The following is a 61530-nucleotide window of genomic DNA, read 5'->3' as shown; positions in this document are numbered from 1 at the left end:
TGTCATTTTAGCTTTAACTTGTTGTCGGAATGCAGTTTTTTTTTTTTTTTTTTGTTTTAATTCTTATTTATTTATTTATTTATTTATTTTAGTTTAATAAGTGATTCTTGTAATAGTTATTTGGTTCTGTTTACTGCATTCTATTAAATTGCATAATACTGAGTATTCCACAAAATCAAAAACTCTATAGATATTGCATAGAGCACAAGTGCACAAATTGAAGAAAGTATCAGCTGTATTTAAACCATCTCTATAATTTTAGAGAAAAGATATCTTAGACATTATTTTTTAACACTAGGGTTAATAGTAATTTACCTTCTGTAATATGAGCGAATTTCGGTTTACCTCCACCGTTGCCAAAGGCAGGTTTTGACAACGGTTTTTTTGAAAAAACCGTTGCCAAAAGGTAGGAAGGGGGAAAAGCAAAATTCGCATTACAGGAGGGTGAATTACTATTAACTCTTAACACTGTATTGTATTGGTATACACAAAACATATTACTAGTTTTTTAAAGTTTTTTTCCAACTTTTTTTTACTTGCAAGGTTGAGCGTAAATTTATTCTCAAAATTGTAGGTGATTGGTAATGACTTGGAATTAGTAATCATATTTCGAGTTTCTTTCTCTAGGACCTACATCTAGCATTAGAGTTGACTTAACCTTACTCTGACAATGTGGTGTGGGCATGGATATTCCAAAACAACTTTCTCAAGCTTGACATCTATTATGGAAATTGGCGGATAGATTTGGTTTTGAAAATGGTATTTCGATAAAACAATATTTACATCTGATAGAGAGTAGAATTTAGTGTATTTCAATTTATTTAAAATTTATATAAGTAGTAATTTTATTTGCATTGTTATTTAGTGAGCTCTTATTAATATTAGGGTTTTAGTTTATTATCCATTAGAAGTATTATATATTGTAGTCTCATTGAGACATTAGATATCAAGAATCAAATGAAAAAGTATTTTTATTTCCTTTAATTCTATTTTGTTATTTTAGTATTATTCCTGTTTCTAGTTAAAACCCTAGGGATAGGTAGAAGGAATTCTCCATTGATGAGATGAAGGTGTAAGATAAGGGTAATCCATAGGAGGATTTGAGTACATGATAAAAGCACCAATTGATAGGAACCAATTCCTATCAATTCCAAAATCCAACAAACAACCAATTTCAAACTCATTCTAGCAATAGAAGAGGTTTTGAGAAATATTTGCACATGTTTCCTCCTTGTTTTAAGAAAACCTCTCAAACAAAATTTCAAAAGTTGAAGTTAAAAGAACCAATTGATTTCATTGATGATAATGTTAACATTATCTCTAATATTGTTCACAAACATTCTCAATAGTTCTTTCATTCAAAAAATACCCTAAAATCTTCAATTTTCATTTCCCAAATTTCGAATCTACCAACTGATGAAATGTTGAAGTTCAAAGAGCAACCTCGACCACAAGATGATTCTCCACCACTACTTACTTATCCAGGCGAATTACTCGTGTGCAAGAAAAGAAGAAATGAGAGGGAGAAATCAACGGTGAAGACTAGGGCTGGTCCTGTTTCGCCGTTTCTGAGAAGTCCTGGGGCAGGTTCCGTTGAGCAGGCTGAGACGGTGGAAGCTATTGGTGCTGGTCAGTTAGCCGATGATTTCCTACAAGGAAGCAACGACGAAGCCGACAACGAAGAGAAAGCTTCAGGTTTGGAATCTGGTTCGGAGTTGGATTTTGATTCAGATAATGAAGATGATGATATTGAGAAGAAAGCTATGGACGAAACAAGGGAGAGAGAGAGAAAGAGGATGTCGAAGCTGAAATTGTTGACGGTAAGCATGTTATTTATGATCTTACTTACTTGTTGAAATTGTGTGGAGAGAATTTGGATTATAAAAAGGGTAGAGAGATTCATGGGATGCTGATAGTGAATGGCTTTGATTCCAATTTGTTTACTATGGCTTCTGTTGTTAAATGGTATGTGAAATATGGGAAGATAGATGATGCATTTAAGATGTTTGATAGAATGCCGCAGAAGGATTTTATTGAGGTTTTGGCTAAGGTGAATGGGATTTTGGAGATTTTGACGAGGAAGGAGAATTTGGGTCAGTTTGATGGGCATCAAGTAGTTTGTGTGGTGCTCCGGAAGAGCCTGAGTGTTTGGGAATGGTTGAGCCTTTGAATAAGTTGAAGATGGAATTGGTTAAAGATAGTGTTTCTGTGCTTGTTTTGACTGGTTTGGGTGGTTCTGGTAAAAGCACTCTTGCTAAGAAGCTTTGTTGGCATCCACAAATCAAAGGCAAGTTTCGTGGAAACATTTTCGTTGTTACTGTCTCAAACAATCCCAACTTGAAGAACATTATACAGACACTATTTGAGCATTGTGGATGTCGTGTGCCTGAGTTTCAAACCGATGAAGAAGCAATTACCCGATTGGAACTTGTTTTGAGGCAAGTTGGTAGAAAACCAATATTGTTAGTCTTGGATGATGTTTGGCCTAACTCGAAAGGCTTTGTTGAGAAGTTCAAATTCCAAATGTTAGATTATAAGATTTTTGTGACTTCAAGTGTTGCATTTAGAAGATTTGGCACCCCATGCCAGTTGGATCCGCTCGATTATGGTCCTGCATAGTCCCTTTTCCATCACTTCGCGCAATTGAATCACAACAGCTCATACATGCCTGATCAAAACCATGTTCGCGAGATTGTGAGAGCTTGTAAGGGTTCTCCGCTGGCGCTTCAGGTCATTGTTGGATCACTTTGTCAGCAGCCTTTTGAGAAGTGGCAAAATATGAAAGAGTTTTTACAAAGTCAATCCATTCTGGAATTTAATACTACTACTTCTAACTTGCTTTGTTTCCTTCAACAAAGCTTGGATATATTGAAGGATATCAATCAGAAGGAGTGCTTCATGGATATGGGACTTTTTCCTGAAGACCAGAGGATTCCTGTTACCGTCCTCATTGATATGTGGGAAGAACTGGACGACTTAGATGAAGATAGTACAAAAGCTATGGCCATTGTCCATGATTTAATCACCAGCAATTTTATTAATGTCATAGCTACAAGGAAAGTTACAACAGAAACGGACCTGAATGAACTTTCTGGTGTGGGAAATATCGAGAACATTCTTTTTGTTAAGCAAGGTTTGGGGGAATTGGCTTCTCTGAAGGTAGAAGAAGCATTGGCAGTTGCTTTGGCTCAACATAGGCGACCGAGTTTACTGAAAGCTGATGCAACAGTGAAAGTTCCAGGTCTACTGGTTATTGATACCCCAGGCCACAAATCATTCAATAATCTGAGGTATCGGGGTTCAGGTCAATGTGATATTGCAATCTTGGTTGTTGACATTACGCATGGCTTAGAGCCATAAACTAAAGAGTCACTCGAACTATTAAAAATGAGGAACATAGAATTCATTGTTGCATTGAATAAGGTTGATAGGCTTTATGGCTGGAAAACATATCGCAATGCTCCAATTCATAAAGCAATGTTGCAGCAGTCTAAGGACGTTCAAAATTATGTTCCGTTTAAGCAATGGGATCCGAGAGTAATTTTAGAACCTTGAGGACAAGGTTCAAGTGAACCCCGCAGCAATGATAGAGAGTAGAATTCAGTATTTAAGTTTAGTATTTAATTTTATATAAGTAGTAGTTTTATTTGCATTGTTATTTAGTGGGCTCTGATTAATATTTGGGCCTTAGTTTATTATCCATTAGAAGTATTATATATTGTTGTCTCATTGAGACATTAGATATCAAGAATCAAATGAAAAAGTATTTTTATTTCCTTTAAATCTATTTTGTTATTTTAGTATTCTTCCTCTTTCTAGTTAAAACCCTAGATTATTGCATTGATAGGAATTGCTTCCTATCAAGATCCCTTTTCCTTTTCTTAGAGGCTTACGTACCTCGTCATGTGCCTCGGTTGTTCGTAGTTTTGAGGGTTTGCTAGTCCGATGGAGGTTGCGACCATGTTGGGAGGCTTTTTTATGCATCTTCTTATGTGCAATGTAATTGTTTTTTAGAGGGTTAATATTTTGAGTGGTGTTAGTAGTTTTGCTATTGTTTTTCTACCTTCAGTTTCTTTCATTATTGTTGACACTGCTATAAATAATATATTTATGACAAAATGTTCACCTCATCGGTTAACGAACAACCAAAGCCTAAACTATGGAGCGCTAGGTTTTAATATTTTTTAAAAGAACTAGTAAGAGACCCGTGCTGTCACACGGGTACATGTTTATTTGATGTAGTATATTTTGAATGACATGAAAGTCAATGTTAAATTCCACTATGAGCAATTTTATTAATTATTATGTAAACTAATTAGACATGAAACAAATGTAAATTTTGATAGAATTTTTTTATAGAATTTTGATAGAATATTAACTTCATAATATTATAAGAAATGTAAGTGCAAAATTTAAAATATAAATGAAAAATATAAAATTATTTACTTAATTGTAAGTTGAACAATAATCATATAGATTTAAGTTTATTTGAAAATAGTATTTTTGTCTTTAAATAAAGGTAATAATTTGATAGTGACCCGCAACATAAAAAGTTAATTGTGTGAATGACTATATAGTAATATTCAATGAGATAAAATACAATTCTAAAAGCACTTCTATCATTCGAAATATTTGAATTTTATTATAACCACTTCTATGGGCACACACATAATTGATAGTGATATACTAATAGAGTAAAACTTTATACACTTGTAGTGCTTGAAAATTAAACTCTAGTAGTGCTTGAAAATCAGATTGTTCTTATTTTAAAGTAATATATATGTATCTTTTTTTACTTGAATTCAACTATATTAAATAACCATATAAAAAACATGTGAGTTGGAAAAATTGAAAAAGTATTCAAATTAGCTCTTTCGAATATGTTAATAAAAATAGTAAATACACAGTATGACCCTTTGGCTTCTACAAATTATCATATCATAAAAAGTATTCAAATTAGCAATGAACCATTAATCTTTGATTCAAAATTGAAATTAATCCCAAAGTTATACCTAGAATTTAAACTTTTGTATGGTTGATAAAACTCAAATGACTTAAAACACTACACTTTCACTGCAACCAATTATTGTTGTCCGCTGCAGGCTTATGTACCAAAGCACAAATGCAACAATTTCACAATGGAGTCAATCACTTTGGCAGCTTGCAAGTAAAATTTATGATACTTTATTCCCATAAAATGAAATTAACTATTCTTTAATTCCGAATCATTTGCAACAGACTATAAATTTATTATTTAATATAAAAATTGTAACATAAAAATCAGAACAATATATACTAAAGCCAACCAATCTATCTTGCACTAAGAAAGACTACGCAATCAAAAGCTGGTATTGCAAGGTTTATAATAATCAGCAAGATGAAATAAAATAGGAGTATAATAAAAAATACAAATAATGTGCATAGTCTTCGTATGAGGGGGTTAATATATCTACTTAATTAACTAATAGAAGGATTAAAAAAAAAAACCCTTGCTTTCAAACTAATGAAGTGATCCCAGCTGAAATTAAATATTATAAACATGAAACATTCAACTTGTTGAGAAACCCCCAATCCTCAGTGCTATCTTTTGTACTAATTTCTTGTCCCATTCTTCATTGTAAGAGTTATCTTCCTTATGAGAGCAAGTTGAATCTCCTAAAAGCAAGTGGGTCATTGTAGCATGCAGTATCACTCCTACATGTATATGTTTTAAGCAATAACTTAAAACCAATAATAAGAAGACTAAGGTGTGGGATATGAGAGATTAATATAGACTCACCTGCATAGCTGACACCAATGGCAAAGAAGAGAGCCATTTGAACATTGGAAAAAAGTAGAATAATTACTGTTGCTGCAAAAGATGAGATTCAGAAACATGAGTTCAGACCAAGACACTTGCAAGAAAAAAATTATAAATTTAGAACAAATCACTTTTTGAAATTTGAAAACCATTACCTATCAATTACACCCACTATACACATAAATTAGCAACAGTTTGCAAGGACAACAAAAACAATCAGACAGAAACCATAACACTACTAAGTAGATTTAGATCAACAAATACAAAGCAAACAAACATCTTTGAAAATGATCTTGATGCACCAAACTACTCACTACAGTTGCCATTATACCGCAATCTTTAATATGTGATAGAAGCATGTGACTCATTAAATATATACCTAACTGGTGGATAATGCTAAGGAGTATGTCCTGCAATTCTGCATAAGGAGAGAGTTGTATGATAACTTTTATAGTAGCCAAGTCTTATGTTTTTCAAAAGAGATAACTGAAGGAGTTTCATCAGCATGTTGGACCTGGCAACCCTCACTTAGGGTAAGAGTGGGTTCTAAATGATCTATTATGTTATGAAATGCTATTATCTTTTTATTCAAAGATACATCCACAAAGAACAGTCAGGAGGGTGATCTTTTAAATCATCAAAACATACAGCTAAACACTGTCATACCCCTTTATCACTGCATGATGGAACATTCTTGAAATAGATTATATACCATATCAGTGAACAACTATACTACTCATCTTCACATGTGCTAAGCATCAATTTTGTTCACCTTAGTATGAGGAACCAAAACATTTTTCGGTATAGGCATCCCTCTAGAGCTTGTTAATTCCCGGACTTATATAAGTTTTGACTGTGTAAAGTGATTGCTGTTCAAAACTTATCTACCAAAAAAAATCAAGATATATAAATAAAATTCTAATAAGGAAAATTCTATTAAATACGTATATGAAAGAGAATATCCACCAGCATAAATGAATAAAAAGAGAATTATCTCCATATCAACTTAACTACGATTCGCCGCCTGAAAATAACCAGAGATAAGAATTTTAGCAGAGCTGTAACTATACGAAATTGATGATGCCGTCTAACTCTGGAAACTTCTCCCAGAATGACACCCTCCAACGGAAACCAGTCAACACTGAACCAAACCCGACAGACAGCACATTACCAAATTAGCCCTGCAAGAAACAGCTGTAACAAAAATGAAGGCAACCTTGTCCATTAAAGTGCATTAAATAGTTTTTGAAAAAAACGAATTACTAACATTCAAATTGAATTATTAACATTCAAAATATATATGGTTACCAAATGAAAGGCAATGAAGCGACAACATGTAATCAATTTGTACTTGCTAAACCTGAGGTAAATTTATAAATTGTTTTCTCAACAATTTCAAAAGATGTCTGGGGAATATACAGACCACTGTTTTGAGGTCCTTACAACAATTTAGTTAGAGACATTGCAGTATGACCAAATCGGTCATATCTTTAGGATCTCTAGCCACAAGCACTTAACATTTAGGATTAGCCTCTAAGTCCTATAAAGTGCAGAAAAGGAAACTATATTGTTTTAGCAATGGAAGCAATCTTTTAAATGGTGTGTGGCACAAAAGGTGTTTTCGTGAGGTCTTACCAAATGTCGGAGCACGGGTATATTCCACATCTTTCTAATAATAAAGAAACAAACTAAAGTTCAGATCTAGCAAATCAAATACAATACAGAATGTTAAAAATCACATGATTCAATGAAAAACCCTAACTTGGCAACACTCATCAAGGTTGCAAATCCTAACTTGGCAAAACTCACCTGATTTGAACGTAGTGGAATATCATTGAAAAGCATTATGCCAAAATCAATATAAAAAACTGTTTCATAATCTAAAATAAATTACTAAAAGTAAAATAGATATGAAGTACAAAATCAACCGTTTATATTTGAAGTCTTTGCAGAAAAATAGAAAACTTGATATATTTGGAACTAGAACAGATCCAGACTAAATGGGTGGCGGCGACAGAGCTAGGGTTTGAAGTTGTAAAGAGAGAGAACATAGAAAACAAAAAATCAGAAACATGGAAAAAAGAAAAACCCCAGAACACATACCTGTAGACCCTATTTCTTCTTCATCAGCTTTCCCTTTGTATGATTTTCTTTTAAATCTGCAAGCTTAAACCAAATTAATGTTTTATACCTGGATCTATTTACTTCAAGAAATCAATAAATTGAAAGAGTAAAATGGAATCTTGGTGAGTAGTGACAGTTGGAAAGGTGAGACGGTGGTAGAAAGCGAGATCGCTCGGAAAAAATCCAACTAATTCATTGGGAAGCCCGTGAGATGAGAAATACGAAAATGGATTTGATTTTTCATTGGAAGTGGTGGTGACCGATATAGGGGGAGAAAGGCGGCGTCTGTGGTTTTGCGAAAAGGAGAGAAAAGAAAGAGAAGAAGAATGTGGTGGAGAGAGGAAGAGAAGAGGGGAAAATGGATTCATAGAAGAATAGGGTTTCGGGTGTTTGTCATTTGATGAACATTGATTTGAAATTTGAAATTATGCTACTAAGAGTGTTACACGTGTGTATCAAAAGGAGATGTAAGAGTTTTTGAATTTGGACCAATGAGAGGTTGACAGTTGGTGCATTTTGTCCAAAAAGTAAAAAAGTAGATGATTAATTTTGTAGTGTAAATTCTGTTAGTGAAAAGGGTATAATTGGTAGAATGGTCAATTGATTAATATTGAATAGATAGTAGATATTATTGATTTATTCGGTTGAGTTGGCAACAGAAAAAAAGTATTCAGGGCATAGATCTTTGAATCTCAAAATTGTATTTTAACAAGTTTAAAATTTATTTTTGATGTTTTTGTTTATGACATATTACCTCAATTGAGTGGACAGTCGAGGGGGAAAGTATTCAGGGACACTCCTTTGAATCCTAAGAACTTCATTTTAGCATATTTTATTTTTATTTTATTTTATTTATGACCTATTACCTCAACTGAGCTTGCAACGAAGAGAAAAATATTCAAGGGACACGTCTTCAAATTTCATCAACTGCATTTTTCATCTTTTAATTTTTTTTATTTTTGTTTAGAATTTATTACCTCGGTTGAGTTGGAATCGAAGGAAAAAGTATTAATCAACCTTCCTTTCGAATTCAAACAACTGCATTTTAACGTATTTTTTTATTAATGACCTATTATCTCGGTTGAGCTAGTAGCGAGGAGAAATATTTTGTCCAATTTGATGAAAAATTAAGTAACTAATCATTGTCGTCCATTTATAAATTACCAACGATCAAGACATTGTCAACTCATCAATCTTCATGAAAAATCAATGATCCGCGTAAAACCCTCACCTGCTAGTCAGAACGTGAATGCCACAATGATCCATCTTGGTGCAAAGTGCTGAAATACAATCCTAACATAATGAAAACAATGATATTTAAAGTAGTTGCATGAAGTACAACACAATTCTTTGGGATTGATCACTAGAAGAGCCGAAAAATATTTTAAGGTTAATTGCATAATTTGATGTTTAACGGTTTTATTGGTTTTATTTAATTTTTGTTGTTGTTGAGATTTAATGTTTAACAATTCTATTAATTTTTTGTTGAGATTTAAATTTTAACAATTATAGTGATTTTGTTTGTTTGTTGTTATTGATGATGACGATGATGATGATAATAAGGAAGATTCAAATTTTGTTAACAAATTTGATGTTTTGCATATTGTAACAAAAAATAGGTTAAAACAATTTTTTTCTAAATAGAGTATTTCACCTCGGATATTATTCGAACCGAGGTAAAAACTCACATTTCACCTTTAGTATTAATTTCAACCGAGAGGAAAAGTGATGCGCTTTTTTAGTTTTAAAAATTCAAAAAATATGGAGGATTGAACTCATGACCAGTTCCATTTTCCCCCTTGGTTAGCTGTTCAACCGAAAGGAAAACTGGCTCACTTTTCATAACATTCATCGTTGTCTCACACACCAAACAATAATAAAACTCCTTATTTAACCGAGGTAAAAACACTTATTCGTAGTTGTTGTGAAAAACGATACCAATAACAAAGTATAATAGGGAATTAGGGAAGAGAATAAGAACACAAGAATTGGTTATAACTGCTATTCTTTCACTTTCTCTTAAAACAAGATTACAAGTTTACAAGAATAACAAATAACCTCTCTCACCCTAAATTAGGATTTGCAGCTTAGCAATGATGAGAGACTAGTATGTTATTTATAATAAAACCTAACATACTAACTAATGGGCTTTTTCCACAAGGCCCATTACACAAGCCAACTTAATAAACAAGCTAACTTAACAAATTAGGGTTTAAACACTAAAACCTAATTTAACATGCTAACAACCCTAGCATCTTCGACACAAGCATGTGAACAACCTTCGACATCATGCTTAACCCTGTCGAACCAAGAAGCTACCCTTCGGCCATACTAGAGTTCGATCCAATATCTCACAAATCTCCACCTTGGATCTAACTCTACAACATCAAGGGAACACACTAGTTTTCTTCATGCAGCTTTATCAACTGCATACAGTGGAAAAACTTGCAACTCGGCAATGTCTTGGTGATCATATCAGCAGCATTGTCTTCAGTCGAAACCTTCAGCACTTGGACTTCTCCACGCTCGATTACTCCTCTGACGAAATGCAGCCTCACATCAATGTGCTTAGTTCGCTCATGATAGGCTGAATTCTTCGACAGGTGTATTGCACTTTGACTATCACATTTAACAGTGATACCTCGACCTTGAAGTTTCAGCTCCTTCGCAAAACCTTCAAGCCACAATGCTTCTTTCACAGCTTCAGTTAATGCAATGTACTCCGCTTCAGTGGTTGATAGAGCAACAACCTTCTGAAGTGTTGCTTTCCAACTAATTGCTGTGCCAAACATAGTGAAAACATATCCAGAAATAGATTTCCTGGAATCCATACAACCTGCATAATCAGAGTCGACATATCCTTCGATTACTGTTTTACCATCTTCACCCAAAGCTCCACCATAAATTAGGACTCTATTAAGAGACCCATTTATGTACCTTAAAATCCACTTCAATGCTTGCCAGTGAGCCTTTCCAGGATTCGCCATGTACCTGCTTACAAGACTGACTGCGTAAGCTATGTCGGGTCTAGTACAGACCATAACATACATCAAAGAACCAACTATATTAGCATATGGGATGCTATTCATATAGGCTATTTCGACATCAGTACTGGGACACTGATCAACACTCAGCTTGAATTGAGGGTTTGTTGGAGTCACAACTGGCTTCGAATTCGACATACCAAACTTTTCAAGAATCTTCCGTAGATATGCCTCTTGAGATAGACATAACTTCGACTTCTTTCTATCTCTTCGAATGTCAATTCCAAGAATCCTGGAAGCAGCTCCCAGATCCTTCATATCGAACTCCTTATTGAGTTCAGCCTTCACCCTCATCACATCTTCGACACTGTTGCTTGCTATGAGAATATCATCCACATAAAGCAACAAAATAACAAATGAATTACCAGGTCGAAATCTGAAGTAAACGCAGTGGTCGAACTGACTTCTAATGAAACTTATGCGTGCCATGAACTTGTCGAATCTCCTATTCCACTGTCGAGGAGATTGTTTCAGCCCATACAAGGATCTCTTTAACTTACACACATAATCATCCTTCCCCTTTTCGACATACCCTTCAGGTTGCCTCATCAGGATCGTTTCATCTAGATCACCATACAAGAACGCAGTTTTCACATCCATCTGTTCCAGTTCAAGATCGAACTGTGCCACCATGGCAAGCAACATTCGAATGGACCTATGCTTCACAACAGGAGAAAACACATCATTGAAGTCGACACCTTCTTTCTGAGTGAAACCCCTTGCAACTAACCTTGCCTTGTATTTTTTCGACGTCACTCCTTCAATTCCTTCCTTAACTTTGAAAATCCATTTACAGCTGACTAACCTTGCCCCAGCAGGTTTCTTGATCAGTTCCCAGGTATGATTATCATGAAGAGATTTTATCTCATCATCCATGGCCTTCAGCCATTCAGTCTTATTTCGACTCCTCATAACTTCCTTATAGTCTCTAGGTTCTTCGTCTAGAACCTCACTTGCAGAGATTAAGGCATAAGCTATAAGATCTGCATACCCAAGTCTCTGAGGTGGTTTGATGACTCTTCTCGACCTATCTCTCGACAATAGGTAGTCATCGTCAGTTTCCTCAACTTCAGCATCTTCTGCTTCTTCTTCGACTTCATCAGGGACATGCAATTCAGCATCAACATGCTCCACCTCAACAGGAATCTCTACCTGTTCCAGCTCTTCGACAGATGTTTCTGTACTTCGACCAACATCATCAGTTTTCTTAAAAGCCATTTCAGCTTCATTGAAAACAACATCTCGACTGGTGATACACCTCCTGTGACCTGGCTCTAGGCACCATAGCCTATAAGCTTTGACTCCTTCTGGGTATCCCATGAACATGCATTTCAGAGCTCTAGGTTCGACCTTGTCTTGCCTAATGTGAGCATAGGCTATGCAGCCAAATACTCTCAGTTTGTCGAGATCTGGTGGATGTCCCGACCAAACTTCTTCAGGTGTCTTCATATCTAACGCTGTCGAAGGACATCTGTTTATCAGATATGTTGCTGTCGCAACAGCCTCAGCCCAGAACACCTTCTTTAACCCCGCACTAGTCAACATACATCTAACTCTCTCCAAAATAGTTCGATTAAACCTTTCAGCCAAACCATTTTGTTGTGGAGTACCTGCAGTAATTCTATGCCTTGCAATACCAGAGGTAGCACAAAAACTGTCGAATGCCTCATTGCAAAATTCAAGGCCATTGTCGGTTCTCAATCTCTTGACCTTTCTGCCAGTCTGATTTTCAACCAGAGTCTTCCAACTTTTGAAATTCTCAAAAGTTTCATCCTTAGTCTTCTGGATGAATACCCATAATTTTCTGGAATAATCATCTACTATGGATAGAAAATACCTTGCTCCTGAATGTGATGGACACCTTGCAGGCCCCCAAAGATCAGCATGGATGTAATCAAGGGATCCATGTGTTCTTTGTTTGCCTTTGTTGAACTTCACTCTGCAAGATTTTCCAAGTACACAGGGTTCACAAAACTTCAGCTTTTCGATTTTGTCTCCACCAAGCAGATTTTGTTTCCCTAATTCGACCAGACCCCTTTCACTGACATGGCCCAATCTCATGTGCCAGATTTCTGTCTTCGACAAAGGTTTCGTGGATACAACATTTGTCGAACCGCTTACAACTTCAGCCTCAAGGGTATACAAGCCTTGTTTCTTCACGCCTCTCAAGACTTCCTTCGACCCCTTCATGACTCTTAGGATGCTTTTCTCTCCTTGGAAAACATATCCTTTCTTGTCGAATTCACCAAGAGAAAGCAAATTTCTCTTCAAATCAGGAACATACCTGACTTCAGTCAACAACCTTATTGACTCATCATGGAGCTTGAATCTCACAGATCCAACACCTGCAATCTTGCAAGCCTTGTTGTTTCCCAGCAATACTGATCCACCATCTTGATCACATAATTCCTCGAACAAGTCTTTGTTTGGAGTCATGTGCCAAGTGCAACCTGAATCCATAATCCACTCCTTCTTAGAGTCACTGCTTGAAACCACAAGAACATCAGATGATTCGAAATCATCTTGAACAATGGCAGCGTTGCCATTATCCTTACCTCCATGATATTTCAAGCGTTCAGGGCACACCTTTCTTGTGTGACCCTCCTTCTTACAATGGTAGCATCGAATGCCAGATGCTTCGCCACTGTAAGTCTTCGACTGGCTTTTGCCTTTCTTCTTGTCGAACTTACCATCCTTTCGTAAGAGTTTTCCTTTAACGGCCAAACCTTCGCCAACAGTCGAAGGTTTATGCTCCTTTCGTTCATTCAAGTCCTTAGAGTACAAGGCTGATTGAACTTCTTCAAACGTCAGGGACTCCCTTCCATACAAGAGAGTTTCTTTGAAGTGAGCATGTGATCGAGGCAAAGAACACAATAGTAACAGCGCTTGATCTTCATCATCGATTTTCACATCAATATTTTCAAGATCAAGAATCAGCTTGTTGAACATATCCAACTGCTCAGCCAATACTTTGTCTTCAATCATCTTGAATGAATACAAAGCTTGCTTCAGATAGAGTCGATTTACCAGCGATTTGGTCATGTACAAACTTTCAAGTTTCACCCATAACCCTGATGCCGTCGTCTCCTTTGATACCTGTCGGAGAACCTTATCACCAAGGCTCAACAAAATTGCGCTGTGTGCTTTCTCGATCATAGTTGTCTTCTCCGCTGCCGTTAATGCAGCATTCATGGCTGCCTCTCCCTTCAACGCTTCCAAACAACCCTGCTGAACCAGTAGGGCTTTCATCTTCAAGCGCCACAGACCGAAATCATTCACTCCGGTGAATTTTTCAATCTCATACTTTGTTGACGGCATCTTCTCCACGCTCACCGCACCAATTTGTTGTGAAAAACGATACCAATAACAAAGTATAATAGGGAATTAGGGAAGAGAATAAGAACACAAGAATTGGTTATAACTGCTATTCTTTCACTTTCTCTTATAACAAGATTACAAGTTTACAAGAATAACAAATAACCTCTCTCACCCTAAATTAGGATTTGCAGCTTAGCAATGATGAGAGACTAGTATGTTATTTATAATAAAACCTAACATACTAACTAATGGGCTTTTTCCACAAGGCCCATTACACAAGCCAACTTAATAAACAAGCTAACTTAACAAATTAGGGTTTAAACACTAAAACCTAATTTAACATGCTAACAACCCTAGCATCTTCGACACAAGCATGTGAACAACCTTCGACATCATGCTTAACCCTGTCGAACCAAGAAGCTACCCTTCGGCCATACTAGAGTTCGATCCAATATCTCACAGTAGTAGTGTGAATTTTAGTGTTGTAGAAAACTTTAGTGAATTTTCCAACTCAACATATTTTTCATTTATATATTAATACAAAAGATTTGTCATATACCAGTGATTGCTTATAGTGATGGTGATTAATACCATAGGTATAGTTAACATATACGGTGATTAATACCATGGGTATATATAACATGAGAAATGCTATCATGACACTATATTTGACATTAACATCATATTAATATAATGTATAGTTAACTTTTTACTTTAATTTATTATTTTTATATGCATAGGAATATGGACCAGATTCAAAATGAAGCTTATAACTACGATGTAACATATACGATGTTACAATTTTAGTGTAGGTATAGAATTTTTGATATAACATATACATAAAAAAAAATATACGAGTTGTTAGTATAGGTATCATAAGCCTCGCTAACTACAATAGCAATTGAAAATAAACAAGAGAAAAGTTAAAACAAACTTGCACTACAAGAAAGCAATCAGATTTGAGCTAAAAATGAGACCAATTGTTTTTAGCAGCAAATTTTACAACCATCATAACACCAATAAATTATGAGGTGATGGCGTTACCTTTGCCTATAAAATTGGAGAAGCTGCCTACATGATCGCCTTTAAATTTCTAAAAGTTCCCCCAGAAGCTGCAATAGAAGGAGTACCAGCCGCCATACCATTCGAATCACCCTTAATCCAACCAAAAAGAGGAGGATACCACAGGGTGTCCATGATATGGAGGTGAGTAGTGGGGTTAATATTCAGGGTGAGGCTTTTGATAATGATAAATTCACGCATATTGATATTGGCATTATGAGGGAAAGATATTAGAGATAAGTTACTAAGGACCATGCCTCTATAGGAGGACCAAGAGATATTGATATCTTTGAATCTGAATTGAATTTGAGAAAACCAAATTCCGTTAACAATTTGAATGATGGGTGAATAAATAATTGTTTTACCATACCTGCACCAGTCCTAATTTAGAATGTACCAGGAGTCATCTAAATATTTGATTACGGGGAAACTAGTATCTTCAAGAGAACCAATTCAAAATAAGAAAGAAACTTTGGGTTGCAAAGGATTAGGGTTTGCAAAATAAAAGGATGAAGATGACTATTTTCTATAGTGTTTCTCTCTACCCATAAACTGTGGAAAATCTGTTATTCACTTGCATCTGCAAATTCTGTGAATACAAGTTGTGTTTCAAAAAGGGGTTAATTCATCTATTTATAGTTTTAGGTTTGTTTTTTCCCTAACTCAAATAAAACCCAAAACTACAAAAGCCCAAAACACTTATTTTGGATCTAAATCGAATCTGTGTGGCTTGCTTACAACACTTCGACAACTACAAATACTTCTACACACATAGTTTCGACACGCCTTATGTCGAGCAACATCCTGCTTCGACACAAGAAATTATAATTTAACATATTTGTCCAAAATAATGTATTAAATTGTACTCCCTTTATCTCACCAAAAATGTTTTCTTTTCTAATGTTATTTATTTCAATATATCTCATTAAAATATTAATGTAGTACTTAGTTTTTTCTACTTATTGTATATGTATTGATTTAACTATTCCACCATCTAATATTAACAAAATTATTTTAATAACTAAAATTTGCACAATTAATTATTATTTTATTAAATTATACTCTTTAAATTCAGGAAACCCCAATAATGTTAAATCTCTTTTACTCTTATAGAGGGATGCTATGCTTATACTAAAAAATTTACACCATAACTTACACCAAGTAAAATACAACAAAGATTTGTATTCATTTCATTAAAAAAGTGAAAAACATAATTATTAAATATAATAAAAAAAAAACCAAACCGTATCAATATAGGATGTAGGTGTCACTTTTAATGTAACAATATCATTACTCTTTTATGTTACCAAATAAAACCTCCTTTATATGCGCAATAAATAGCTATCAATGAACACTTTTATGTCAATGGCGGAGGCGGGTCAGTGGGAGGAAGGTGTTTGGTTTTGGGATACGCATGACTGGTTTTGTTGAGACGAGGAAGACGAGAACCTGTTGGTTTAGTTCCTGCTGGATATGTTTTCTCAAATAATGATGGTGCATGATGAACAGGATTTGTTTGTGTGGGCTGCAAACGAGGACGAAGGTTTTTCTGTCAAATCTTGTGCGTTTGAAATAGCGAAAAGAGGGGAAGTGCAGGGTGTGGATGTTGCGTTGGTGAATAAGGTAAAGTTTTTGTGGAAATTAGAGGCTCCCTCTAAGGTGAAATTTTTTGTGTGGAGACTAATCTTGGATTGAAATCCGACTAGACAACAATTGAAGAGGAAAGGGATCTTGAGTTCTCCTTTAGACTGTTGCTGTGTTTTTTGTTTTAAAGAGTAGGAGGACTCTAATCATTTGTTTGTATGGTGTCCGATCTTGGAGAAAATTTAGGAGAAAATTAGAGTGTGGATCAGTAAGTCCAATTCGTTATCAAATCTTGGGTTAAGAAATTATCTTGCTTTCTTTGACAAAATTAAGGTTTTAGACGAAAGATTAATTGTTGGGTTATTTGGATGGCGATAGTGTAGAATATTTGGTCTATGCGGAATGCCATATTATTTAGGGGTAGCATATTTAATTTTGACGAGTGTATCGGTGCGATAGTGATATCTTCGTGGAAGTGGTTTAGAGCAATGATTCTTCTATGTCCTATAATTTTCTTGTTTGGAACATCTTACCTCTAATATATATAAAGAGGTAAATGTTCGTTTTGTTATATTTTGCCGATTCGTGATTAATTCCATTATAAAAAATAATTAACACTTTTATGATATTTTTTTTTTAAATCTTGCTTTTTCACTTGGAGATGAAAATAAATTTGAAAGCACGTGCCAAATTGCTCCGGAAGCCCTTAACGTGTATGTTTATTACCCACATAGTAATACATAGAGATGCATGCTTCCTTTGACGTCTATTTGTAGTAATAATCTATAATGGAAATTCCTACGATAGTGACTGATAATATTATATTATATACAAATAATAGAATCAATCATGCATGCGTCATTAAAGTTGATTGTTTATACATGAGATGTTTTAATATGTGGGATCAGTTTTTGAAGGATGAACGTAAGTGCTAGCTTGGAAGGGTCCACTTAGGGCTGGCAAAACGGGCCCAGCCCGCGGAGAAAGCCCGTTTTACCTGCACTTTTTCGTGGGCGGGGCAAGGTTTTAGGCCCGCTCTCTTTAATGTGTCCGTCCCGCCCCGCCCCGTTTTTTGTGGGCTTTTGCGGGCATTTGTTTTTTCATAGAATTTTACTACTTTTAGGCCTAAAAAGCCGAATGCCCGCGGGCTTTCCCCGCCCCGCCCTCACTTTTTTGCGAGGCGGGGCAATGTTTTAGACCCGCACTCTTAAAAAAGTCCGCACCGCCCCGCCCCATTTTTTCGCGGGCTTTTGCGGGGCGGGCATGCCCGTTTGCCACCCCTAGGTCCACCATTGTCCACGTATACAGTTTCTACATACTTCTTCATTTTTGGATACAGTGAAAAAACAAATGCCATTCATTAATTACACGCTTAAGAAACAACGACACATGGACCCATCTATGTATGTCTCATTTTCATATGTTTTCATGTGATACTTTGTTTTATGACTTTATGTTCACTGAATCACTAATGAGTCACTGGTAAATTTCTTAAAAACGTTTAGGCTTTTAAATTTTGTATAAAAAACAATTCAAATAATTATAAATGAATTAAAAAGGTTAATTTTAATACTTTTAAGTATATAATATTATGCCAAATTTTTAAAGATTTTTGAATATGTATTATATATGTATTTTGTAATAATTAAATTAGTTATAAAAATTATTTTACATTATATATTTAAATATATATTATCTTGATATTAAAAAATAGAAATTGATATTTTAATTAAAAATTTTAAATTGGTCAAAAGGTTTATAATTATTTTTATCATTCTCACCTATAAAATGTATTTTCATAAGATTCTCTCTCTCTCCCCCTCTCTCTCTCTCTCTAATTTGGTTTAGTGAATATTTCGTAAATAAAAAAAATTTGGAGGCAAAAGATGAAGTTTGTCTAAGAACGTCAGCACAAAAGTGAATTAATTAGTGCGTTATATATCTTTATAAAAAAGAAGACACCACTTTTCACCATTGTTGGAATTCCAACCGTGGTGAAAAATGACTTAAAAATAAGTAAAAAATAATAAATATTGGTGATGAGATTCGAACCCTTGACTTGACGCCACTTTCATCACGGTTTGAATTCTAATACGATAAAAATGGCTTAAAAATAAGTAAAGAGACCAGAATTGTTGGTGTTGAGATTTGAACCAATGCACTACAAAAAAAGTGCTCCCCAGCGACACATATTAGCGACGTGGCTGTCACGTGGGTATTTATTGCCTCTAGCGACGTGACTACCACGTCGCCACATGTTTTTAATTTTAAAATAACTTTATAAACATAAAGTAAGGATGAGTCAGACGTTGGGTTACGTGAATAAAGTTGCGACGTGGGTCAAACGTCGCTACATTAAATGTATAAATTATAAATTTAAAAAGCAATAACGTTCACATGGGGGGAGATTGGGGGGAGATTCAAATTTTAAAAAATTAAGTAGTGACGTTGTAAACACGTCGCAACATTTAAAACGTTATATTGAATTGACTAGGTGACAGGATTTATGGCAGAGACATTAATTAAATGTTACCGTTTGCTTGTTGCGACGTGTTTACCACGTGGCAACTAGCGAAATTAATTTCACGTCGCTACATTGCGTATAAATCAATGCAATTCACTTCACTCCACCACACCTTCGTTGCAGAACAAGAACAACAATTCATCCCCAAAACCAGAACAAGAACAACAACTTCAATCTCCCAAAATCCAACTCCAATTGCATCAATCCAAATATTTTTTTGATATCAAAGGTAATGAAGAGGTTGAACAAGTATTATGTTATAATTTTATTCTTTATTCTGTTATTAATTTTTGATTTTTTTTGGTATAGTTTTAGTAGATTGAAGAAGGAGGAGAGTAGATTGAAGAAGGAGGAGTAGATTGAAGAAGAGGTAAGTAATTAAAATATATTTTTAGTGTAATTTGTAATGATTTTTGGGTTAGATATATGGTATATATTTTTGGGATACATTTATTAAAATAGATTTATAATGTGTTTGTATAAATTGTAAAACTATTAGAAATAAATTGATATATTAAAATTGTTATAATGTGTTTTAAAAAAATTGATATATTAAAATTGTTTTTAGTATAATTTTTATTAATATTTTTATTAAAACTATACAAACATTATTATATATTATATATTAAAACTATTAATATTATACAAACATTAAAATTATTAAAGTTGTTTTTAGTATATTGATATATTAAAACTATTATTAAAATTATTATATATATTATAATATTTTACAGTATATAAAATAGATTATTATAAATATTAATATAAATTTAAAAAGAATATAATAGTTATATATATTATAAAGTTTTCATTTTTAAGAATATAATATAAATATATACTATAAAGTTCTCACTTTAAAAAATATATTTTTATAACTTAAATAAATTTTATATATGTAAAACTAATATAATAGTTATATATTATAAAGTTTTCATTTTTAATTTTTATTATATATATTATTTATTATAATGAGAAATATTATACTAAAAAAAATTTTAATAAAAAACAAAATATGTATATGTATATCATATTTTTAGTAGATTTATTAATTAAGATATGAATGTGTTTGTATATAGATTTATAATGTGTTTGTATAAATTGTAAAACTATTAGAAATAAATTGATATATTAAAATTGTTATAATGTGTTTTAAAAAAATTGATATATTAAAATTGTTTTTAGTATAATTTTTATTAATATTTTTATTAAAACTATACAGTATATAAAATAGATTATTATAAATATTAATATAATAGTTATATATATTATAAATATTAATATAATAGTTATATATATTAAATAAATTTTATATATGTAAAACTAATATAATAGTTATATATTATAAAGTTTTCATTTTTAATTTTTATTATATATATTATTTATGATAATGAGAATAATTATACTAAAAAAAAATTTAATAAAAAACAAAATATGTATATGTATATCATATATTTAATAAAAACATTTTTTATTTTTATTTTTTATTTTATTCATATATAATAGATTTAAAACTGAATTTGTATATATGTTATAAAAACATAATATGCATGTGTTTGTATATTTCCAAATATAATAGTAATATTTCTTATTTCTTATTTTTTATTTTTATTACTATATATGTAACAAAAACATAACAGTAGTATTTTTATTAAATAATATTTCTAATATATGTAGTTTAAAATGTGTAGTTAAAAAAAATTATTTTATGGTTAAATATGTTCAATATAACGCGTGTAGTTAAAAATATTAGTAGTATTGTTATTAAATAATAGTTTTAAGAATAGTAAATATTAACTAGTATACGTCTAAGAAGAATATTAAGTTGATTAGTATTCTAACTCCAAATGACAATGATTGTATAAATGTGCAGTATGGAATATTATCGGTATTATCGTAGTTGGATGTACGATAGAACATTTCCAGGAAGAATGGGACTTAAACCCAATTTTATAGTAGGAGTTGAAGGGTTTATAAGTTGGGCGTTTGCTCAGGAATTATGTCGAAGCGAAGGAGGAGTTAGGTGTCCCTGTCTTAAATGTGAATGTAGACCAATAATTAGTGACCCACAGGAAATAACAACTCATTTGCATAGAAGGGGTTTCATTGCAAATTATTGGGTTTGGACGTTTAACGGTGAAGAACTGCCTAGTAACGTACAAGAGACTAGCAACTCTCATGCTTCAAGTAGTCGGCCGCCTGTGGAATATGAGGAAAACTTTAATCTGATTGGTGACATGGTTGAGGATGCTTTTGGTGTGAACGTGACCTATGATGAGCCTGAAGATTTTGGTGGGGAAGAGTTGCCGAATGAGGAAGCGCAGAAATTTTATCAGTTGTTGAATGAGATGAATACGCCGTTGTTTGATGGATCGTCTGAGTCAAAGTTATCAATTTGTGTGAGATTGTTGGCCGCCAAGGCAAATTGGAATGTTCCTGATCAGTGTTTGGAATTCTTCGTAAAGATGATGTTGGACTCAACTGCAATGAAAGACAACTTGCCTACAACATTTTATGAAGCAAAGAAGTTGGTGTCGAAGTTGGGCTTAAGAGTAAGAAAGATTGATTGTTGCATTAATGGCTGTATGTTGTTCTACGACAATGAGTTTGGTACTCAAGATGGGTTGTTGGAGGAATATAAGTTTTGTGAGAGTCCAAGATATAAAGTTCCCAGTAGAGCCGTTAACACTAATCAAGACCGTGTAGCAGTAAAGTCCATGTTTTATCTTCCAATAATACCAAGGTTAAAAAGAATGTTTGCTTCAATGCACAGTGCAAGTCAAATGACATGGCATCACACAAATAACACAAGTCCAGGCACTATGAGGCATCCATCTGATGGCGAGGCATGGAAGCATTTTGATCGAATGCATCCTGATTTTGCCGCAGAACCTAGAAATGTCAGGCTTGGATTATGCTCGGATGGATTTACTCCCTATGTCCAAGGGTCGGGAACCGCATATTCTTGTTGGCCAGTTATTGTAACCCCTTACAACCTCCCTCCTGAGATGTGCATGACAAAACCATACATGTTTTTGACGTGCGTCATTCCAGGACCTTCGAGTCCAAAAGCAGGAATTGATGTGTATTTACAACCTTTAATTGATGATTTGAAGAGATTGTGGATTGGAGAATGGACTTATGATATATCACGTAAAGAAAACTTTATAATGCGAGCTTCATTGATGTGGACCATCAACGACTTTCCAGCATATGGCATGTTGTCTGGTTGGGGTACGCATGGCAAAATGGGTTGTCCGCATTGCATGGGAAACAACAAAGGGTTCACGTTGGATAAAGGTGGGAAAAGCTCGTGGTTTGACTGTCACCGAAGATTCCTACCACGAAATCACTCCTATAGAAGAAACATGACAAACTTTAAAAAAGATGTACGAGTGAAAGATTCGCCTCCGCCTCGATTGTCACCATGGGCTATATGGGAACAAGTTAGTGAGCTACCAAAATTTACAGATACTGGCAAAGAATGCCGAATTGAAGGATACGGAGTCACGCACAATTGGACAAAAAGAAGTATATTTTGGGACCTCCCGTATTGGAAGGATAACTTGTTGCGCCATAATCTAGATGTTATGCATATTGAGAAGAATTTTTTTGATAATGTATTTAACACAGTGATGGATGTGAAAGGCAAAACAAAAGATAATGAAAAGGCCAGACAAGACATGGAAAAATGGTGTAACAGAAGAGAGTTGGAGTTGAAGCCTCTACCGAATGGAAAGTTATTAAAACCCAAGGCTTGTTTCACTTTGACTTCCCAAGAAGCTAAAGCTGTTTGTCGATGGCTAAAAGATTTGAGAATGCCCGATGGGTATTCATCAAATTTATCAAGGTGTGCTGACCCTAACACTGGGAAGTTGCATGGAATGAAAAGTCACGATTGTCACATTTTCATGGAACAATTGTTAGCAATTGCATTTGGCTCGCTACCCAAACATGTTCTTGATCCACTGACTGAAATTAGTCAGTTTTTTAGAGATATTTGTGCGTCAGCTTTAAAAGTGGAAGACATCATGAAGTTGGACCAAAACATTGCAATCATTCTTTGTAAGTTGGAACAAGTATTTCCGCCTGGTTTCTTCGACTCAATGGAACATTTACCTGTGCATCTTGCATATGAAGCCTTTCTTGGTGGACCAGTTCAATATAGGTGGATGTATCCGTTTGAAAGGTTCATGGGTGATTCAAAGCGATCAGTGAAGAATAAAGCAAGAGTTGAAGGTTCTATATGTGCACATTACCTGCATCGAGAAACATCACATTTTTGCAGTCATTATTTCAATCACTTGATGTTAACTCCTAGAACCATACGGAATCCGGTAAATGTCAACCAGAGGAGTCAATTCACCTTATCAGTATTCGGTCTTCCAGGTCGACCTTCTGGAAAGAAGAGTGTGCATTGGTTGACCCAGAAAGAAATGCAATCCGCACATGTCCATGTCTTGATCAACTGCGTCGAAGTTAAACAATACCTTGAGTAAGTTTACCCAATAGTTTTTTTACCTTTGTTGACAATGTCTGTATACCAAACTTATTTAACTTATGGTGTATATTTTGTAGGGAATTTAACAATGCCTATTTTCATAGTACCGGTGTACAATCAACATCCGGCGTCATTCATGCTGAATTTCCCTTATGGTTCAAGCAAAGATTGTCTACCGTGTTTCCACCAACTCCAGAAATACTCCATTTGAGAAACTTGGCAGAAGGCCCTATCCAAAGCGCAAATGAATGGCACACATACTTCGTGAACGGATATAAGTTTCACACTGAGGCATGGACCGAAGGGAAAAAAACCATAAACAGTGGTGTATTTGTAAAAGGAGTTACAGATGGTGGTGAAGATGACTTTTATGGAGTTATTAAACATATCTACGAGTTGGTATACCATTACATGGATTCAGAAAATAAAGTTGTCTTGTTTTATTGTGAATGGTATGATCCAAGTAGAGGCACAAAAATAGACAGGTCATACGGTACTGTTGAGATTCAAATGAACCGGAAATACAAAGAGTATGATCCTTTCATAATGTCAAATATTGTTAGGCAAGTTTATTATGTACCTTATCCTTCATTTGTGACACGTAAAAGAGGATGGTGTGTTGCAATAAAAACAAAACCGCAAGGTCATATTGAAAATGGCGATCAAGTAGAAGATGTTGCCTATCAAGTTGATGATGTTGATCAAATTAATGAAGTGGTTGCAGCTGAAGACATTACAAGTTTGTCTGATACAATTGTTGAGGGACATCAAGTTGATGCATCTATATTGTTGGTTGAAAATAATGTGGATGAAGAGAATGATGAAGAGTTTGAATCCGATGACAACAATGAAGAGAATGACGAAGAGAACGACGAAGAGAACGACGAAGATAATGATGAAGAGAATGATGAAGAGAATGATGAAGAGAATGATGAAGAGAATGATGTGGATAGCGAAGATGAAGAATAACTAAACATTGAATGTATATTTATATGTTAATGAATATTTATTTATGTGTTAATGAATATTTATTTATGTGTTAATGAATATCTATTTATGTGTTAGTGGATATCTATTAAATATCTATTTATGTGTTAATGAATATTTATGTGTTAATGAATATTTATGTGTTGATGAATATTTATGTGTTGGTGAATAATAAAATAGGTAAAATGCCACCTAAGAGTAAAGATAGTGGTAAGAAGTCCCAACGTCCGAGGATAGTAGTATGTGAGGCGCCTCCCATGGCCGTGTCTTCCCGCCCTCAGAGTGTTGATCATATGTCTTTAGCCAGTACTCAGGCTTTTACCCCATTACTCTCCTCCCACACATTCCCGTCTGGGGTACCGCCATCCTTCCAGTACTCAGCGGTACCGCCATCCTTCCAGCATCCTGGTGTGCCCCCGTCCTTCCAGCAGGCGGCAGGACCTAGCTTTCCATTCACACATACTGGTGTGCCCCCGCCCAGCTTTCCATTCGCCCATACTGGCATGCCTTCATCCTTCCAGCATACTGGAGGATCTGGTTTCTCATATCCCATGCAGATGACTTCCTCCTTTCAGCATACGGGAGGATCCAGTAGTACACCTCCGACACAGGCTGGACGATCTCCTAGTCCACGCCCCACACAGGCTGGACGATCTCCCCGTCCACGTCCGACACAGGCTGGACGATCTCCTAGTCCACGCCCCACACAGGTTGGAGGCTCACGCACCCCACATCCCACACATGTACCAGCACGTGAGGTTGATGAGGCAGTTGATGAGATAGATGGAGCTGATCTTCGTGGGAGGGATGATCCTGATGAGATTCATGTGATTGACGGCAGATTTTGGATTCAGCCCGAAGGAAGCAAGTAAGTTTCCTATTTAAAAACTTTTATAGTATGTATACTTTTTCATTTTTTTTATAAATTTATATCTAACATTTTCATTTTTTGTTTCAGTTTTACGCCGAGTCGGACAGCTGCTAGGGTTGTTAGCTATATAATTCAGCAGATGTATAAATCAGCTTTTAAGAGCTATGGGGACGTCAAAAATAAAGATGAATGGTTTAGAATGTTTAAGGTATTGTTATTTATATATGTTATGCATTTAATTTATTGTTTTAGTTATAGTTATTTAAATAAAATTCTCATTATAATTACTTAACATTTTATTTTAATGTCATACATTATTGCAGGAGAAATGTGTGTGGGATCCTTTGAGTGAAAAAAGTGTTCAGAAAGTTTTCAACACCAGATGCTCTAAAAGAATGTCTGATATGCTGCGGAGAGTAAGGGAGAATCATGAGCTTCATGGCATCCGTCCTAACTGGATAGGCGAGGAGGTTTTTCATGATCTTGTTACATATTGGAGGAGTCCAGAATTCCGGGCTAAATCAGAAACTTTTAAGAAGATGAGGGCATCTGAAAAGGGCGGTTGTGTCAACACAGTTGGAAGTATTAGCACCGCCGAGCATGCCCGACGATTGGTAAAAATTTTAAATTTTTTAAGTTACATCTTTATTCATAATATATTTTACTAATTATTTTTAATTATATTATTTAGGCTAAGGAGTTGGGGAGAAAACCATTGATGTCTGAGCTGATTTCGAGGACCCGGACAAGGAGATCGGGAGGTTTTGTCGACGAGCGCACGAAGTTGTATCTTGTAAGTGAAATTTACGTTGTTTATTTTTTTTAAATTAATACAAAATTTGTGACGTGAATTTCATGTGGCAATTGATAAATTGCCACATTAAAATCATGTGGCAAATCATAAGTTGTGGCGTGAAAATCACGTGGCAACTTTTTAATATATTTTAATTGACTAATTAAATATGCATTTAAATATTTAACTTACATTTTTTATTGAATATCTGTGCAGGAAGATTATGATAGGCGACTTGCCATTTTTCTGGAAAATAATCCTCAATTCATGCCAGCAGAGGGGGAGCCGCTAAATGCGGATGTTGATCACTATATCTGGTGTGAGGTTATTAAAGAAAAAGGACCTAATGGTTGCTTTTTTGGTGCTGGAAATTTGGCGGCCAGCTATAGACGTGGTGACCGCAATCTGTTTCAAAGACTTCAGGATGGAGAGGGTGGATCGCGTCAACCAAATCTGACACAGGAACAAACTGAATTAGTAAGGCAATTGGCGAGACGCGAAAGTGAGGCCCAGATCGAGATGATGCGGAAGAAGCAGGCTGATATGGAGGAGCAGCATGCGCGACAGATGGAGGGCATTATGAAGAAGCAAGCTGAGATGGAGGAGCAGATGAGACGGTTTATGCAAGGAGGTGGAAATTACAGTAATGCTCCTCCTCAAGAGCCGGAGGATGACGGGGTGGCTGATGATTTTAATCCGGATAATTATTTTCCGGATGATGCGTCTTGAAAACATTTTGTATTTTATTTATTTTTAATTTATTTTTATGTAAAATATTCTACATTTTAATTCATTACAGTATTAGTTTTAAATTTTTAGTTTTAATTAATTGAATTTATTATATAATGTTTATTATATGAATTTATTTTATACAAATTTATTATATAAATTAGTTTTTATAGATTTTAATATATAAATTTTATTTTATAGGTTTTATTATATAAATTTTATTTTATAAATTTTATTATATAAATTTTATTATATAAATTTTAATATATATATTTTATTATATATTAATTAATTATAAAAAATATATAAAACAAAACAGATCTAGCGTGAATAAATTTTAAAAAAAAAAGCATTTAATGTAGCGATGTGGTAATCACGTCGCTACATTGGTCAGCAAACACACTGCCCCATACCTGCCACGCCTGCTGTGTGTGCAGATGGATGTTCCCCATGTTTCCTTGTTGCGACGTGGGAGTCACGTCGCTACTTTCTGACGTGGTCTCCACGTCGCTACAAGTTGCCACTTTGTCTCCTGCGACGTAGTGGCTCACGTCGCTACTTTTTTGTTGCCACGTGATATTTCATGTTGCGACGTGTTTCCCACGTCGCTGCAGAGCATATTTTTTGTAGTGATGGCCATACGCAATTTTACACCACAGTTGAAATTTTAACTGTGGTTAAAAGTGACACCTTCCTATTTTTTAATAAAATAAAAAAATGCAGGCGTCTAAATATCACCTATTAGTTCGATTGAGTGAATAATCCAAATAATAACATGATAAGAAAGATATATTTTATAATAATGAAAAGTTTACAAAAGATGTTAACTTACATCATTTTTTTATATCTTTGCTTATTTGTTTTTTAGGTATTTTTTTATATATATAAAATAAACTAATCAACCTAAATTAGAGGAAAAACTAAAATAAATTAATTAACTTAAAACAACTCAAAGGAGGTGTAAGAATGAATAAGGATTGGTGTGAATAAGATTTTAGAAAAGGGGTCAATGAGTCATCTAAAAACACAATCAAATTTATAATAAAAAAAGTAAAACCAAATTTTAATAATAATTATGATACTAAAATGAAGTGATTGACTTCATCATCACCAATGCTACGTTCCTTTTTTCCTTAGCATAATTTAGCTTTTTCTTTATTACAACAATAATAATAAAACAAATCAAACAAAAATTAAGTAATAAAGAAAAGAACCGGAACTCCTGAAGTATCAAAGCAAGGGGGCGTAGTAATTTTACAGGTTGAAGGTTTACAGGTTGAGGACAAGTTTGTATTGTTGGATCAATCTTGCAAGTTTACGTTACCGCAAGAAAAGCTTATGGAACCGGAACTCCATTTTAAACCGCTGTTTAATGTCCACCAAATTTTTTATATGACATTTTTAAAAAAAAGCGCTGTTTGATATATACAATTTTATATGTACATATTTTAATTATATTTGCACCAGGTTTTCACCACATTTTGCACCTGTATATACTATTACAAATTTCACCAGATTTTCTCAAATTGGAGCTTCAATCAAATAAAAAACAATACTAAAAGATATACCATATACATTTGCACCAATGTACTTATTTATACTATTACTCTTGTACATATATACTTTTACAAAAAACAACACCAAAAGGTATGCCACATTTTGCACCATTATATACCATTACAAAATCTATTCATCTCTATCTTCTACATCGGCATATATAACCTGAAACAATACCAAAATATCGTAATTCATACCATGATACAACAAAATTGCAACACTTGAATATACTCAAAATTCTCATCAATTAAAGTAAGATTACAATATACCTTATATAAATTTCACTCAATAATGAATTGACACCAATCCTCCTTAAGTTCATCCAACTGAGAACTTGAGTAATAAGCTCACTTGAATTCATCAAAGTACTACATAATAATATAACATAGTATGTTTAAGTTAAAACTATTTAATTATATGAGAAAAATGTGTTAAAGAAAAACATAAACCTAATATAAAATTCCATAATCAATTGAATATAAAACAAATGACAAATAAATAAGAGCATATAAATTTCTTGAAAATGACATAATATATAACATTTTACTATATTACCTCTTTCACTAACATCCTTTCTTTTCTTGGTTGGAATATGAATTACTTGTTTCTTAGCAATGCGGACGTCAGAATTGATCCAAATTCTCTCATTATGACCGTTTCTGATATATGATCCATACGCTATAATATTCTCATCTTGATCATTCAGTCTAATACATGACTGATTCTCAACATCAATATCACCTTGATCTACACCGGTATCATCAACCACTTTGTTAGATAAAAGCATTATAGACCATTTTGTACTCGTCGGGTCAGTGACATAGAACACTTGTTTAGCTTGAGATGCTAGAATAAAAGGCTCGTCTTTGTACCCCACCCTATTAAGATCAACTTGCAGAAATCCTGACTTATTCATTCGTATGCCACTACTATTTACCCACTTGCAGCTAAAGATAGGAATCTGAAACTTCTCGTAATCAAACACCCAAATGTGCTCAATAACCCCCAAAATATGACAGATTTGCATATTTGGGGTTTAAGTCCTTCATACTTGATATGTGCATTGCTTCAGCTAGCACAGTGACACCACTATTTTGCATAGTACTTTTATCATCTTGTTCTTTGGTATAAAATGTGTATCCATTTATTGCGTACGCGCTATGAGAAAACACATGCAAACTTGGACCATATGTCAAACATCTCAACCTTTCTATTATTGAAGCGCGATCTCAAGAGCGCTTTGAATAAATATGATCCTTAAACCATTGTAGAAAACTCTCTCGTACTAACCAATTTTCATTTTTGTTCTGATTTGACCCTCTGAGTACAACCTTGTGCATTTCAACATATGGCTCAACCTCACTGTCATTGTGCAGAACATACAAATGCACTTGCTCTCATCCCTTGATACTGTCACAATTTTATTTACAATTAATTTTTTACCTTCCTTTTTTTCAAAAATATGAGTTTTGGGGAGCCCAACGGATTGAACATTGGACAAATATTTAGTACAAAACTCAACCGCTTCATCAACAATGTATTGTTCAACAATACAACCCTCTAGACGACTTCAGTTTTTCACGTACCCTTTTAATATTTTCATACAACGTTCAGCAAGGTACATCCATCTCATATAACATGGTCCCCACAACTGTGTCTCTTCCACAAGATGAACAACTAGATGTACCATTATGTCAAAAAAAGAGGGAAAAAAAGAACATCTCAAGCTCACACAAGGTAATAACAATTTCTTTTTGTAGTGCTGGTAAGACCTCAGGATCGATCACCTTACTACAAATTGACCTAAAGAAAAAACACAATTTAGTTATAACGCTGTTTACCAGTGATTTCTGACAAACAACGGCTAGTCCTCCAAAGTGTTTAAACAGTCTGGTTACTCGCAGGATCGACTAGATTGATCATAGGACATTGTCAAATAGTGTTTTAGTGATTTGATTCATATTCAATAATCTCTATAGTTTGTAAAAAATATACAACTTGATAATGTAAATTGCAATGAGTAAATAATTTAAAACGCAATAAAGTAAATGTATAAGCAAAGAACTTTTAAGTATAACTTTACATTGAACAAATAACATAAAGTATGAAAATATGATGTTCTTCACACATATATTGTTTCAGCAAAGACTCTTTTCTCTCGCGCCGGTACTTTGATCGTATTTTGTGAATTTTTGTATATTGATTCGAACATTCCAAACTAAATAATAGTACTCCTATTTATACTACTTCGACCCTATCGTTCACTACATAGATGTCTGCCACGTTCGACGTTTCGAACGTTTTACTACCCTTCGGATATCTCCACGCGTCTGCTGGACGAAACCGCTTCATTTTGAATTTCAAATCTCCCCGCTCTGCTGTTTCGACTATACTAACGCCTACGTCGAAGGATACTTGTCAAATTTCTAACATTATGCTTGGTCACATAACATCTCCTCTAAAGAGAAAATCCTTAAATAGCTCCATAAGAACTATTTCTTCATCATAATCCAACAATCCAAGATATCACAATCCTTTAATCGAAATCTTCAGCTAACAGGCGCTTCTTACTTTTTCTGGAAAAATATATCGTATATCTATTGGTAGAAAATGCTCCATTATAACATGCCAATCATGTGTCTTTAAACTCTTCAACTTAAGGTCTTTCATAGACACAAGTCTTCTAATATCTGAAGAGTATCCTTCTAAAACTTTAACTTCACTTAGAAACTAGAACAATATTTTTTTCTTCTTTTTAGATAGAGTAAAAGTAGCAGGTGGTAGATATGTTCGTCTTTCTTTCTTCATTGGTCCTAATTCAGTTCTTATTCCCATCTTTAACATGTCCTCCCTTGCTTTAAGGCCATCCTTAGACTTTCCTTTTATATTGAGTAATGTACCAATAACAATTCCGAATACATTTTTTTCAATATGCATAACATTGAGAAAATATCTCACATTCAAAGACTTCCAATATGGCAATTAAAAAAAATCGACCTCTTCTTCCACCCACCTTTGACAACCTTATGTGCAAAAGACTTGCCAAACTGAGTACACACATCTTTTACCTTTTCAAAAATGTGGTCATTTGACAATGCAGGTGGAGCTTTACGTTGTTCGATGTCTCTGTTGAATGCTTTTCTCCACCCACGGTAGTGATGTTTAGAATGTAAGAATCTACGATGACCGAGAAAAATATTCTTCTAACAAAGTTCCAATCGCATCGTATCGGTTCCATCTTCACAACAGGACACGCACGTTGACCTTTAATGTTATAGCCAGATAGATTCCCGTTATGCTGGAAAATCATTAATTGTTCCAAATAACATCGCCCTCAAATTGAAACTCTCTTTCCTATATCCATCGTAAACCTCCATACAATTCTCCCACAAAATCTTTAAATCTTCAATCAAAGGTGTCAAGTATACGTCTATGTCTTTCCCTGGTTATTTAGGCCCAAAAATTAACATAGATATCATCATGTACTTACGCTTCATACATAGCCATGGAGGTAGGTTATTAATCATAAGAATCACAAGCCATGTGGTATGTGAGATACTTTGAAGACTATGTGGGTTCATTCCATCAATAGATAATGCGATGCGAAGGTTTCTTGCTTCTTCTCCAAAATTAGGACAATCATCATCAATTTTTGACCACTTGGTGAATCTGCCATATGTCAATACTTTCCATCAATATATAATTCTTTCATCTTCATTCCAAGTAAAGCGTCTTGCATCGGTTTCACTATGAAACATGCGCCTAAATCTCGAAATTATAGGAAAATACCATAAGACTTTTGCTGGAGACAATTTTTTCTTATATCGAGATAAACCGCATTTAGGGCACTCATTTAACGATGCATATTCGTTTCAAAACAAAACGCAATCGTTTGTACAACCATGTATCTTATCATAGCTCATGCAAATAGAGCACAACATTTTTTTGGCCTCATAGGTTCGATTAGGAAGAACATTATCCTCCAGAAGCATATCTCTCATAAGGGCTAATAACTCTGTGAAACTTTTATCCGACCATCCATTGCCCGCCTTTAAGTTGTACAACTTTAATACTGCAGACAATCTTGTGAATTTAGTGCAACCTTAATACAACGGTTTCACTGCATCGCTTACCAACCTCTTAAACATTTTGGGACAATCCTTAAGATCTTCTTCAAGTGCTTCTGCAATCTCTTTAACTCGATCATAATCGTATGTATCCGTGTCATTGTCGTCTGGAGCATAGGTCGTCGTATTACTTTTCTCCCCCGGTCCAACATTCTTGTTAATTTTCTCACCATGATATATCCAACACTTATAACTTCGATCAATCCCACGCGTCAGTAAATGCGATTTCAATCCATCTGCGTCAACCCAACCCACATAACAACAACCCAAACAAGGACATTTCATTCGACTGGAGTCTTCGACGTGCTCAACAGCAAACTTAACGAATTCCAATACCCCATTCTCGTACTCTTTTGACAATCGATCGGAAGTCATCCATTTTTTATCCGTGAAATCACTACTAATTAAGGTAAACAAAAACACTATAATTATTCATGCAACTATTTCAAAAGAACATAAATAAACGAGTCGGTAATGTTGAATTTGAACTTGACTTACCAAAAAAGAAGATGAGTTATTGGTGCCGACGGCGGATGATGTTGCTTTGATGTTCTTCGACTAACTACACCAATACAAAAAAGTTTTAACAAACTTTTTAGTAAGCACACTAACATTGAAAATGCATAAAGTTGAGAATAATATCATGATACCAATCCTCAAATGAAAATAAAATTAAAAAACTCAATTTGTTACACAATTTAAGAATCTGAACATGGAAAATTGATTTCAACACATGGTTTATTCAATTAAACAAAAAATCGGGCAACGACTATAACAAGTTATGAATGCTCGATAGTTTCAACTCAAGAAGATTCGAAACAAATTGGGAAAGCACTCGATGTCACAACCATGCGAACTTTCAAATTTAAATCAAATTACACAATAAAGTTGTCCGAATCTTAAAGCGTGCATCACTTTTCCAATCAGTCCAAGTTTCATTCACACTTCATATTGACTCAAACCAAACAATTAGATTGCAATATAGCTAACATAACATAACCACCTCATTCAAATTCATTGTCCAACTAACAGTTCATCCTCTCAATTCTCTAACAGAAAATCACAATTAAATAACACTGCAACAACATGAAGATGGAAGAATGTAAATGCAACACTGAAAGAGACGATAATGGCGAGTTTACTTGATATCGTGGCGGTGATTGCGGTCGGAGGGAGTAGTGCTCATGGCATGAGGGAGTAGGGCTCGTGGACGGACAGAGGGAGGGACGGCGGAGAGACGGACGACGGAGAGAGGTACGACCGGGGCTGGGGACGGCGGAGAGAGGGTGAACGAACAGAGGGACGGCGGAGATGAGAGAAGCTCGTTGTAGGGACAAAGAGAAAATCGTGAAAATGAATTAGGGCTTTGGGATGTTTTGTTTTATTTTTTAAAACATAATGGCCTAAGGCAGCGCTTTCAGCAAAAGCGCTTTCTAAAGGGGGACCTTTACCTGTGCTTTATAAAAGCGCTATCTAAAGGGGGACCTTTACCAGCGCTTTCTTAAAAGCGCTTTCTAAAGGGAACCTTTACCAACGCTTTTTTAAAGCGCTTTCTAATGTTCACCTATAGCAGCACTTTTCCTTATAACATTTTCCGTGTTTTTTTTTTCAGGTTATAGCAACGCTTTCAGCAAAAGCGCTGCCTAAAGTCATTTTTGGCGTAGTGAATTGTATTCAATAAGAAGAAAACTTATAATTAAAAAAAAACAACCATTAGAATTCATCATATGGTTGTAAAAGTGAAATCAAAACTTAAAAGTAAAATTTCGAGGAAAATTGTGGAAAGATAAATTATACAATTTTTAAATCATATGGTTTTTAAAAAAACAAGTAAAGTAAAATTGAAAAAATTGAAAATAGGGAGGCCTCATATTTAAATTATTGGCCAAAGAAAAGAAATAGAATTTGAAAAAAAAAGTGTTAATTAGAAGTTTTAAAAATAAAAGTGAAAAAGTGTATAAAAGTAGCAAGCTGTGTGAAAATTTTTGATGTCAAACTCTGACAATTGAGTTTTATTTATAGAGTTGAAAAATTAGGTTAAAGGGCAAAACTGAAATAAAAATTAATCTGACAACTCATATCTTCTTTGGTCAGAAAGCTTATCAATGCCTTAAAAAGTGCATAAATTTAAATACATAATTATATTAAAAAATATGCCTTAAAAATAAAAACGAAAATTGAAATTAAAATAATAAAAAGATTTGAACTCGTGACCTTTTGCTTGCAATTTCCTCCTTCTTACCAATTGTGCCATCTTATTCATTCGAAATAAAGAAGCCACTTGAAAGCATATGAATGGTGAGAAATATTTATTATTTGAGAAATACAAACAATTTAAAACAAACTATTATATTTTTTAAATAAGCAATATTAATATTAAAATCAAATGTTAGTAAAACCCAAAATTTTACAAAATCAAGTTTAAAAATAATAATTTGACTATTTAGAAATGGAGCGGAAAAATTTGGGGTATGACAGTGACCACCTTATTTCAACCCTATCTAAATACTAATCTCACTAGTGGAGAAACCATTAACAAACAGAACAAAATTATCAACAAACACAAAGCTGTCATCCAAGATCTCCACCTCTCATAAAAACCACATTAACCAAACATATAATTCCAAAATCTACATTTTGCTAAATCATACATTTTTCTCAAAGCCCCCATAAAAATAACACTTGTTTTTTTTTTATAACAACTATTATAATTGGGATAACTAATCCGATATTTTTTTTTGAAAAATTAATTTATAAAATAATGGGTTGAATTTGCTTTTAGTGTCTATAAATTTTATTTTTGGTCTTTATAAAAATAAATGACATGTTTTGGTCCCTACTAAATTATTATGCACGTAATTTTAGCCTCTACAGTAAAATAAATGTGTAATTTTAAGTGATTCTTTTGCAGACATGTTTAGAACGTTTTAAAAATTTCCTTAAAAAAAAGAACTCAAGATTTATTTTTTAAGTCGAGATTTTCATTACTTTTATCATTATTTTCTGAAATTTGAAAATTTCATATTTAATTCTTCGCATTTTAAAAAATTCTAAAATTTGATAAATAAATATTTTATAGTATTCTAAACATGTATAAAAAAAATTATTCAAAAATTTAAAAATTAAAGGATAATTAAACCGTTTTTAAAATGTTAGAAAATAACAAGAACTAAAATGGCATGCATAAAAATTTTATAAGGATCATTCAACGAAAGAAAATTTTTTAAGAACTAAAAATACTGGGTCGCATATTTATAAAGACCAGTGACGTATTTAACCCTAAAATAATTTTAAAAATAAAAAATAAAAACTCTAATAAACAAGTTTAAATTGTTCTTGTTTTTCACACATAAAATATAAAAAAAATATATATATTTTTTTAATCAAGATATATTAATAAAAAGAACCAAGAGTTCTATCAACCGATTACAAAAGGCGAGGCAAAGCTCGAAGCAAAGAAAATTAATCACCAAATACAATCTAGGAAAAATAAAACAAAAGAGCTTTGTTAAACTCATAAAAGTTATAATAGAAAAAAAATTATTTCTCTTATAAATTAAATTCAATCTTACAATATTTTTAAATACTGAAGTTTGTTTTCATTCTCAATTTAAGTTTAACATCTAATTTAAAATACTTAATCCTCTACCGTGATACTACACATAAGAAAATGCAGTGAGAACATTTTGGTAGAACATTTTGTTTTATCAATTGCTTTCTAAAAAAAATAATAATTTGTTCTTTAATGATATCTTGATTAAAAAAGAAAATAATAATGCAGTGAGAACAATACAATTTAAAGCTTGTTGAACAATGAGATTCAAAACCTAGTTTAAATATCCAAATGAGAGTCAAATCCACAAAGGTTGGAATCCCAATAGCAATCACCAAAAGTACTTGAACCTTCGATAAAAAAATTCTCAATGTTTGGTAACTCCAAAATGGAATTTCTCTCCTCTTGTAATAAAGAGCAAGAGCCGATTTTTTCATTGCTCTCGTTCAACAAACTTTCCCACCACATGGCTGACAGTGTTGAGTTTCCAAGAGATGGGGGTGCAGCAAAGTCTCCATCACCAATAATTGGTTGCATTGTATTCTCAATGTTACCATCTTTGGCAACACTAGGGTTTTTAGATGAAAATGTTCCTATTGGTTTCACAAAATCAGGTATCCCATTCAACAATGGTGAATGAGATGAAAAAGTTCGAGGTTGAGGTTTAATAACTTCATGAACTTCATGAGCTTTTATGGTTTCCTTAGGTTTTTCTTTTTCTTTCTTTTCATCTGATTTTCTTGAAATCATCTTCTTGCGCAAGTGTGTGTGCCAATAATTTTTCACATCATTAGCTGTTCTGCCAGGAAGCCTTGCAGCAATTAATGACCATCTATATCATATGAATCATACACATGAGTTAGTAAATCAGCTGAAGTACTTATCAAAGAAAAGAAAAGTGTTGAAAAATATAAAGAAAAAGATATTTAAATGAGATGGATATAAGTATAATGCTAATTTTAGAAAATACAAATTAAAAATTAAATAAATATATTATTTTAAAACAATTAAATATTAAGAACATACTCTTAATTCTTAATGTTATGTATGGAGTTAGAGAAATAAAATAGGATGAAATGAAGTGGAGCATGAAAGCTAAATTTCACTTCATTTTTATGTAATCTTTATAATTTGACGAAACAAAACAGATTAAATTAGCTCATTCCATTGCATACACGCAAAATCGGATGGAATAAAAATGAAAGAATTTAATCGAATAGGATAAAATAGATTTTATCATATTTTATTCCGCTTCATCCATTATTTACATATTTATACAAGGGAACCTCATTATTTAACACTTCATTTCATTTCATTCTATTTCATACCCTAAACATATCCCAAGAGTTTTTTAATCTTAAAATCATATAAACTCTTTTTTTATTTAGGTATTTATTTAATTATTAGTTCAGCTAATTTATACCAGTTGAGCTACGTCTTCCATACATACAAATAATTGTTTGTCTCTGTAAATAACAACAATGTTAGAAACTTCTATTTTTTTTAATATATATGTATATATACTACTTCAGCTTAATTTATAAGAAAACATGATAGTTAAGTACATTAATTTTTCTTGATTTCATGTAAAAAAAATACTACAATTACAAAAAGCGATAAAATATCCCCATTAACAATAAAATACCAACTCAACCACTTAAATATCTTATACAGCATAATTCAAAACAACGTCACAAGTCACAAATAAGTGAAAAATCGACTCTACATCACTCCCACAAATACTACACGACACCCCTATATCATCAGGGAGAATCTCACACTTAACTAAACTAATTCTAGAAGCACTACAAGAAAAATGACCTTTGGTGACGGCCATTTTTGAATGTTTTACCTACAGACAACAAAAATCGTCACTAATTCTTATTTTAATAGTTTTATTTATTCAATTTTACTTATCTTTGTTATTATTATTATTTTAAACTCAGATCCCTCTCTTTTGACAAAATGCCAAGAACCTTCTCCTAACGTGCCACTCGTCTCTCTCTTTCTCGTGCCGACAAAACACAAAGAACTTTCACATAAGCGCTTTTCCAAACGCGCTTTTTTCTCAAATCGATTCTCACGGAAGTTCTCCAATGTTGCTTTTTCCCCAAATCGTTCAATCGCTCGACCCTAAAATTGTTCAATCGCTCAACCTCAAAATCGTTCAAATCGCGTAAACCTCAAAATTGTTCGTCCTTATTTCAATCTCAACTCTTTTAGCTTCAACCTAAATCACTTGAATCGTATCAATTGCTCAAACCTTAACAATCAGATCTGAATCGTTTCAACATCAAAATCAATCATTTGAATTGCTCAATCATCAAATCTTTTGTGTGAGCTCTGTTTATCATATCATGTTATAGGAGTTGTAGTTAAAATAATTCAATTTGATGTTTTTCATGCCTTTAAGGTCGAAGACATCGCCATTATATGCGCCTCGCCGTCACCGACACAAATCAGGTACTATAAACTTTTAAAACTAGTTTAAACGTGTTTTTGAATGTTTATCTGACTATTGATTCATCTAAAATTTGTTGTTTTTGTCACTAATTTATACTTGTTATTGAATTTGAGTTCATGGTTATGCGTTAGTTTTGTCATGCTGAGGAAGACCGTTGTTATTTTTCTAGTTGTGTATTCATTTATTGTTGGTAATTACTTGCATTCACCAATTTCGGTTTCCAATTGCATGTGTATTTATTAAGGAAATGGCAGTTGTTGCTTTCACTATCAATGTAGTTGATGACCCCTGCACTTTGAGTAAAGTGTTGTACTTGAGACCCCTTGGAAATGTTTATGAGTGGAATCTAGATTTTGTATATTTACGTAAAGTTACGTAGCAGTAAATTCATTTCAACATTACCTATATACTAGTGGAATCTAGATTTTGTTACTTCTGAGGAGTATGTCTAAAGTTACATTTTCTCCTTCCGCGGAAGCAAAGATCCATTCACGACGGAGACAAATCCAATGCAATTCTCCATTCATAGTTTCAACTCAACTCAACTTACAATACCTACAACTATCTAGTAAATCAAACAAACAAGTCCTTCCAGTTGTAACAAATAGTAAAAAGAGGTTCAAAACTACAGCTCGTAGACCGCCCAGGCCTCAGCTCCAAGCTAAAGTTAGAGCTAGTGCTCTTCTACTCTAACAATGCCCTATTGTGGAACAGTTTTCTTAGGTTCTGATTTTGTGGTTTTGAAAGTGTCTACCTTCTAGTCGAGTGTCCTACCTTTGACATGTATTTCTTTGATGCTGATAAAATAGATTTTTTATTTTCATTTTTAGTTTTGAAATACCAAATTCGTAAGCAGTGCCAGTATGCACATTCAAAACTAGTATTTATGCTATAAGAAAGTAAAGATATTTTCCATTAAAAAGTTCTCTCCTAAGTTTCTCAACATGTAAAAAAAGCATAACAAAGTAATCAGTTAGAAATGTTGGAAGCAACATTCCATATAGCGCGATTGCGTAGTTACATGAATCATAGGCAATGCCCTCTCTTCTGATGAAACCAAGTTAGGTAATCTGTCATCTTCGACTGGTAGAAGAACAGCTCCAAGTGAAAGTTGGAAATGCTCTTTAAATATAACAATTCTCTTTTGTTGTGTAACTGTTTTCTTCATATCAATTCTTCTATTCAGTAAGATCATACAGCTCACATTTTTAAAGCAGATTTTCTTCAAATAAGTTTAGATTTTATTTTTCTTAGAGAAGGATTAGGAGGGGATTCTCGTGATTTGTGAAATAATGACGAAAATTAAAATTGAATTTGTATGAATTTATCATGAGACAGATTAAAAAATAATACATTTAGAGTTATCAGTTGAATCTTTTGCTGCAAAAGCTCCTGTGATCTTAACAAAAGGAGCATGAAGTTCAATTCCAAGAGGTTCATAGTACAAATTCATTATTCAAGGAAGCCACAACTTACTCCATGAATAGGCTTGTAAGGATTGGACTTCTATATGTATTTCCCACCTACCAACCATTCACATTCCAACCATTTTCTTCAAAGCGATGAAAGTCTATTGTTTTCACATCCAAACCACTTTCTTCTTCTCTTCAACCGTAGAACCAGTTTGAAGACTCATTGTGACACAAACATGCGAGTTAAATACGGTAGGTGTTTCCTTCTCTTATTAGTAGACTGTGTACTAGAAATGGGGTTGTTGCTGAGAAAAATGAAATCGTTTTGATAAATTAAGGAGTCACACACAGACTTAGATTCTCTTTTTTGAGTTAATAGTGATTAACCCTTGTATGACATATTTGGACTGTCACCTGATGGTTACAAATCCTTTTGATTATGTTGAACCTTTGGGTGACTGGTTACAAGACAAGTTTTTATGGCCCTATTAATGCATATGTAGGGTATGCAAGAATGAAGGAATCCCATTTCGTGAAGTTGCTCCATCATGGTTAGAACATGAAATCTGGGAGGAAGCATTCATCACAAGTATTTTTCTTGTCTTTTCATTTATTCATTTTAGAGTTATTCAGGATAGAATTCAGCATTACACAATAGTAGTTCTTTTGGAAATGCGAGTGGCTGATGAAGCCTCGTGAAAGCTGTACTAAAGTTACTCCTGGATCTAAATCAATGGCATAGGTGAGGCAAAATCAGATTTAGAGAGACTCATCAATGTGTTGAAAAGGATTGAAATATATAGACATTGAAATTTGGCCTTGGGCTTGATACCACTTAGCTCTGCTAGTTGAAAATATTACTTACTGTTCTCTCTTTATTAATTAATGTTGACCTATGATCCGCTCTTGACTGTTTGCAACCGTTGGTTCTATTATGTATGGAATTCTTTGATCTGCGTTTTCCTCCATTTGTGGTTAAAGCTCATGAACTTTACTTGTTGTTCCATAATCATGTTACAAAATATTTTTTGCCTTGATATTATGCTGCATGCCCTCCTGAGTGTGTTCTACAGGTTAGTTCTTTATACTTGTATTCTCATAAATTTGATTATCAACATTGCTTGAGATAGGTGTAGCCCGTTCCTTAGAAGTGAAAGAATTCTGTTTAGTTTGCTCAGTAAAACTGTGAGATAAATGTAACTTATGATACTTTACTATTAGAATTTAGAGGGCTTTGATTGTTCTGCTGCAAGTTCTTGTCAGTCTTTGTATGCTCCTTGAAACTGTGAGTGATGACTTGTTTGACTGCATCTTGCAGATTATTTAGTCTTGAAGTTTCAGCCATCTTCAACCCTTCATTCCCGAACCTTGCCTTTGTTCTATACTACCTTGCGGTTTTTTGAATTCAACCTTTTTTTTAATTTAATTTACACAGGTTGCTGAAAGATTTGTTGCTGCTATTGATGAATCCGCAAAACCACCATTTCAAATGGGATTCTTTATTGATTACAATATTGATGATATACTAAGACAAGCAACTGAATCTACTCTTAGGTATCAAAGAGGTACTTTATAACATCTCACCCGATCAGGATCCTTACATTTACTCCTCGTTTATGCTTCCGTGTTATGTGTACTCAGCCAAGTTCAGAGGCTAATCTGATGCAATAATATTTTTGCAGGGGAACCAATCTCAGTGCTAGACGGAGTACCTGTTGCAATAAAGGATGAGATAGATTGTTTACCGTATCCAATAACAGGTAAGGTAGTGTACTGTTTTAGTGATTTTCTCAGGATCATCTATTCAAATGATTAAGATGCTAATTTCATAATTCACTAAAGCATCTTATAATGGTGTGTTCAAGGAGGTACAAAGTGGATGCATAAGGAAAGGCCTTGTAAAGACGATGCATGTTGTGTTAAGCGCTTAAGGCAATGCGGTGCTATACTTGTTGGGAAATCCAATATGCACGAACTTGGGTCTGGAACTAATGGGATAAACCCACACTATGGGTAAGAAGAACACCACCATCATCAGCATGTGTTACATTCTTTCATATTGTGTTTACATATTTTGTGCCTTTGAACTGTGAGTGATGTTGTTTCGGTTTTTTGAATTGAATCCATGCATGTTTTCTATTTTCGTACGCATCCAATTCTTGCATATACACTATTCTGGTTTCGTGTTAATTTCATGAATATTTGCTGCTGTTGATACGAATGATATTTCGTGCATACTTATGCTGCTATTTCGAATTAGGATTGCTCGGGTATATGTTACTTCTGTCCGAAATAATTTATGCATATTAGCAATTTATGTTTCGAATTAATTTAGTGTGTACCAGTTCTTTATGTTCTTGCATATGCCTCTGTTTCAGGAAAATCTTGGTCGTATTCGTAAGACTCTCGCTGACTTCACCAGCTTGAATCACTGAGTAGTTAATGTACTACTTCTGTCGGGTGGACTCCATCAATGCTTTCGAGCCTGATGGTTACAAATCCTCTTGATTATGTTGAACCTTTGGGAAAAGCTTGTGCTTCTGGATTTACACTAAATAAAGCTGGTGCTTCTGGTACTTCGGGTGGACCGTTTCCCGTGGGTTTATACTAAATAAAGCTGGTGCTTCTGGTGCTTATGTTGAATCCTCTTGAATATTTTACTTGGTCATTGATTAGATTCATACAAAATAGGGGTCTTTATAGTTATACTTATTCAAACAGAAAATAAGAAAATGTAGTTGAAATTCTTTGTTACTATATTGAAATATTTGAATTTAATTGAAATTGATATAATAGTTTAATTTTAATATTAAGTTAATTTGTCATATTTAAATTGAAATAATAGAAAATGTATCGTAAAAAATTTTACCGAGTAATTGAATTTTAATGTTATATTCAATTATAAAAAAAATTAATTTATAATTTTATTATATTTTGGTAAACTAAAAAAGATTATTTAACAGAGTTCTAGTGACACCTATTAAAACAAAAACTGTAGATAAAAATAGAAATATTTGTAACACTAACCTATGATATAATGACATTCAGGTAAATATTTGCCCGTAGCTAAAAGCTATCGTGACACTTCTTACACCGTAGCACTACACCCCCTTATAATTGACGCTAGGGGTGGGCGTCACTCAATGTTTGCAAGACTTTTACCTACAGATTATTGACTTTTAGTGACACTTTTTGAGTGTCACAAAAAATCAATTTTCTTGTAGTGAAGGGAACTTATCCAAAAGGAATCTCCAGGAGAAGACTACTATTGTATATGGAACCCAACTAATCCAAATAAAAGACAAAGCACAATCCCTGCCGATCAAGAGTAAAGAAAGGCTGAGCTTCTCCTAAATCAGAGAGTTATAAGTAGAAGCGACTATGTATACCCTTTCCTAGCCCACCTTCCACCATGAATAATCACTTTCAAGTGACATAAATACCCGTTGCAAAAAAAGAAAAAAGTTATCCACTAGCATATGTTCCTGAACTAAGAAAGATCGTCTCTAATAAAAGAAACACCTCAAGTGGCCACCCTCTATTATCGCCACCCCTCCCAATGATCAACAAGGATTGCAATCAATTAGATAAAATCTATGAAACATCTGTCTAACAGGGATTAGTCCCTCCCAAGAGTCATCTCAAAAGTAGGTATTCAAACTACCTCTTACTTTTCTAGGATCATTCTAAAAAGATTTTAAATTCATTAAAAAATTAATGTATTTAAATTATATGTAGTCCAAATACTAAAAAAATAAAATTTTTCTTATATTAAAAATCAAAGATAATATCAAAAGTGTTACTTGACTACTTTAAAGAAAAAATATACTTACAATTCATATCATAATAAATGACTGTTACACCTCTAGCCTATCAAAATTAACATGATTTATTTAATTTTATCAATGATTGTGAGCTCTTTATTGTCAACGAATATCTCATGGTGGTGCTGAATAATAAAATATTCTATATATTTTATCATTCAGAGAATATGTATATAGACATTGTATCAAAAGTGAACCAAGCATGAAAGTTTGTTCAACAGTGTAATTTGTTTTCAAATAAGTAAATTTGACATAAAAAGATAAACTAAATTATCTGAAACTTTAAAATACATTAAGAAAGTTGGCTGCATATATACCTGTTTCCTAGAAGTTTGTGTAACCTTAAGATCATATCAACTTCATCCTCAGAAAAACCCTCTCTATTGACAGCTGGGTTTAAATAATTTAACCATCTTAATCTACAACTTTTCCTGCACCTATTCAATCCTGCCAAATGCACGTAATAAACATTTTAACGAAAAATATAAAAAGATTATACTAAATAATACTATATAGTTTTTATTCTTGAAATTAAAATATATTAAACTAAAAATACACATAACCGAAAATAATATAAAAAGATTATACTAAATAATACTATATAGTTTTTGTTCTTGAAAAGGAAAATATCTTAAAGTAAAAATACACAACCTAAAATACAAGATATGAGAAGTATATATAATAATAATAATCAACATTATTGTATACCTGCTCTTTGAGGAACTAAATGCCATTTTCCTTCACCATACTTGTCAATACAAGCTTTGAGAAGTTTGTCTTCTTCATATGTCCATGCACCTTTTCTCACACCTCTACTCTTACTTTTCTCCATATGCACTTAGGGAGAAAAATAAAAGCATAGGCTTCTCTCTAGCTATCTGTACTTTAAAGGAAAGGTTGTGTATAAAAGACAAAGAGTGAGATATTCCTTATCATTTTCTTCCATTCATTTTTCGAACTCTCCTTTTCACCCTTTGTTATATACATTGTTGACTTGTTGTTAGGCAATATTTCTCTTTGTTTTAGTTTTTTTTTTATTTTATTTAATGAGTGGTTCTTGAAATATATATTTTTTGGTTTTACGTAGTGTGTTATATTAAATTGCATAATAATGGGCATTCCATCAATACAAAATAAAAAACTTGGCTTATTACTCCAGTTAAAATAGGAGTAATTCAGTCTCCTTACGCTTCCAAAGAGAGTGACCCTTGTACTCCTTTAATAAAATCTTGGCTTATTAAAAAACCATCAAAGATAAGGGGAAAGTGACAATTCAACATTTCACATGTGTTCCATGTTATAAAGGCCACCGAATGCAACAATTGTGTTTATTGAGGATGGATCTAGAAAAAGGCATACATGTGAACAAGAAATACAAAAATATTGTGAGATGGGGAAACATGTCAAACGTGGGATGCCATAACTCCCAACAATGAGAGGAATAAGAATTTCTCATGATAATAGTGGATTGAAGTTAGATTTTGCAGGTCGTGATATTTTGGCCAATATGACTACTTTTTTCTATAAATAACATATTGTATAACTAATGTAGACACACACAATCTGTAAAAGTCTATTTTTTTTATTTTTATTTTTTATCTTTTATCCATATGATTCTCTTTTGGTTATGCGATTTTAGTTCTCTAGGTCACGAAAAAACCAACATTGTAATTAAAAGTCTATAGAGAAGTTAAGGAACACACAACTGAGAAATAAAAATATTTTCTAGATCTAATTGTTTAAAGCATAAAACGGAGTCATGATTGAGAGAAATTAGTTGATGTCCCAACTAACTTTTAAGTTTGATATCGGGAGAAAGACTACGAGGAATATTAATGCAAAATTTAGATTGTCCGGGCAAGACTAAAATATTTAGAAAATTTCTTTGGCCACCTCCCTACCTTCTAGTCCATCTCTGGTGAAAAACCCAAACTATCCCTGACTTCGGAAATGCATTTCCGAAATGTAAGAAAAATGTGTTTTCGGAGATGCATCTCCGAAAGCGCCTTTTTTTTTTGAAAAATTTAACTTATTTCGGAAGTTCATTTCCGAAAACAGCATTTCGGAAGTTCATTTCCGAAATACTGCGCGTTTTGCAGATTAAGCAAAACAGCCCCCTCCCCCAAATCATTTACCCTAATCTTCTTCAAACTCAACCCCAAAGAGATTTTTGTGCAAACCAGTTCCAAGCTACCTCAAAGGCTCCATCTACTTGCTCTATTACATTCTAAAGTCCTCCAATCAATTCAATAGGTAAGCATTTTGATTTTAAGATCTATGATTAAAATGTATATTAGGGTGTTTACAAATAGCAAAAAATGTATTAGGTTAGGTTTATAGTGATATTTAGGATGTTTAGAATGTGTATACATAGGTTTGAATTTTGATTTTGGGGTCTGCCATTGAAGGTTGCAGAAAAGCTCTGCGCAGGGGTGTTTCGGAAGTTCATTTCCGAAAACACCTCCATCCCAGTTTCGGAAATGAACTTCCGAACTGTATCAGAAGTGCATTTTTTTTTGTTTTTTCATTTGTCTCGCATATTAATCGATTTCGATTGCTTACAGGAACATGTCAGGCAACCAGCCAGCACGCATCAGACAGGGCAGGGAGTCCCAGACTGCGTCGGCTAGACGCGAGCGGGCGGCGGCGCAGCTGGCGTCGACCCAAGGACGGGGCCGGGGACGCCGTGTGCGCGTTCCACAGGACTTGGTGGAGAGTTCATCTGCTTCAGGCTCTAGGAGTAGGCTGGCTCGGGTATCTTCTTCCCGCCAGCGAGAGGAGGAGGATGAGGATGAGGAGGAGGTGATACCGGATGTTGACCCTCCAGTCGGGGAGGAGGAGGAGCAGGAGGAGCAGGAGGTGGATAGCTATCCGGGAGGGCCTTTTGACACTTCCCTGCTGATTCACTACCAGGATCACGTCGCTCGGCGGATCTGGGAGGGAGAGGTATTTTTTTTAACTTAGCCGTTTATTTGTCACCATTTTTTATAATTTTACCGTTTATTTCTCGCTTATTTGTTTTTTTTAACAGGAGAGAGAGCCATTGAAAATGGTGAACCACTCCAGGAAGATTTTCGGTCTGTTTAAACCAGCAGCTCAGTGGTTTAACGACCATGTGCGAGGTTCAGGGCTTAGTGGGCTCTGCATGACCGGGTACACCACCATCAGCACCGGCATGCAGGGGGCATTGACGATCACCTTGCATGACGTCCAGTGTCTTCTCCACCTGCCCATCAGGGGGTGGCTGTTGGACCACTCCATGATCCAGAGGGTCGAGGCCATTGAGTGGATGATGCACTATTTGGGCATGCCGCACGAGGTTGCTCACCTGGAGTGCGTCTCGACTTATGGGTGTCATGTCCGGTTCAACACACTGAGCCTCTATTTTGAGTTCCACCTAGACGCGGCGGCCGAGGCCGAGCAGGAGGGTAACGACCTATTCAGGGAGTACCACCGCGGCTGCGCTCTCCGGTGCTGGTACATGCATGTGGTAGGCGCTGCATGCTTTGTGGACAAGAGTGCCAGGTACGTCGACGTGGCCTACCTCCGCTATTTCATGGACCTGGATACCGTTCACCAGTGGAACTAGGGGTCAGCTACTCTGCCATATCTCTACTAGAAGCTGAATGAGGCCTCCAACTGGAGGACGAGGCAGTTGGTCGGATCCTGCACACTGCTTACGGTACGTTTTATTTTAATACATTATCGTATTTATTTATTTATATATGTTTCGTATTTAATTTTAATACATTATCTTGTTTCTGTTTCAGAGCTGGATCATCTCCTACTTCTCCCGCATCCACGGCTACCACCTCGATCCTGCGTACGTGGACGCCTTGCCCAGGGCCGCCAGATACGATCTCCAGAGGGGGAACGATGCGGTGGGACCATACCGTGGATACCTGGACCGCACTCTGCACGACGACGTCACCTGGAGGCCGTTCATCGACTACACTCAGATTGTCCCCTTTGACGGCATTGCACTTTATTCTGGCTGGTTGGCTTGCGGGACCGGCATCATGGTTCGATATCTCCCTGAGCGGTGCATGCGTCAGTTCGGATTCGTGCAGCGGATACCCAGGTCACCCTTTGAGGCTGCTCCCGACACTGTGACCCGAGTGCAGCTCACTGCCATATGGGAGCATTGGGAGGATCATGTGGTACCGCTGGAGTACCGTCTCACTCGGGTCACCCAGGACTGGCACAGTGAGGAGGGATACGTCACATGGTTCTATCGGGTGTCACATCCTCTTCTGAGACCCGACATTCCCGGCGCTCCTAGGCCAGCACACGAGGAGATCCTGGAGAACCAGCAGGCCGAGGATGATCACGCCATTGATCTCATGCCGATCTGCCAGCGGATATCGATGATTGGGCAGGACGCGTTGGATCGAGGTATCGTGGAGCGGGGCGGTCCAGAGGCAGTCGCCGTGATGGAGATGATCGTCACTGATGCAGGCCGTGCGGCGACATACACGCGGCAGAGGAGGTCTCAGGGCGAGAGGTTTAGGCACACCCAGTAGTGGTCGGGTTTATATATTTTTTGTTATCGGATTGTATCTTTAGCACACTATTTTTATTTTTTTCGGTTTGTATATATTATTTTCATCGGATTAGTATTTTTTTTTGTTTATTTATCATATTAGTATTTTCAGTTTATCTATTGGTTATTTTATTTGGCGTTTACGTTTAATTAAAATGCGAGACTGTTTTAGATAAAACATAAAAAAAACACAGTTTCTGCATAATTCGGAAAAGAACTTCCGAAACCCCCCAAAATCTGAACAAATGTGTTTTCGGAAGTTCATCTCCGAAGACACCCCCCATGAGGTGTTTTCGGAGATGCACTTCTGAATTAAGGAAATTTTTTTTTAAAAAAAGCGCTTCGGAAGTTCATTTTCGAAGCAGGGGTATTTTGGGATTTTCGCTGGGGTGACCCCCATAGGGAGGTGGGTAAAGAAAAAATCAATATTTATATTATATGAACTTTCATTCTTGTAAAAATATAAGCAAAGTGAACCTATTCATCCACCATCAACTATATGAATGCCATCCTCTATGGTTCATACCAATAACTCTTGCAATGTTTTGGTGATCTTGTGGATCTATGTGCTTGCAACTATAATCAAGAAGTGATCTAAGATGATAAAGCTCATGGATAAGCAACTGCCTAGTCTGGATGATAACACGGTTTTGATGATAACAACATTTAAAATGGTTTTGATGATGGCAACACATGAAGTCAAATAACTGCTAAAGTTAATTTGAGTGGTCAAAGATGCACCAAGTGTTTGATTGAGATATCTAGCCGAATAAAGCTAGACATCCGTTTATGATCACTGTTGGCTTAAACCTTCAATTCTCAAATGATGAAAAATTAGTAATATCTCAAGCCCCCTAAAGAATACTTGAAGTTTAGAGTGTGAAAGAGACAAAGTGTGAAAACTCATGTGATTGTGTATGTCTGAGTGATCAATGGATTATAGAGACACAAGGGTGTTTATGTAAGTATTATGACTAAAGCACACACTCACACACATAAAACTTAGAGAAACCTCTAAATTTTTTATTAAAATAACCAAAAAAAAATTTGGAGCCTAATTAAGAAGTTTTATCTAAGTTGTCTAATTGATTAGATTTATAACTGAATCGATTAGACTATGCATAATGAATTCTATAATGGATTATGACATACTCTTAATGATTGATAACAAATTTCTATCTAAACCTTCCAATTTGGACCGCAACAATTGATTATTTGCATTTTCTAACAAATTAGCAAATCGATTAGGTCAAATTATTGACCTATTGATTATTTTAAAATTTACACCATTTCTCTTCTAAATGGAGAGCTTCTCTATCATTTCAAATCAACCAAAAAACTTGAAAAACCTCAATTTACATTTTTCTCATAAACTCGGTAAATTATTTCTACTTTTCTAACGTATTTGAGTTGTAGTGCTTTGAAAGCGTTCTTGAGTTTAGTGAAAAATTTTGTTCAGGATGAGGATTTAATTATAAATTTACTTAGAGTATAATTTTCTATTAGTAAATTATTCTTTTATAGGAAGTGTTTAGTTTGGTAGCGAGCTAAATCATTGTAAAAGCTCTTTGTTTGTTCTTTGAGGGAAACTCCCTATTTGTTAGTTGAGCTTATCCATTAAAGAGAAGCTCTCTTGTGGGCTTGTGAAGAATAAACAGTTAAAAAATTTCACAATTGTTCTTGAGCTTCTCCTGGTTAAAAACTCTTTCGATTTGAGGTCATGCTGGTGTAAAATCTCACTCGGTTTTGAGCTCAACATGTGTAAAAGTACAATACGTTTGAGAATTTCCCAATAAATCTCTCGGTTCGATTGCTTATCATCCCGTGTAAAACCCCGGTTTGTTTCATAGGATAGTGCGTTTACTCATCTATTATAAGAGATTGGATAAAACATATAAATTTCATGTAAATTTAAGACTTCTTTCTTTACTAAACCCTTCATTGCTTCATATAGTCGTATTTGGGGTTCAACAATTAATTTGTATTCTTCTTCCCTTGTGGTTAAGGAGTGGCTTATAATGGTCTATTTAGTGAAATCCCCCTCCCCCTCAAAATAACACTTTAGATCTAGTGAAATTCCGACATTGCTTGTTTCGAAACAAATTATGTTGGTTAAAGGAATAGAAGACGTTTTCTAGGCGTCTCCTATGTGAGTGTTGTCTATTCTCAAAGGCGACATTTTTTTCTTTTTCTTTGGGCAAGCTTTTTAAAAATGTCACCTAAACCAAAGAAATAGGGGACGATTATTTGTGGCCTCTAAAGCGACGTTTTTCATGTTCATTTGGTGCACTTTTTAAAAATGTCGCCTAAACCAAAAGAATAGGGGAAGATTATTTGTAGCCTATTAAGCGACGCTTTTTAAGTGTCGCCAGATGTTGCTGCAATTAATAACTGTTCCCTTAAACCTGAACAAGGAGGAACGTTTTTAAAGTGTAGCCATTGCTTATAAGCTGTTCTTTTACATTGTCCCCATAAAATATACAATTTTTTTGATTATTTTCTAAATAATATAATCGATTATGACTGACTTTAAAAAAATATCGATAATAAATTAAACAATATCAAATTTAACCGTACATCAACAAAGGTTATATTATAATAAAATCTAGTTCAAACATTAATTCAAGATAGTAGCTAATACATAAAATTCCTAACATAACAATACTTATTATAATAAGTTTAATACTTTGAAGTATGAACCTAGCAAAATAACAAAAAACATAATTCAATAGCAAAATAACAAAAAAAACAAGTTCAAGTTTAATGCTTTCAACTTCAAGAAAAAAAAGACATCATCCTACTCGTTCAAGTTTATCTTCTTGGAATTCATCATCCACATCGTCCTTTTGAAATTCATCACACATGTCGTCTTTCAGAAATTATTCATCTACGTCTTCCTCTTAAAATTCACCATCTATATCATCCTCTTGAAATTCAGCATCTAGATCTATGTCGTCCTCTTGAAATTTGTCACCTACAACTTCCTCTTGAAATCCATTTTCTACGTCGTCCTCTTGAATTCCATTATCTACGTCATCCTCTTGAATTTCATCATTAATATCGTCATTTTCAACATCTTCATTGATACCTTGCTTTATAATCTTTCTTCTTCGATTCTTTATGTGAAACCATTTGTTTATGCGTCGCATTTTCTGCAGTAGTATTACTCCTTCCTTCACAAGATCCCAAAGATCTTTATAATAGAAAACAGTCTTCAATTTCTTACACCAATTCTCGTAATTCCGACTCTTCACAATTGGGAGACTCGTCGGAAAATGCCCATTCGGATGGTTCATCGGATGATTTATCGCGCTATGCTTCCCAAGAATCACACAACCAGTGCTCTAGATACCAGATGTTGGAACCCAACAGTTGGAGAATTTCGAATCAATCTATATGAACAAGAATTATGAGAATCCTTGCTATATCCATGTTCTTGCCCTCTTTGTAGTTCTCGTCCATGTTGACAAAGCAGCCAAAGGAGTTAGCTAAAGCTTCGAAGAAGTCGATGTTCCAAGCATGGCAAGGCACACCATGAACCCGAATCTACGTGACTCGTTCCGCATCAACCGCTCCCTGTTGCCAAGGTTTAATTGTTCTAAACCATTGTCTCCACCAATTATTACCTTCACTCATCAAATCTGAGATCACTCCCTCCTCCATTTCTTCTAACAAGCAAAGATTCGTAGGAAGCGGAGAAGGGGAGATGGACGACGACAAGCTTTGGGAAATGAACTCCACGGAGTCCATCAACGATGACGTTAGTAGTTTGGGGAGGCGCAAATATCCGGACAAAGGAAAGAACCATTGTGGAAACGCAGAGTTTGGAAAGCTAGTTGAGGGTAGAAAAGATTTGGACCTTAATTTATGCTTCTCTTCATTCGATGAAGCTTTACTGACAGCAAAAGGAACAAAGGATATAGAAACTGAAGGCGCTTTACATGAAAAGGTTTGTTTGGGAGATGACTCTATTTCCGACCCTATATCTGACTTTAACTCTTTGGGAACAAGATTCAAAGATTCTTTAAACCAAACACCTACTGGGCCTTTTCATTCGGTTTGTGGTCCCACTCTGGAAGAAAATAAGGAGGCAGTTTTGAGTAACAGATTTAGAAGGAGGAAAGTGGTGGTATCCAAGTCTCTGGGGCGTTTTTGTGGGCCAATTTTTCCAAAGAAACCTAGGCCCAAGAGAATTGGTAATTTAACTCAGGCCCATAACCCTGTTCATTCGGATCATTTTCCCTCTGGCCCAGTTTTGAACGGTGGTAACTCTGTCATAACGCCTGCAGGGGAGAACGATACCGGTTTTGTTCATGGAGAGATTTCTAGTGAGTCAAACATCATCCGCTGCAATAACAGGCTGAAACTTCATCTTCGTCCCCCATCGGAGGATAAAATGTTCAGTGCACTCCTCAATTTAGGAGTGGGAGCGGGCAGTGTGGGAAAGGGCTTGAAGGAGATGCTCTTAGAACAGATTCAGGATCATCAGAGGATCGTGGTAGGAAGGAAGGCGATTTCTCATAATTCTTAATGATTATAGGCAGTCTAAACATCAGGGGAGGAGGTAGTAAGTTGAAGAGGAAGCGGATTTGCAGTATTATCAATAAGGGTCGTGCAGACATTTTTCTGATTCAAGAATCGAAATTAATGGAGATTTCGGATTCGTTGGCCAATAGTTTCTGGGGAGGTCAGGACTTTGGTTACTCTTTTTCTCCATCGGCTGGTGCTGCGGGCGGTTTACTGATCCTGTGGAAATCATCTACAGTTTCGGTCGAGTCGAGTTTTCGCGGATCCGGATACTTGGGGGTAAAGGTCAGTTGGCAGAACTTCTCTTTTTATGTTGTGAATATTTATTCATCCTGCGCCTTGGCTGAGAAGAGGAATTTGTGGAGAGAATTGCTGACTCTGAAAAATAAACACACTGATGGTGAATGGTTATTTGGGGGAGACTTTAACGCCGTGAAATCGAGAAATGAGAGGGTTGGAAGATCTGCTGCCAGCTCCGATTCAGAGAGGAGATATTTTTCGGAGTTCATAGATAGTTCCGGCCTTAATGATGTTCCTTGTAAAGGTCGCAAATACAGTTGGTATAGCGGGGATGGGAGATCAAAGAGCAGGATAGACAGGTTCCTAGTATCTGACACATTAGTTTCTTTGTGGGGAGTTGTTGGCCAATTCATTGGTTCCCGGGATATTTCTGACCATTGCCTGATTTGGTTAGAAGTCGATAAAGAGGATTGGGGGCCTAAACCTTTCAAGTTCAACACCGAATGGTTTTCGAACAAGAATTTCTTGCCGTTTGTCAAAAAGGAGTGGAAGGAGATGGAGGTGTTTGGAAGAGGCGACTTTGTCTTGAAAGAAAAGATCCGGCTTTTGAGAGATAAATTGAGATGGTGGAATAAAAATGTGTTCGGTAGGTTCGACTTGGCGGTGGAAGAGGGGGTTAAGGAGTTAAATGAGATGGAGGACTTGGAGGTTTTGAATGCGGAAGACTTGGCTAGGAGGAAAGAGGCTAGTAAAAACATTTGGATGAATCTTAGAATAAAAGAAAACATGCTTATTCAAAAGTCGAGATTGAAGTGGTTGAATGACGGCGATTCGAATAGTAGATTCTTTCACAAAGTTATGAAGGAGAAAAGGAGAAGGAATCATATTAGTAGTATAGTCACTAGTAATGGGATAGTGAGCTCGGTTTTAGAGGTGAAAGAAGCGGTGAAGAGGCACTTTGAAAGAAAATTTCATGAAAGTTGGAAAGATAGACCGATTTTGGACAATGTCTCTTTCAATTGCTTAAATTCGGAGGCTAGTCAAGGTTTGGAAGAACCTTTCTCGGAGGAGGAAATAAAAGGCGTGATTTGGAGTTGTGATGGGGTGAAGAGTCCGGGACCGGATGGTATGTCTCTTCTCTTTTTCCAAAAGTGTTGGTCTTTTATTAAAAGGGATGTGTGTGCTTGCATTAAGGATTTTCATACCGGGGCTGTTTTGTCTAAATCAATAACTTCATCATTTCTTACCCTTATCCCGAAATCTTCTAATCCTTTAGGATTAGACGACTATAGACCCATTTGCTTGGTTGGTAGCATATACAAAATTTTGGCGAAGTTGTTGGCTAATAGGATCAAAAAGATAATGCCTTCTATTATTTCCTATAGTCAAACCGCCTTTATCCCGGGTAGGCATCTTGTGGATGGTGTTCTAGTGGCTAACGAATTGGTGGATTTTGCTTCTAAGGAGGGAAGGGAGTGTCTCCTTTTCAAAGTCGACTTTGAGAAGGCTTATGACAAAGTCAATTGGAATTTTCTAAGATTCATGATGAGGAGCATAGGATTTGGGGACAAATGGATGAGGTGGATGGAGGTTTTAATATTTTCTAGTAAGATGTCGGTTTTGATTAACGGTAGTCCAATGGGGGAATTTGGGGTGGAAAGAGGGTTACGTCAAGGAGATCCTATCTCCCCGTTTCTTTTCGTGATTGTGACGGAAGGCCTTAAACTCTTGATTGATAAGGCGGTGGAGAATGGGGATTACGCGGGATTCAAAGTTCAAGGGAGTTGTTTTATTGATGTCCTTCAATTTGCCGACGACACCCTATTGGTTGGTGACGGTAGTTGGAATCACTTATGGGCCATCAAGACGGTGTTGAAAGGTTTTGAGATTGTTTCGGGTCTTAGCATCAATTACCATAAGAGCAAGCTTATAGGAATTAATGTTAATGACCGTTTCATGGAGTTGGCTACGGTTTTTCTTGGTTGTCGGGAGGAGTCGAAGCATTTCAAATTTCTTGGTATTAACATAGGTTCCAATCCTCGTAGAATCAATTTTTGGAAGCCTTTGGTGGACGGAATGAGGAAGAAGTTATCTTCGTGGAAGAGTAGGTGGGTGAGTTTCGGTGGTAGAATAACACTTATAAAATCGGTTTTGTCAAGCTTGGCTATATTTACTCTATCCTTCTATAAAGCTTCGGTGAAAATCATAAGAGAAATGAACAAGATTCAAAGTAATTTTTTGTGGGGAGGAACGGAGGAAAGACGAAAGATGCATTGGGTCGGGTGGAATGAAGTTTGTTTACCGGTGGAAAAGGGGGGTTTAGGATTCAAAAGATTGGATGTTTTCAACAAGGCTTTTCTATACAAATGGCGATGGAGGATTTTAGAAGAATCTAATGCTCTTTGGTATCGCTTGTTGAAATCTCGATACGGTGATATTAATCTTGATGTCATTCATGGGAGACGTAATTTAAATCACAACCGTTCTTGTTCTGTTTGGTGGGCGGACATATGCTCGCTAGGGAATAACCAATCGGTGAATTTTTTTAATTCAAATTGCTGGTTCAGCTTGGGCAACGGATATTCAATCTCTTTTTGGCACTCATCGTGGCATAAGGGAGAACCTTTTTTATTATACCGTTATCCGGAGGCGTATGCAGCGTCTGTTTTGAAGGAGGTCTCCGTTGCTTGTATGGGGGGAAGGCTGGACGGTTTATGGAGATGGGGCACTCTCGGAATTTCGAACGCAGCTGTTGGTTCGGTTGCTGCAGAGATTGCAGGTCTGCGGAGGGAGCTGGAAACCGCTGTCCCAGCCACTGTCCCAGCTGCTGCTGTCCGCGACAGCACTGTCCCAGCCACTGTCCCAGCTGCTGCTGTCCGCGACAGCACTGTTTGGTTGCCTTCGGGTGCGGCTGCCTTCACAGTTTCGTCTTGCTATGCTGCCTTGTGCAAGATGCATATTCCATATGGCCCACCGGGAGCATTTGACGTTTCCTACAAGTCCATTTGGAGGGTGGATGTCCCCCTTAAAATTAGAGCTTTTGGTTGGCGGTGCTTTGCTAATGGAATTCCGTCTAAGGCTTTGCTCCTCAAAAGAGGTATCCTTTCTCCTAATTCTGATATCTCTTGTGTTTTTTGCGGTTGTTATCCCGAATCTTCTGTTCATTTGCTTTTGGAATGTCACGAAGTGGAGTTAGTTTGGAAGGAAATTGCAAATTGGTTGGGAACGATCAATTGTAAGGTTATTGATTTTAAGGAAAGTTTTTCTTCCTGGTACATCACTTGTAGAAAGCTGAACATTAAAAAGGGAAAGGCGGGAGGTATATGGTTGGCAATCATTTGGAGTCTTTGGTTGCGTAGGAACGAAATTATTTTTAAGAATGGAGCTTGGAATGTTAGAGACGTCGTTTGGGGGTGTAAAGCGCTTCTCTGGAGGTGGTCATTTATAGGGAATATTACTCAGCCCAATTGTAACTTCTACGAGTTTAGCAAAAACCCTTTGCTTTATCTAGCTTAGATACTATTTGGTGGGTAATTTTCCGCTGTTGTTTTTTCGGCCTCCTTTTGTATCTTGTAAGACTTTTGCTCTATTATTAATAAATCTTGCTTACTGAAAAAAAAAAATTTATTGATTCTGTTTCTTGTTCTTCAGTGTTCACTCGAGTGAATCAACCACATCTTGGTTGCAAAATGATTCCGCTACACAATTATTATGAGAGAAGGGAAGAAATATGAATTACGGTTTATGAGAAAAGGGGAGGAAGATGAATATTTCTACAGAGTTTCTCTCTTCTTTTCAAACTGAAAATTTTATTTAACTTTTCTCAAAATGCAATTGTTTTTTTTTACAATGATAGAGTACCTCCCTATTTATAAATTGAGAATGTTTGTTCACTAAATAGTCACCAACTAACTAACTAAAACAAGTAAAATAATATTAAGTCGAATTTCTATTAAAGTTAGTTCCTTCGACATTTTTACATATAATTTTCGACACAAAAAATTACATTCTCAACAATTATTATTTTCTGACTTTTTTTTTAATTTCATTTTTTCACTTGGAGATGAAAATAAATTTGAAGCACATGCCAAATTGCTACGGAAGTCCTTAACGTGTATGTTTATTATCCACATGATTATGTGATATAGATTCATTCATGCATGCTTTCTTTGACTTCTACTTATAATGGAAATTCAACAGTATGATTAATTGATAGTAACTTATCATAATGGAGTCAATTATTTATGCAACATTAATGCTGATTGTTTATACATGAGATGTGATGATATGAGGGACCAATATGACTGTTGAACGTAAATGCTAGCTTTGGAGGTTCTACCTTTGTACACCTATTCGGTTTCTACACGCTTCTTCATATTTGGATGCAGTGAAAAAGCAATGTCACTCATTAATTACAAGCTTAACATACAAATACACACGGGACCAATCTATGTTGTTTCATTTTCATATTTTCTCTTGTGACACTTTGTTTACTTTGTTCTATGCTGACTGAAATGATATGTAGAAAAAAAATCCGTGAAAATTGTTGGTATGCTCTCATCCCTGTCAAGAATCGTCAATGAGGTCGTCAATGTGTTGTTGCCAGCATTGGAAAATGCTCTTTTCTCTTAAAATTCAAAGAGTCTCATGTCTACATCTACATATATACTAACTTCTTGATAGTAAAGTCACCCAGTCCCAATCCATTTTCTAGCAGGGTCGGCCCGGATTTTTCAGAGGTCCGGCACAAATAATAAAGTGGACCTCCAACAAAAAAAATTGAACAATTAATTAAAAATTTTGATTTTGTTATAAACAATACTAATATTACTAAATTTTTAACATATTATTATAAATAAATATGATAATATATCTTTTTATAAAAAAAATCACAAATAATTAAAATTAAGTTTGTCTACGACTTTCTCCTTTTCTAAGTACTAACATATAGATGAAGTTATTAGTAGTAATTATATAAAGATAAATTTTGTTGGTGTTGTTAGGACTACATAAGAATTAATTAAAAATAATACTAATATCCAATTTTTTAATATATTATTTTAAAATAATTTAATAATATAACTTTTTATAAAACAAGATCAACCCACCTATAATTATATGATATTTGCCTAAGAACTTAATAATAAATAATTTAGTCATATAATAAATCTTTAAATATGTAATGACAAAAAATAAATATTATCTAAAATTCATATTAAATAAATAAAATCATCATGGTTAATGAAACTAGTATTTGTTCTATTTCTAAAAAAAATTATTTAGTTTAGTCAGTAATTTTATTTGTTCTATTAATAAAAAACAAACAACAAACATTTTTTTTTAGTTTTTTTTTTTAATCAAAAAAAGATTTCAATAAAAGAGAAACATTACAAAAGACAAGGACAAAAGACAAACACAAGGGCTATTAAGTACAAATCCTAAATCTAGGGATTCCTTGTTTGTCAAGCAAAAAGTCCTTGAGAAGATCATGATGAAGTCTATCAAACCAAGTGAATTTCTTGGTGTTGTATCCTATGTTAGCTAATAAGTCAGCACAAAAATTAGCTTCGCGAAAGGCATGCGAAACAACAAAATCAATTTGCAGAGTGAAAGCACAGCAAGCATTCCAACGCGCTTGAAGCTGCCAAGGAACTAAATCCATCTTCGAAAAAGCCTTTACCACAAAGATGCAATCGGTTTCTAGCCAAAGTTTGTTCCAACCATTCTCTCTAGCTTTCTCAATTGCCATGATTGCTGCAAACAGCTCTGCAGAAACAGCATTCCCACCATGTAGATAATCGCAAAAACTCCCCAGGTGCCTTGCTTTAGCATCTCTAAAAATGCCACCACAAGAACTTGTCAAAGGGGATCCTTTAGCAAGGCCATCAACATTACATTTAATCCATCCTGCCGGGGGAGGAGACCAAAAAACTTCCAGACATCTCCTAGGCAGTCTCGGGTTCACATCAATGCCAAAGGCTTTAATGACACAAAAGCTCCTCATATCAGAGTTTGTTCTTTTCAATTTAGAGCTGCCAATGATTTTGACTTGGGACAAAACACAAGGTTTAAGGCTATCCCACTGAATGTTTTTGTCTTCAAAATGAGTAAGATTCCTGGATTTCCAGATGTGGTGGAACAAAGAGGTGAAGCAGGCTGAGATAGTGAGCTTAGCTTGAGGAGACCAAGGTTCCTGAAGGACTGCCCGACAATCCTCAATGTTGAGTAAAGTCCGGCTGCCAATCAATGAAGCAATCCATGTCCAGAGATGCTGAGAGAAGTCACAATCAAAGAAGACATGCTGAGCATTTTCTATATCCTTCTTGCAAAGAGAGCACATGGAGGGAAGGAAGCATCCACGAGCAATTAAGTTGTCATCAGTGGGCATTTTTTTGTGAAGGTACCTCCAAACTAGGATGGAATGGGAAGGTGGAATAGCATTGTCCCAGGGGAAGTCAGACTTAGCCGCGGGCACCAGAGGCTTGTTGAAGAAATCGTAGGCAGACTTAACGGATAATCTTCCATCCTTAGAATTAGTCTAGACCAAAGAATCCTCAGAATTGAAACTCAAAGGATAAACTTTGCAAATGAGAGGAAATAAGCAAGGGTAAGCTGCAAGAATGTTGTCAGGAATTTTCCAAATGCCATTGATAAGCCAGTCACTGACTTTGGTAGTTAGATGACCATGGAAAATGAGAGGGATGTTATATTTTTGGACCAGAGGTTCTCCAAGCCAATTATCTAACCAAAAATTCACTCTTTTTCCCTCTCCTATGATCCATTGGCTATTTTCCAGGACAGTTGAGTATAAACCATTGAAACTGCTCCATAGGGAGGATTTTATAGAGTAGAAAATGATGCCTTTACTTCTTTTAATTCTGCCAGCCAGAACCTTGGCCCAATGATCATTCTCTCCCAAAAAGTTCCAGCAAAGATGCAAGTTAGTAGCCTCATTGAACCCTCTCAAAGATTTTATCCCAAGGCCACCATCTTTAATGCTTTTGCAACAAGCTTTCCACTTTACAGTAACCAATTTTCTTTTGTCTATATCGCCACTCCAAATGAAATTCCTCATCCATCTTTCCACATCTTTGATGATGCTAATAGGCCAGCAATAAATAGAGATGCAGTGCACCAACATGCTAAGAATAACAACTTTGACAAGTTGAACTCTCCCAGCTATGGTGAGGAGGTCTGCCTTCCAAGCAGCCAACTTGAGTCTAACTCTATCTGCAAACATTTGAAAATGAAAAGCCTTAGGTTTGCCTACAAAAATAGGAACCCCCAGGTAGATAAAGGGGGGATAAGCTACTTTGAAACCAACAATATCAGCAAGAATTTTATGTCTACTAGCTGACATTCCCCAGCATAGATGAGAGACTTTGATTTGTTGCAAAATTGCCCAGAACAAGAAGCATAGGAGTCAAGTAAAGAGGCAATAGCAGATAAAGACTTATGATCTCCTCTACAGAAAATCATCACATCATCAGCAAACATAGTATGGGACTCCAAAAAACAGTTCCTAGAAGCTTTCACAAGATTAATACTACCATTTAAAACAAGTCTAGAGAGGCTCCTGCTGAGCACTTCTTCAGCAAGGCAGAAAAGAACCAGCCTGCTTCCCATTAAAGCCTATGGACATGGTGGAAGAATTTAAAATAACAGAGATCAGTTGGTAATGAACTTATTTTCCGTGGTGTGCGTTACAGACAGGTTCCATCCTCGATCTAAGTTGTTTTGGAATTTTATTAACAAAACTAATTAAAATCATAAAACAACTAACAAAACTAATTAAAATTAGGGATAAATAAATACCCAACCACTACACCAACACATTTCATTTGTTTTAATAGTACTCCTTTAATTATTTATTATATATTAACGTTTTTTTTATATTAACACCTTGCAAGAAATTTTATTAACGTTTTATAATTAACCATCAGTTTTTT

General features: G+C 35.0%; 3 protein-coding genes and 1 pseudogene across 5 annotated transcripts; 3 read left to right on the top strand and 1 right to left on the bottom strand.

The window, feature by feature from the left end:
* The first annotated feature begins 1945 nt into the window (after positions 1-1945).
* On the top strand, positions 1946-3360 carry LOC131627858 (probable disease resistance protein At5g66900; annotated as a pseudogene).
* Positions 3361-26543: 23183 nt separating this feature from the next.
* On the top strand, positions 26544-27417 carry LOC131627865 (uncharacterized). Its single transcript, XM_058898726.1, has 2 exons — positions 26544-26605; positions 26822-27417. Exon 2 carries the CDS (start codon positions 26873-26875, stop codon positions 27332-27334), a length of 462 nt encoding a protein of 153 aa, XP_058754709.1. The 5' UTR covers positions 26544-26605; positions 26822-26872; the 3' UTR covers positions 27335-27417.
* A 9433-nt stretch (positions 27418-36850) lies between these two features.
* On the bottom strand, positions 36851-45129 carry LOC131627872 (transcription factor MYB1-like). The gene is made up of 3 exons (XM_058898732.1): positions 44980-45129; positions 44589-44718; positions 36851-37403 (listed from the first exon to the last, which is right to left on the bottom strand). The coding sequence occupies exons 1-3, from the start codon at positions 45101-45103 to the stop codon at positions 36851-36853; spliced, it is 807 nt and encodes a 268-aa protein (XP_058754715.1). The 5' UTR covers positions 45104-45129.
* Positions 38527-43260, top strand: LOC131627873 (fatty acid amide hydrolase-like). 3 transcript variants are annotated; one of them, XM_058898734.1, is made up of 6 exons: positions 38527-38762; positions 38985-39034; positions 41883-42012; positions 42130-42207; positions 42313-42460; positions 42826-43260. In XM_058898734.1, the coding sequence occupies exons 2-6, from the start codon at positions 39005-39007 to the stop codon at positions 42872-42874; spliced, it is 435 nt and encodes a 144-aa protein (XP_058754717.1). In that variant the 5' UTR covers positions 38527-38762; positions 38985-39004; the 3' UTR covers positions 42875-43260. The 3 variants fall into 3 exon arrangements, with proteins under 3 accessions (XP_058754717.1, XP_058754716.1, XP_058754718.1); XM_058898733.1 differs by adding an exon at positions 40951-41036 and having other exon boundaries at positions 38527-39034; XM_058898735.1 differs by lacking the exons at positions 38527-38762; positions 38985-39034 and adding an exon at positions 39041-41036.
* Positions 45130-61530: the final 16401 nt, after the last annotated feature.

This window comes from Vicia villosa, unplaced genomic scaffold (genome assembly GCF_029867415.1).
Source record: "Vicia villosa cultivar HV-30 ecotype Madison, WI unplaced genomic scaffold, Vvil1.0 ctg.000406F_1_1, whole genome shotgun sequence".
Lineage (NCBI taxonomy): Eukaryota > Viridiplantae > Streptophyta > Magnoliopsida > Fabales > Fabaceae > Vicia > Vicia villosa.
The sequence above is the reverse complement of the archived record's forward strand: the minus strand, read 5'-3'. Positions and strand labels throughout refer to the sequence as shown.

What these genes read in the sequence shown, in the direction of transcription:
- LOC131627865 (XM_058898726.1), top strand. Translation starts at nt 26,873, where the DNA reads ATGCCAGCAGAGGGGGAGCCGCTAAATGCGGATGTTGATCACTATATC.
- LOC131627873 (XM_058898734.1), top strand. Translation starts at nt 39,005, where the DNA reads ATGCGCCTCGCCGTCACCGACACAAATCAG. An exon ending in CCGTCACCGACACAAATCAG is followed by an intron (nt 39,035 to 41,882) that starts GTACTATAAACT and finishes TAATTTACACAG; the next exon opens with GTTGCTGAAAGATTTGTTGC. An exon ending in GGGATAAACCCACACTATGG is followed by an intron (nt 42,461 to 42,825) that starts GTAAGAAGAACA and finishes CCTCTGTTTCAG; the next exon opens with GAAAATCTTGGTCGTATTCG.
- LOC131627872 (XM_058898732.1), bottom strand. Translation starts at nt 45,103, where the DNA reads ATGGAGAAAAGTAAGAGTAGAGGTGTGAGAAAAGGTGCATGGACATAT. An exon ending in TTTAGTTCCTCAAAGAGCAG is followed by an intron (nt 44,719 to 44,979) that starts GTATACAATAAT and finishes TGCATTTGGCAG; the next exon opens with GATTGAATAGGTGCAGGAAA. An exon ending in CACAAACTTCTAGGAAACAG is followed by an intron (nt 37,404 to 44,588) that starts GTATATATGCAG and finishes CATATGATATAG; the next exon opens with ATGGTCATTAATTGCTGCAA.